General features: G+C 39.7%; 5 protein-coding genes across 8 annotated transcripts; 2 read left to right on the top strand and 3 right to left on the bottom strand.

The window, feature by feature from the left end:
• Positions 1-4145: 4145 nt before the first annotated feature.
• Positions 4146-19901, bottom strand: LOC136058453 (carbonic anhydrase 13-like). The gene is made up of 7 exons (XM_065751890.1): positions 19698-19901; positions 14397-14594; positions 10937-11055; positions 7825-7920; positions 7466-7528; positions 7007-7162; positions 4146-6035 (listed from the first exon to the last, which is right to left on the bottom strand). Exons 1-7 carry the CDS (start codon positions 19891-19893, stop codon positions 5922-5924), a joined length of 942 nt encoding a protein of 313 aa, XP_065607962.1. The 5' UTR covers positions 19894-19901; the 3' UTR covers positions 4146-5921.
• A 31-nt stretch (positions 19902-19932) lies between these two features.
• Positions 19933-22328, top strand: RBIS (ribosomal biogenesis factor). The gene is made up of 3 exons (XM_065751893.1): positions 19933-20187; positions 21311-21427; positions 22139-22328. Exons 1-3 carry the CDS (start codon positions 20062-20064, stop codon positions 22205-22207), a joined length of 312 nt encoding a protein of 103 aa, XP_065607965.1. The 5' UTR covers positions 19933-20061; the 3' UTR covers positions 22208-22328.
• On the bottom strand, positions 22082-33830 carry E2F5 (E2F transcription factor 5). 2 transcript variants are annotated; one of them, XM_065751882.1, is made up of 9 exons: positions 33648-33830; positions 30652-30761; positions 29858-30021; positions 28564-28605; positions 27500-27564; positions 25651-25915; positions 24751-24951; positions 24262-24306; positions 22082-22988 (listed from the first exon to the last, which is right to left on the bottom strand). In XM_065751882.1, exons 1-9 carry the CDS (start codon positions 33765-33767, stop codon positions 22879-22881), a joined length of 1122 nt encoding a protein of 373 aa, XP_065607954.1. In that variant the 5' UTR covers positions 33768-33830; the 3' UTR covers positions 22082-22878. The 2 variants fall into 2 exon arrangements, with proteins under 2 accessions (XP_065607954.1, XP_065607955.1); XM_065751883.1 differs by lacking the exon at positions 33648-33830 and having other exon boundaries at positions 22256-22988; positions 29858-30019; positions 30652-30723.
• A 2123-nt stretch (positions 33831-35953) lies between these two features.
• LRRCC1 (leucine rich repeat and coiled-coil centrosomal protein 1) lies at positions 35954-53647 on the bottom strand. 3 transcript variants are annotated; one of them, XM_065751846.1, is made up of 19 exons: positions 53548-53647; positions 53230-53435; positions 52815-52880; positions 51643-51810; positions 50705-50874; positions 50365-50568; positions 49454-49656; positions 48236-48419; positions 47795-47943; positions 46546-46750; positions 43536-43675; positions 42031-42232; positions 41553-41738; positions 40898-41072; positions 40245-40408; positions 39489-39685; positions 39164-39301; positions 37220-37355; positions 35954-36239 (listed from the first exon to the last, which is right to left on the bottom strand). In XM_065751846.1, exons 1-19 carry the CDS (start codon positions 53607-53609, stop codon positions 36117-36119), a joined length of 3078 nt encoding a protein of 1025 aa, XP_065607918.1. In that variant the 5' UTR covers positions 53610-53647; the 3' UTR covers positions 35954-36116. The 3 variants fall into 3 exon arrangements, with proteins under 3 accessions (XP_065607918.1, XP_065607919.1, XP_065607920.1); XM_065751847.1 differs by lacking the exon at positions 50365-50568; XM_065751848.1 differs by lacking the exons at positions 35954-36239; positions 37220-37355; positions 39489-39685 and having other exon boundaries at positions 39190-39301.
• Positions 53648-58575: 4928 nt separating this feature from the next.
• Positions 58576-65456, top strand: SLC7A13 (solute carrier family 7 member 13). Its single transcript, XM_065752800.1, has 4 exons — positions 58576-59392; positions 61914-62045; positions 63809-64173; positions 64921-65456. The coding sequence occupies exons 1-4, from the start codon at positions 58669-58671 to the stop codon at positions 65164-65166; spliced, it is 1467 nt and encodes a 488-aa protein (XP_065608872.1). The 5' UTR covers positions 58576-58668; the 3' UTR covers positions 65167-65456.
• Positions 65457-70120: the final 4664 nt, after the last annotated feature.

Genomic DNA, 70120 nt, shown 5'->3' on the forward strand with positions numbered 1-70120 from the left:
GTCAGCTATTGCTGGGGATCTTCCCCAAATGCTTTTGATAAATGCCAGCTAGAGCTCTTTGTGAGATGCAGTGAAGCTGTAGTACTCAACAGTCCATATGAAGAAAGGTAGCCTGGAAATTTTGTTTGTACGTGCCATTGTTCCAGGGACAGTAAGAGCCAGGGACAGGGCCCCTGCCTTGTTTTAGTTAACACAATAATTGCAGCTATAGCTTCACTGCAAAACACAGCACGCATGCTTGACTTTCTCTCTGGAAGAGTAAGCAGGCTTTGAACAAGTCCATCAGAAGACATCTGCTACACAGGTTTTTAATGTGAGCACTTCTGTAATTGGATAGTACTTACACTGTGGGTGTGATACTGTGCCTCTCTGTAAATACAGAAAATAAAAGTGACAGCAACAAGAATATGCAAAACCACTTTCTTTTTAGCTATATATCCATTTATTTGGTTTGTGGTTTTACTCTGACTGGAGCTCTTCCCCTGCCAAACAAGAAAGTTAACTCTGCCAGTAAGAAGCATTAGGTAATGTTTGCACAGTGCCTACCAAATCAAGAGTGCCTAATGCTACAAGTGAAGCACATCTCAGTCTTCAAAGATCAACATGTTAAATAGTTGACCCGGTGCCCAGACTGGGATGACTATGGACTCCAAAGAGGCTGAAGATAGCATTAAACCAGAAGAGAAAAAAAGCCTAGTGCAGCTCTCTAAGTAACACCATTTAAAACGCAACTACACAGCAATAAACACGTTTTAGAAAAAGAGGAGCTTTCTTTATTTCAGTTCAAAGCAGTTCAGGCAGTCACGCTTTCTTGCATGAATTACCACATGCAAAATGAAAGAGAAAATTCTCAACTTTTTTATTTCTTAATCTCAACCAGTTTCAGCAGGAGCAAGTGACTGCACAGCATTCAGGGAGTTGTTTTGCTACAAACACCCCCTGAACACACTGCTGGGCTGCAGCACACCCTCAGCAGTAACTAGGGAAACGCAGTCATGAGACTTCTGCATTATTTAAGCAATATCACACACAGGCAGTGGGTATACTCGAGTGCTGTTCCTTTCTGATACACTGGGTGTTCCCACCCCATACGGTGGGGCTAGATTGCTAGATTGTTTCCTGATTGCTGTAACCCAGAGCTGGGGACTCTGGAGGTTGTGAATACTGTTAACGTACTGCTGCTGTGGGTGAAATCCAGATCAGGGGTAAAAACACCATATAACCAATAAATAATATTGATAATGATAACATGACAGAAAGGAATCATTTGATAGCGTATTGTTCTGTTCACAATCAAGCTTTGGTATTTCTGTAACCACACATCTATTTCCACCTAATGCCTGTTTGAGATTTGCTTATAGGATCTAAGAGTCCTAACTTAGGCCCTGAAGGTGATACTTAGGTATCTCATAAATGGGCAGGAATGATTAGTGAGCACTTTCTAGTCTCATGCAGAACAGAGAGAGCTGTTGCACTGCTGAAACACCACTTTTCACCTGAATCAGGAAACTGAACCAGCAAGTGCTTTGAAGTAGGTGGACAGATTTTCTGACTTTCAGAACCTTCATCAGACCTTCATCATTCCATCTGAAAAAAAAATCTGCTCAGAGGTGATCTCCTTCTCTCATTTTTACTTACTGCATGCATGTACAAAGAAGACAGATGGAGAGAGCTGTGGTTGTTCAGTCTGGAGAAAAGAAGACTCAGGGGAGACCTCATTATGGCCTTCCAGTACATAAAGAGAGCTGTAAAAAAGTTGGAAACCGGTATCTTACACTGGCAGTTAGTGGTAGGACAAAGGGGAATGGCTTTAAACTAAAAAAAAAAAAAACGAAAAAAATAAAAAAACGAAACAGCTTGAAGGGAACAGTGAAAAATCTGATCATATAGTGGCTGTTTCTGGCATCCAATTCTGCTGCACTTGTGAAACTTTGCAACGGCAACTGCTTATGAAGAACAGGAGAGCATCCAAATGTAGATTCACCTAAGTATGATCGTTCTAATTCTTCATATGCCTTTTGCTATATCCAAAAGCCATCTGGTTCAGTATAGTTCTTCTTTTTTTCCTTCAAGGAAAGGCCGTAAGCAGCAGTCAATGGCACACTGCCTCATCTTCAAAAGAACATTCTCTTGGTAGCCATGCTCCCATCTTTGACATTTCTCGTCTTCTTCACAACCCCCCTTACAGTTGTTCGCATTCAGCCCAACATCTTACACCAGTGAGCATAGCAGAGTGTGTAACAATCTTTTCAAACCCAATACTCCTTTTCCTCAATCAATCATTCATCTCCAGATACTCCTATCAAAACAGAGTAACTTTAACATCGTCACTGTTCGAGAGCTCTGGGCGTCTCCAGCATCCAGGACACACTGCTTCTCTGCAGGTGGAATAGCACTGACACCATACATTTATCACTCCTACTTATTTGCCCGTTGAATGTAGCTGTACCAGCACCTTCCACACAGCCAAACTGATGCCTCTCTGAGCACAGGGCAGTGTGTGCAGACTTCAGGAGGGTACTGCAATCCAGCTTCTGCTCACCTACGCAACATTCAACAATATCTGCTCTGCTTTAAGGACATTCTCCAATCCTTTCCCTATGGTTTATGTGTATATAGACTTATAAATATAGAACAATATATAGAGACAGAGAGAACACATATTGTTAGCTTAGCACTGTTTGCATGCATTTTTGGAACTATATAGAAAGAGTAATCACACCACCACCATCAGGCTGCACATACAGAGGAGAATGTTTCAAGGATTTTCTATTTGCTGACAGCACCACACACCGTATAGCAGCTACTCAAATGATGTTAATTAATAGTTTTGATTTTTTTGTATAGAGCTACTGCCGTGTTTCAGTCAGCTGCAACCAGTGCCAACAGTCTTGATGGAGCAGGCATCTGGAAAAAGCTTTGCTGTCAGCTTTGCGCCTGTTTTTGTTCTTCTGGTGAACTGTTCCTGGACCAGCAGGGAAGTTCTTTGGGTAGTCTCTGCAGAGATTGTTTATGAACTCAAAGATTGAGTACAGTGTTGAATAGTGCAGTACTGTGACTCTCACGCTGTGCAGTTTGATGAAATAACATCAGTAAGACATTGCTCTTGGTTATAACTGTATTTGCAATGAAATTAGAAACAGAAATACTGTTAAAACCGTCTTCAGCAATTTTTGGATTGCTGATGCCACCTACAGACCCGGGGACACAGCATTCTTTTGACTGCCCACACCTTGGTGCTTGTTTTCTGCATTACTATGAGATTTTCAAAACAATTTGGAAATGTGCATTTGAATGCTGAGAACATAAGTGATTTCCACATAAACTGCTTATTCATGAAATCACAAAATACATAAAGGGGCAAAAGGAAAACAGAAGTTAGAAAACGGACTCTGAAAAACTGCTTCTTCCCCCTAGGATTTTGTGGTGCCTTGTTTTCCTCACAACGACCAAAGAGAGCATCTCGACACCACGAGCGTGACTGAGGCAGGCTGTGAACGTAGCAGAGTGCACTGCTTCCCTCCTGTGACAAAAACAGCAGAGCTGACCCCAGGGATCTGCTGCAATTTATTCAGTTCTGAGGCTAAGTGTGTGGGTGACCAGTCATCCAGCTGTATACAGCTCTTGACAGATATTCTTTTCAACAAATGCCCTGTGCATTTTTTTGGTCATTGAGCATTTCATTCCTCTTCGTATGAAAGCTCCGAGTGTGTCAGAGGGTAACCTCTGATCAAAGGGAGCCACAGCTGGGGCAGACAGGACATAGTTTAGCCTCATCTGCTCCAGAGTGCTGTTAGCATAGCACAGAGCCCACGCTTGAGGCTGAACTCCTTGGGAGCACTGGTCAACGCTCCGAGCTGCACTCACAGCAGGGGGAGAAGCAGGGAATCAGGCATTCAATCATGTTGCTCAGGGCTCCATCCAATCTGGTCTCGAACACCTCCAGGGAAGGGGCATCCTCTACCTCCCTGGGCAACCTGTTCCAGTACCTCACCACCCCATACCTAACACTGGACTGCCCACTGAAGGATTTCAAAGGAGGGGTGACAATATTTTCCAAAGCTAGAGCTCCAGTAATAAAACTGCAGGCTGCTCTGTAAAACTTTCATCTCTGATAGAAAATACAAGACACGGTCATAAATCAATTTTTTTATTTTGATAAAATCCTCATAAATATCAAAGCATTGGATCAACTCCACTATTTTAAATATATAAAAACATGTAAAAGCTTTGTTCCTGATATAAAGCCTTACAGCTTTCTCACCTTGGCAAGAAAGTTTTGTAATTTTCATGCAATTTTTAACATATTGTTCATATTCCACAGCTACTTACGTGACCAGAAAACATATCAGATCCAACACTAAATCTAACAAAGGGTGTGAAAACACACAACACACTCATGTTCTCTCCACGCACACCTTGCAGACATCCCCACTCAGAAAGAAGCAGACTGATGTCTTTTCAGCTGCATTCTTCTTCCTAAGCCAGGAAACAAAAAGTGCCGGCAGGTTTTTCCTCTTTGGTTAATATTGGTACATGCTGCTGCCAAATGCCTTATATTTATCCCATGGCCTATTTGTGTTCATTCCTTCAGAACACACTCGGAAGGCATTGAGAGGCCTTGCAGCAGCAGCACCTATATTCTGGGGAGAAGATAAAAAAATAAAATACACCTGTCTTAAACAAAGCTAAAATACCTATGACTCTATATCTATTTTATTCAGTTAAAGAAGGCATACGAAGTCCATCCTGTTTGTGATTTCCCTCATATCTGCCCATCTAAGATAAAAAGACCTGTTGAGGTAGGAGGCACAGTATACAAAACCTATGAAAAAACAAACTGGTGGAGTTGTGAAAGATGAGGTCAGAGGTACTGCAGAGGGAGTTGCTGCCCATGACATCTTTAGCCACCTCTCTCCAGTACTGCTGGTTTTTACTATCTAGTTCTCACAGTTTTAGGGTAATCTACCTATACAAGCTACATCCTATGGCAAATTCATTATTATTGAAAATAATAAAAATAAAATTGGCTTAAAACAAACAACAAGATTCAAATAATAATAAAGAAAGCTCCTGAGAGAAACATGGGCTCAAGTAAGCTCACTAAAGACAGACATTTCAAGACATTGCTACCATGAGCTGATCTTTTATTGGATACTGATTCTGATCTCTTGGCTTACTCTAAGGGCTATCTTTGGTCTTTGAATACAAATGCGAGCGACTCAAGTTCAGCTACAGCAGGAGACCTTCAGCGTGCACAGAGAGATGTTCCATTCCTGAACCATGGTGTGTGTCCTGTATGAACCAGTCTAATACAAGGGCTGTCCCTGCCTCTTGGAGATTATTTTAAGTGGTAGGATTCTGAGGCTTCATGTACATAGATTCAGTCCTTGTTGTTCATGAGATGCAACAGACTGGATTTAGGCATGAACTCACAGATCCTGTAGTGACTGTGCAGTTTTCAAGGTTCAGAACTCAGGAATACCTAATCCACCTGATACAATCCCAGTGTGTACTAAATCTTTACTAAAGTTAAATGTTACACCGAAGACCAGAAGAAATAATTCCAGAACAACCTGTACTGCCATTAATACCAGGGAACCTGTTCAGTAATTCGGTGGCAATTTCTGGACAACTCCTTCACCACACCAAATCCTTCTGACACTGCTCTGTGCACGTAACACCAGCACCTCAATGCTCCCACACCAGCACACACAAACACATTCAGATCTGTTCACATCAGCCGTGAAACTGCCAAACCTCAGGACGCGTCCTGCCTGTGAGAAATGACTGCATAGTAACCAGTAATTAAAAAACACCTGTCTGTTACAACAACTCACCAAACAAATAAAACCACAAAGTCTATCAACTACGACAATTCGGCCTTTGGTTTCAGAGGTGGTCTGTTCGTGCTTCGTGATTTAATTCCTTCTGACTTGCCGGCCCTTGAGGGGCTGGGGAGGGCGGTAGTTCCGCAGCAGGCAGCACGCTGCCTCGTCCTCAGCTGTGCTCAGGAGGCTGCGGAATTGGGCGAGCTGCAATCGAGAGACACAGAGCGTTCAGCAGGAAGCCCTCACGCTCACACTACCGAAACACCACGCTGTAGATACTGAATATCGAATTCAGATCTGAAGTTTAACACTCGGCCTAATTTCTCACGTTTCAGCATTTCCTATTTCTGTATACCAACTTCCTTTGTAAGTTACCAATTGTAAAGAATCACTGTATTTTGCATCCTTTTCAATGCTGCGTCCTCTGAACCTGTTACACATATTTAGAATATATTAACTATAAATTAGCTGAGGTAAGAGCCTTTTGACCTGAACAACGGATTGTCTTTGGGAAACTCGTATCTTAATGCAAATTTTCAGTCTTACATTGTGGTGCAATGAGTTCTACAAGACCACACTGGAGGGAGTGAGGAGGAGATAGAGATGAGAAAAATGGAAGCACAGAGAGAACTCACAACTCAAAATCAGTTAAAAACAGAATTTGAGGTCGCCTAAGTTAAGAAACGTCCCACTCTGTGAACTATTTGAAGGTCTTGTGCAAAGATTGGAGCCATCATTTCCACTGAGCATGTGGCCCAGTGTATTGAACCTTACTGAAGTATTTGAAGTATATCAGCCATGAATTAGACAAATGCTGTGGTGCAGATCTTGAGATTACAGCAAGGCAACTGTACTGGCAACACATTGCAAGTGATGTACTCACAAACTTCCAGTATTAAAAGCTATATAATCTGATAGACTTAGGTGTCTCCCCAGCTAAAAACACTACGTACCAAGCGATCAGCCCACTGGGTGTCACTGTTGCAACATGAATATATAGTGTGAAGCTTAATTTAACGTCATGGAAATAGACTGGCTTTTTATATTTTTACTTTTTGTAATTTTATAAGGTATGCAGTGTCAGAACGTGCAGAAGTTTATCCTTTTTGGTGGTATTTACAACTGAAGTCTTGCAAAAAGCTTTATTTCTACGGTAGTGAAAAATCAAGATGTACCTGTTCAGAACAAACACTTATGGGCTCTCTCAGGACAATCCAGATGACACTTTCAAGAAGAGGTGGAACAGTGAGAGAGCCAAAGTACGTCCAGTAGTCCAGTGATTTGGGAAGCAGGCAGCTGGGATCAAAGTTGGTGAATAATGCTCTCTTACCCTGAAAATTAAAAAGGACCAAGTTGTGGTCATAAGAAAAAAAAAATGCTTCTTATATAAGTGCATTGGTGCCTTATATCTATTAAATTATTTATGTACTTATGTGCAAAATTATTTTAAAACAAGAGCCAGGATAAATCATGTCAAAAGAGACAGGGTTAATTCCATTATGGCATGGGCTGGCAGCATCCTGGATAAGCACAGCAGGGACCATGAAGGAGAGAGAAGTAGCAGCCAGATTTCCAGAAGCAAGACAATGAAAGCAGCCACTGATATCAGGAGTGTTTTAGAAGCATTTGTTCACCTTGATTCTGATGGTGTCCAGGCGGTCAGTGATCTTCTTCAGCTGAGGGTTGCATTCACCAATCTATTAAACAAGAGAAAGAAAAATGCAATACTTGAGCTCTGGAGAAAATATGTTAAAAAAGATAAAAATCAGAAAGCAAACACATACTGAAACTGCTTCATAGACCTTTAGTTAACTGACCATAAGTGACTTAAGTGTGCTAAGAAATCCAGTGAAAACTCTCAAGTCATTATAATGTAAAATAGAAAGTCAGAGCTCCTGTAGCACCTCTTTAGCAATAATTACACCACAACTGTTAATACCTTTAGGGTCATAAATTAGATTTATTGGCAGAAGCTGAAGCATTCCTTTCTTACCTTCAGAAACACAGCCATGACTGCCAATCCATCTGACTGACAAGCTGCCTCGACAAAACTGGAATATTTTTCAGCATTCCAGTGAACGACATGAAGCTGAAAAGCAAGAAGCATGGACAGCATCAACTCTCGCTGAACTGGAAGAGTCACAAATTAACACTAGATCTTTACTGGTATCAATATTGTTTACTCTGTATATATAAGAGCCACTTAGTTTTCTCACCACAATATCTATTGAAATGGGCAAGCATACAGTTCACACAAATGGCAGCAAGCATTCCCAGTGACTGGCATCACCTTGCAGCAATCAGCATGACACAGTGCCTGGCAAACTGCTGTCAGGTCCCAGATTTTGAGCAGAGGCTAAGACAAGATATCCTCTGGTTATGTAACTAAAGCTAAGGCTTTTGGTACAGCTGGTTTTACTGAGTGATTGAAAATCACGGGGATGTCATTAGTGCTTTGTTCCTCTTTTTCCTAATCAGGCTTTCAGTAAATCGGCCACAAGAAAAAAATGGGTAGAGGAACACATTAAACTTGCACTGACCTCTTCTCCCCTGTTAAGTTTAAACTGAACATCAAAAATTCATCTTTGATGCACTCCAAATGTCATTTTCTACGATTACTAGTAGTTAGGAACTTAAAAGTGGCTTGATTATATCAGGTTTGAGCATTTGAATTTCCAACAGGTACTATTCCGCAACTGTCCTAAGGTAATCATTTAAGAACTTGAAAACACCTACAAGGGTGAGGACCCCTTGCTCTCTGCCTCCTGGAGACAGGAAAAGCCCATGGTGTCTACCCTCATACTGCTTCAGTCCCTCCTGCTAAGCCAGGATTCCTAAATCCTGCCCAGGCTCAGCAGTGGGAGCTCCTGGCTCCCCAGGACACCTGCCTTGAGCAGTGTTCTGACTGCTGAACTGCAGGGAGAGCAGACACACTGCACTCAGGACCAAGCACCTCACAAATGTTAATTCCTCTTACAAATCTTCAGTGGATTAGTACATCTTATCTCCCACAATTTTTAGATAAAAGAAGCTCAGAAGCAGGGCAGGGTATTGCCTTGTCTAATATTGGTGAGCATCTTCTCAGACTTACGAGTGCTGAAAAACAGCTTCACCGAATGACTTAAACTGGGATGAACCCCCGAAAAGGGAGCTTCCCTTTGGAATCCAACACATTAAGATCTCCAGTGTAAGAACAGTTCAGGAAAGCTGGATCTCACTTTAAAGGATTTATATGAGAAGCAGCATAGCAACAATTTCATCACAGTTGAAATATAGATCTAGGAAAGCGTAGATTTCAACTCCACACCTAACACCTCAGTCATGGCCTAACCTCTACGAGCTTCAATTTTCCATGTCTAAAATGCAGAGCTGTTACTTGGTGTTACAGGATGTAATTAACATTTGCTGAGCATTTGGGTTCTAAATGGCTGAAACATAGCTTTCAGCATGTAAGGAATCCTACTGAAATTCAATAACAACACACATGCTCACAGTGAAAGACATGCTGGCTCACAGTGTCAGAATCCTTGAAGGAAAGTTGCTTACAAGTGTTATTAATTAAACCAAGAGGAGAACAGAGTCCATGAAACCACTCTGAGGTGAACTAGTATCCTGGAGCTCACGGTGCCTGCACCACTCATGATCAGAGATTCCAAGAAGCTACATCGAACAATTTATGAATGATTACATTTCTACATAGACAAAAGGAAACAGAAACTCTCAGTCGGAATTGACTTTTATTGTGGATTTTAAAAAAGAAAAAAAACAACAAAGAACAAAGAGTGGAATTCTCATAACTAAATAAGACTCCACCCGAATTTTGCCAGAAGGACCCCAAACCAACCCCCAGAAAATCAAAACTCCCCCAGAAAAACCAGAGCTGGGAAACACTTTTGGTACATCCCCCTTCTCAATGGCTTGTGACTTCTCTTTTAAGGAATATATACCGTCTTACCACCACTGTGTCATTGCAGCTTGTGAGAAGACCTTGATCAGACCATATGTTGCCACAAAGAATGGAGTCGTGGATGTCTTCTGCTTCCCTTTAGGGTTAGGGGGCTGAGCCTTCCAGTCGTTTTTACCTGTACACTACTTCTTTCTTCAACATGGTTGATGCTTTTTCTTGAAGTCTTGCATATCTTCCTCATGGGCGTGAGCACTGAAAACATCTTCATTTCTCCTTCTGATGTGTTTTCTTTTGTGTGAGCAGTGCTCAGAAGCCTTGATCTGAATTCTGGGTTTCTTATCTCATAGCCAAAATGACATCAAGAGAGTTCTTGTGGAAGGTTACCCAACCAACAGGCAATGGAAAGCTTTTTAGACTGGCTAGAAATTCAGATATTTTCTCCTTCCATTTGGTTTCTTAGATGGGATACACACATCTATTTTCTCAGCTAGAAATTTGGTTTTGGCACTGAATGGTTTTAAAGCACCTCTATTAATTCTTTATATTCCATCTCACCTGGTTCCTGTGGAAAACATAAGCCTTTAAACACTGCAAATGTCACTTTTCCCCATTAGTGTTAGAAAAATGATATTTTTTTTCTGACCACCGTCTCTTAAAGCATTTCCAGCAAAAGTTGATAACACCATCGTGCATACATTTCAACTTTTTTTCTTCTTTAGTATTACAAGACTTTCATTTTTCCACTAGCATTTATCGTTTACTTCCTTTTTAACCCCAGAAAGCTCTTCACTCTCTGAACTATTGCTGCTAAAGGTCTCTGTCTCATCAAAACACTCCACATTACTTCCGTTTGCAAAGAGGAATCAGTCACTGCCAGACTGAGCACTCTCTATGGTGGATTACTCCAATGGGACAAAGGAAAGAGAGGAGAGGGATCTCCGTGCCAGAGCAGCCAGTGCACCCATCCCTTGTGGCAGCGCCAGCCCAGAGCTGCCTGACATAGATCTCAGGGTACAGTTCTCAAGCAAACAGCTTCTCCTTTTAGAATGGATCAAGCACGACACACTTCAGGAAGACTGCTTGTCTTTTGATATAATGAAGGGAGAAGGAAAAGTGGGGAGTTGAGGGGCAAAATTATTCTCACAGTGGATCGCTAGTCACAGGCTTAGAGGAACAAAGACTCTGTGCCAAGCCTTACCTCTGCTGCATACTTCATCCCATCCACAGCATGTTCAGAGCCGGCCTCGTCGTTGGAGCCCCAATGGAAGTGGATCTGGCGCAGCCTGTAGGTCCCACAGAGCGGCCCCCCAGTCAGCACTACAAACCCAAGCACACGAGAGGGCTTAACTGAAGGAACGGGACCTCGAGAGTTGGTGTGAGTTTAAACTCACTTAAAGCTTCAGTCTCTGGTCATTACCCTATGTCATCTCAAAACCTCTTATATTAGCTCTCCCTTGTTTGATGTGCCATAAAGAAATGCTTGTTTGCTCAGAATGTGACTATCAAAACTACACAGATGTACAGATCAGTGAGTTACTGCTGAAGGGTTACCACCAGGTTATCACCAGGTGTGTCTTGCTAGGGCCTGGGTATTTCTCAGAAGATGGAATAATGGAAAAATATTTCTGTTTGGCAAGTAGTATCCTGTCTTGAATGTATTTGAAAGAATAACTGAGAAATTAAGCTTAAAATAGATTTTATGAATAAAAGGGAGGATCAGAAAAATAAAATGTGAATAGATTTTTTTCTCTTCTTTGAAGTTCAGAGGCAAGTAGGTGGATCATAAAAAAAATTCAAGCTCTTTCCTTCTTTTGCAGCTAGATCCAATTACAGCTGACTGAAGTCTGAGAAACAGGAAGGAGCAGATGCTAACACAGACAGATACACATTGTACAAGTGCAATATTACTGACATTTAACTTGCTATTTAGTTCAGCTGAACACCAATATGGGCGGACTTCCATTGTCTTCCTTCTGAAAAGTGCCCAAGTTTTTGTAAGCAGATTTTGGTGGACCCAAGTCTGCATAGACACATGAACATGAATCACATTTAGAAAAACTCTTGCAGAGCAAATCGCTCTGTTCTCTCTGCTCCATCCATATCTCCTTGGAGGATGTGAGAATTGGTCTGAGAAGTTTTACTGGCTCATTGTAGAGATTTTAAAGAGAAAAGAAGAAAGTTTCGAGGACATATTTTTTAAATTAAGAACAATGAAGAAGACAACAGCCACGTATTTCTTTTTCCACTTTAAATCCAAAACATGAATCTTTTTAGAAGTAAAATGCCACCAAGTAATTGTAAAAGAATTTCTCAACTTGCCTATCTGCTAACACAAGTAGCCTGGAAAATGGAAAGGAATTGTTATCTGTGGGCAAAGATATTTGATCTTGTTAAAGCTTCAACTCAAGAGCTTACTTTTACTGAGCCCATAAACCTACTGAACAAAAGGGATGGAGTAGTGGCACTCCTAAAACAAATTCCTTCTTTTGAGGACTGAGAACTTGTTGGCAAATTAACCTAAAAATATGCAAAGATCAGTGTTATACTGGCTGAGGAAAAACAACTACGCAGAAATGCATCAACACTTGATGAAATACTTCTGAAAAATGTGGAAAATGGCATGAACATGTATTTCTGTCACATTCACGATGGTCAAAATCTTCCATTCAAACAGCCACAAAGCAAGAAGATACTCAGAAATGACTTAAAGAAAATATCAGTATCACTGTGTTTGAAAGAGTTGGAAAAAGGTGTTTGAAACATCACTGAAGTAATTCCAGGGAATGGAGACAGTGTGATACCAAAGAGGATCACAAACCTGAGAGCCCAACTTCAGTGCTAGCTGAAATAAAGAAACAGGTCACACGGAATTAAAAGACCCCAGTGTATTTAGTATCAGTTAGTTTGAAGTTTTTCAAGAAAACACCATGTGGTAGGAGTGCTTACTTCACAAAGGTGCCACAGGGGCTACATTTTGGCTCTAGAAAATTCGATACTTTTTTCTGATCAGTGATCTGAAAGAAAACAGAAATGTTACTGATGTTTTGTCAGTAACAGATACTGGGGAAAATAGTGAAAAAGTCAGTTTACAGACGCAGAAAGATTTGATTTTGTTTTATAAGTAAAGCATGAAAATGGCAGAAATGTAAACTGTGCATGTATGACTGAGGAATATAATCCATACGTAGAAGGCACGGCATTCTGAGAGTGACTGAGGATTACACCTGTACATTATCTAATCAACAGCTGTCAGTGCTTTGTTGTGACTTGGGCTATATTCTTAGATATATGGCCTGAGGAAAGCAGTAGGAAGAGAATCATATTACCACTGCTTTCCTGCCAGTATAAGCCTCCAGAAATACAGTGTTGAGGTCTTATCGCTTCATGGATAGATGGAAATCTATCTACCTATGGGTGGAGTTAGAAAGTGGAAGAGGTTCTGGGTGTATTTCTTATTTAACTTCTTATTTAAAGAAAAGAAATGTAAAGACTGAGTTGCTCTGACTTGCACCAGAAATAGTTTGTCATCTTGACTTTTTGTATGAGCAAAGTAATCAACAGCTGGAACAACCTAAGGCAGTGAAAGAGTTGTCATCACTGGAAATTTTGAAAGCAGGTTGAGTGTTTTTGTAAGAGATGTGCTTTAGTTCACCCACGCCTGAAGCAGAGATTAGTCCTGGAAAGTCCTGTGGCCTCGGACACACACAAGGCCAGACCAGATCTCTGCCAGCCAGCTGGAGGCTTTCAGGCAGTATCCAACGTTGCACAGACTGACAGAAGATTTCAGTCTGACTAAGGCTGTCTGGGAATGCCAAGCTGGACGTTGTCTCCACCTCTGTCTGTCCTCTTTGCCACTACAGGCCAGCAAGTCCTCATACTGAGGGACAGGGTGATCACTAACTAGTCCCCTCTGGCTTTGATCCTCAGCTAAGCCTCACATATCCACATGGGGATTTTACTGCTTCAAGAAACTGCACTCCTACAGTTTCACAGGGGGGGTGGTAGCTTGCCCACCATCCAAGACAAGCCTCTAAAGAGGCAGGCATTAACATTACAAAGACTGCACTAAAGCAGAGAACTTCTAAATAAGAATTTTTGCTTGCAAAAAGGGAAGCTATGCGCTCCTATAAAAGACTAGGACAATTACACTTTTCAGAGAAGAGGCTGCTTGGGATGTTTTTCATTTGTTCTGCATGGGTTCTTTCCTGACATAAGAAGTCCAAGCATGGGTTCTAAAAAGGAAAAGAGTATATAGCCAAACCTCCAACTAAAGTCAGGTAAGAGATTTGAGTGATTTGGTTGGAATGTGTCTATAATGAGACACAAAGGGTTAATCCACAATGAAAGAGCAGGATTTGCAAAACTGTACACAACACTGTTCAAACTGGGATGCTGGCACTATCGAGTTGCTTGGAGCACATCAACCCTTGTGTGCAAAGAGGGAATCCTAGTGCTTCCCAAGAAATGCAATATCAAACCCCTCTGGAAATCTGATTCCACATTGCAACAGGCTGAAACACAGGGGAACAGGAATCTCACCCAGAGAGAGGAGCAGAGCCTGACTGGTTCAAGAAGGTCATGCCTGGCAGAGATATTCCCAGGGTGTGCTCCACTCCAGAAACAGGAAGAAAACACAGTGCAATAGCAAAGGAACAAACCTGACTTGTTCACGGTGTCATCAAACTCAACACTGGTGGAGTGCCCGTTGTTAAGGATGATTTTAGCAGAAGCTGGATCATAATTGGGATTTAGAGGACGGAGAGAGGGGTCATACTTGGTTTCCTCAGTTTTGATGTCAATAGGTGACTGGCGATCTCCATTAGCGACAGGAAAAACCTCCTTCCAGTGGGCAGGCCCTGCGAAGCATTGGAGGACAAGCTTCATAAGACAAAATACTCTGCTTGAATTTTTCTTGCTTGCATTACTTTAAATTCGAGTTCAACAGAAAATCAAAATATTCAGCTACTTTTGTTGCACTGCATCACAATAACTGTTCTTTGGATCCCTTCACCTAGCTTGCTTAATATATCTGAAGTATCATCCTTAAATCCAGGCCACATGCAATAGGCAGGCATTAAATTACAACTAAAACTCAACTACGTGTGCAGTATATATCCAACAAATGTTCATGCAGGTCCAGCATCCTGTATTCAACAGGCACTATGCCCTACTACAGAAGTTTCATACTATCATAGAAGCCTTAGAATTGGAAGGGACCTTTAAAGGTCATCTAGTCCAACTCCCCTGCAATGAACATTTGCAGCTTGATCAGGTGCTCCAAGTCTGGTCCAGCCACCATCTCTCCGGGCAACCTGTTCCAGTGCTTCAGCACCCTTACTGTAAAAAACTTCCTTCTTATATACAATCTAAAACTCCCCTCAAACTGCAATGTTTGAAATCATTTCCTCTTGTCCTATCACAGTGGACTCTGCTAACAACTCTGTCCCCTTCTTATACCCCTCTTCTGGATTCTGAAAGGCCATGTGCAGAGCTAATATCTACAAGTATTATAAAGAGCATAGCACTATAGCACTTGATTTTTCCCACGGGCTTAGCATGGGCAAAAACCATAATAATTCACTTAACTAAAAGAGACCAGATACTAGAAAAAACTTCAATACGAGCATCAGAAACTCAGCTTGTAAAATCTACATATCCAGAAATCATTAATCCCTATATGGAAGGTAACTGATTACATCCTAAAAACCAACCTGCTGTTTTTGGATCTCTCTGTACGTCTCAATGCTTCAATAAACAGAGTGGACGGAAAGGCTTAGAATAAAGGCTTAGAATGTAGTACACTACGATTAATAGCCTCACATCAAAAGGAGTCAACAGCACTGAACAAAGCTCAGAAATCTGCAGGTGCTGGGATAGCTCTGGCACGCAGCAGGGAATCAGAAGTTGGGAGGGGTGTCTGCCTGCAGAGCCACCTGGGCTCAATGCCCCAAGCAGCACCGGGAGACATGAGAGCTGAGGGGTCCCTTGCACAAAGAAACCATGGCCTAGGCTTCAGGAAGAACAAAGGCCTTTGGTCTTGAATTTGCTATGAAGTGATTTTGCTAATGACTTAATTAATCCCTTAGGTAAACCACTCCCAGTTTGAAATACAGAGCTGTTCATACTTAATTCTTCTCATTTAACAAATGGTGGTCAATGCCATCCAGGATGTTGATTTACTACAGTTTAGCAAGCAATATAGTTTTAGTTCTGCTTGGGTACTAGTATCTTACAGTTAGATGCACTGCACAGTTTTAGATAGTGAAGAAGCACCACTCTGTCAGTCATACCTAATGTTCCTCTTTAGGATGCTTAGAAAAAGTATACTGCTACTTAATTTTAATACTTAGGATATAATCAAGCTGAGAAAAGGCGAAATATACTTATATGCTTAACCACTTGGACTTGCTGCTCCATCCCAGCGGTAACTATAATTACTGTACAGTAACTAGTGAGTGATTTGCATTCATAAATAATATATATGTGACAAAAAGAGGATCTAAGTGTGTGACTCTGACACTAGCCAACTATTCAACAATAAACTTCAGTCATTGCACCTGCTTTGGTGGTTGTCCTTGGCTCAGATGAACAAAGTCATGCTTTCACTTTGGTGATTAAAGCATCTGTCAATAACATAAGACTGCCAGAAATCTTACATCTGTCCTTACATATACAGGAAAATGAAAAGAAGTTTATTTTATACCACTTTGTTTTAGGGAGGAATAATCGCATGCACTAGTACAGGTTGGAGGATGACCTCCTGGAGTCATCTGAGCATTATCACTCTGAGAAGTGAGACCTGGATGTCCTGGTGGATAACAGGTTGGCCATGAGCCAGCAGTGTGACCTGGTGGCCAAGAAGGCCAATGGAATACTGTGGTGCATTAAAAAGAGCATGTCCAGCAGGTCGAGGGAGGTGATCCTCCCCCTTTACTCTGCCCTGGTGAGGCCTCACATGGGAGTACTGTGTCCAGTTCTGGGCTCCCCAGTACAAAAAAGTCAGGGATCTCTTGGAAAGAGTCCAGCAGAGGGCTACAAAGATGTTGAAGAGCCTGGAACACCTCTATTATGAGGAAAGGCTGAGAGACCTGGGTCTGTTCAGCCTTGAAGAAAGAAGACTCAGGGGAACTGACCCACATCTATACTATCTAAGATGCAGGAGGAAAAGGGACGAGGCTGGACTCTTCTCAGCTGTGTGTGGTGATAGGACGAGGCGAAATGGCCGCAAATTGAAGCATAGGAACTTCTGCACAAATGTGTGTGGGAACTTCTTCCCAGTGCAGTGACGGAGCAGTGGCACAGCTGCACAGAGAGGTGGTGGAGTCTCCTCTGGAGTGCAACCTGGGCTAAGGAGCTCCTTTGGCAGGGGGTTGGATTCAATGATCTCTAAAGGTCCTGTCCAGCCCCTACAAGTCTGTGATTCTGTGATTCCTTACGAGATCACCTACCAGTAATCCTACTGCACTTATCCAACTCCTGTCACGCTGGGAAAACTAGCTCAGCTCATTTCTACTGATCCCATCCCAAAGCAAGCAATTGTGTGTGACCACAGGAAAACATGTCATTGCATTTGGAAGTCCACAGACACGATGCACAAATGCACATCGTATAATCAGATTTAAGCCAGTGGGACCTCTAGCACAAAAATTTATTCTAAATTCAGACCTGGATTACCTGCCTACATTTCACTATGATGGCAGACACATTCTGGGATGTGGTTTGGTTGCAGTGAGCCTCTTTATTTGCATAAATACCAAATGTTCAAGTGAAAACTTGATATTCTGGGGAGACCATTTGGTATTATGTGCAGAGAGTTGATCAGACTGGCATAGGCTGATCTTTGCACATCCTCATTTATTTCTAAGGAGAGTCTGTTGCCTAGCATTCAGGGGAGGGGCAGCTGGAGGTTAGGGACAGGGTCTGCACCAGAGTGCAGTGGGCATGGAACAGGATGCCCAGGGCAGTGGACACGACTTAGTGCTGGAGCTCAGGAACTGTTTGGACAGCGTTCTCAGATACAGGGGTTGAATGCTGGGTGGTGCTGGGTGGAATCAGGAGCTGGACCCAGTGATCCTTGTGGGCCCCTTTTGAGTCGGGATATTCTGTGATTCTATATTACACACAAAGTGCTTGCAAGTCATCAATGATCTCTAAGGTCCCTTCCAACCCCTACAATTCCGTGACTCTGTGAAGTCATCCACTTATATATTCATTTCCAATAATATTAGCTCTAATTAAAACAATTAAAATTAATTATGGGTAAAATCAATAATGGGTAAAATAAAGTGCTGTTTTTTCTACATTTATCAAAACTATGTAATTAATCTTCATATCCCCTTTTATTTCCTGAACACCTCAGTGTGAGTTTGGAACAGACCCAGTGACATGCCTGTGGTAAAACACAGTATGTATAATACTTTCCATATAATTTATCAAGCAAGGAGTGAACTTAAGGCAGCAGATTCTCACTTGGTGTCCTAAGTAAAGTGAGGGTTTCTGCCCTGCACTGCAGCCAGAGCCCAGGATCTCAGCATTATGCCTCCATGTGTAAGCACCACCAGAACCATGAGGTAAGGAGAACGGCAAGGAAACAAAGGCCGAGGTTTGCATGGAAATAAAATAGTGCCTCTTAGCATTTCAGAAATACGTGCATCAAAGCAGTGAGGAAGATTTCATTCTCTGCATACCAGTCAGCCTTATACATAGATACGCTATAAACGCAGACAGGGATCTGTAATATTTGATGGTTTATGCACAAAGTGATTTAAGCAGCACTTATGGCTAAGGGGCAAATGAGTTTTTCCCCAGTTAAAAAAAGAAGCAATGCTTTTATCCCTGTGAGTTACAAATGGTGAGGTCAGAGTGAATGCAGATGGCTCCCCCAGCCTTCGGGAAGTCAACTTTAATTTACAACTGCATCAAATTTAATTAACTTCACTCCACTGCTACCACCCTAGTAGTAAAAGCAGACCTGGGTTTCAGAGAAGCTATTTAGGGCCATGCAGGCAACAGTATGGCACAAGAGGCACAGCAATCTCATGATTCCACTGTTCAGGCAAAACCAACGCAATAAATACATGGAAAGAGTTAAGACATAGAGCTGATGCTAGGGAAAGGCAGTCAGGTGTTGAACACCAACCTCTCTCGTTTATTTTCCAGTGGGTGCGAGGGGCAGGGGGAAAGTGCCAGGGCACAGCCCACCTCGCAGTGGCCAGGAGCTGAGGGAGAGAGAGGAGAGACAGCCAAACTCCACCCAAACATGTTATCAGACAGTAAACAGAGCCTGGGCGAGAGAGGCACCTCAGGAAGGTCTAGGGCAACCCCGATAGAAATTCTGGAGCCCTCCTCTTCCTAGAAGCCAGAAGGAGGGCCAGGATAAGGGAGGGAAAGGGACTCCTTATCTGTGCCCTACAGGTGAAGTTTGCAGCACCCTTGGAAAACAGCGGGAGAAACACATGAAAGAAAACAAGATCCATCAGCGTCTCATAGGGATGGGGAGAGTGCACTGCAGGGCAGCAGACAGCACCCAACCGCCGTGGCATCGTGGCCACACAGTTCTTTGGGAACAGCACATCCAACCCGGACAAGAGGGAACAAAAACACCAGGAAGGGAAACTAACAGGACTCCAGGCTCTGACCAGTACCATATCCCGAATTGGAAGAAAGCTACAAGGATCACTGAATACAGCTCCTGGATCAACGCAGCACTACCCAACCCCTATGGCTGAGAGCGCTGTCCAAATCCCTGAACTCCGGCACTCAGCCGTGCCCGCCGCCCTGAGCATCCTGTTCCATGCCCACCGCCCTCTGGTGCAGACCCTGCCCCTCAGCCCCACCAGTCGCAGCTCCGTGCCATAAGCTCACATCAACATATAACCATACTTCTCTTTTTGCTGTCGCAGTGCCTTACTGACCCGGACAGCTCCGGGAGCCCCCTCCCCGTTCCCCGACGCCCGTACCGTTGTGCTCATCGTATCCCCAGTGCAGCATGGCTCCGGCCTCGGGACGGGACGGGACGCGACGCGACGGGACGAGCCGCAAGACTCGAGACGCGGCCCCTCCGCCCGCTTTGAAGGCGCCGTGCGGCGACGCCCCGCGGCGATAAGCGCCCGCCCGGCCCTGCCCAGCCCCGCGGGGCGGCTCCCGCGGCCCCATCGCCCCTCGGCCCCCGGCGGGAGGCGGCCCCGCGCAACCCACGCCGAAACGCTTCGTGCCTTCGAGCTCCGGCCCCGCCGAGAGGGAATCCCGAGCCGGGGGCGTCACGGCTTCCCCCGGCGCTCGGCTGTGACGTCAGCAGCGCGCCGGCTGCTCGAGAAGGCGGCCATGGGGAAGAGCCGGGCGCGGAAGGCGGCGAAGGCGGCCAACGTCTTCGCTATCGCCCGCGGCGCAGCCGCCGGGAAGGCCCGCGGGAAGGGCAGGGCGAGGCCCGTCACCTCCGGGCTGAGGAAGGTGAGCGGGAGCAGAGACGCTACCCTGGGGCTGCGGGTTTGCGCGCTGTTGAGCCCGATGGGAAAGCCGCGAGGTGGCCTGATAGTGGCGTTTCAGTATCTGAAGGGGAGCTACGGGAAAGAAACAGACTCTTCAGCGGAGTCTGTGGTGGTAGCATGAGGGGAAACGGTTTCCAACTGAAAGAGAGAGATTTAGACTGGATATAACAAGGGCGGTGAGGTGCTGGTCCGCATTGCGCACCGCTCCGTGCAAACAGCGTGAAATGGCAGCTCCGAAAAGATCCCTTTGAGATCTCCTCATTCTGCAAGAGAAAGCCACCTGACGGGTTAATCTGGCTGACAGACAGGAATGCAACAAACTGGAGATAAACAGGGAGCCCCGGAACGATTTCACGTCACTGGCATCAAATCTGCACTTAGTCTAAAGGGCTGTGTATAATAAAGGGAGAAACAGGTTTAAAAGCGTCTTCGTGAGAAGTCAGCAGCTGATTAGGAGTAAAATTTTATTCTGTATGTTTGAAGCTGTATTTCTTTAATTCATGAAGCCTTTGGGGGATTTACCTGTCTTTAAGCAGTATTGAAAAATGCTAAAAAAATATCTTAAAATGTGCTTATTCCTCAATAGGTGAAACCCTGTAATAACTATTCAAACAGCTTTGGATACGGACATGCATCCCAGCTGCAGAGCCTTGTTCTGCAGAGCAGTCCCTGCCTGAGTTCATAGGGTATCGAGTACCCAAGCTGACCCCTTCAGCTCTGCTGTAGCTGGGAGCTGCCAGCAGGCTCTCATGGAAAGCAGCAGGCCTGTGTAAACTGAATTGCCCACAGCCCCATATATACTCGTAATTTGAAGCGAGGAGCTGAGCCTGTATTTCTCAAGTCACCCTATAGTTTATTATCAATTAAACTGCTAATCTAAAGATTCTTTTATTTATTATTTATCACAACATTCGTACATGACTCAACAATATAATTGACAACCAAAACTCAAGGAGAAAAATGTTCCTACTGTAATCATAAGATATGCATGTAACATTAGCTGCTTAACAGCTGTACAAAAGTGATGCCAATGGAATTTCAGTTTAGAATACCCACGTGTGATAGGTTTTTTTTCCTTCCTATAGATAAACATAGCAAATGCTGACAAAATTAGCAAGATAAATAAAGCTTTTGCTGAAATTCGGGAAGAAGTACAGCAGCTATCGAAAGGTACTGCAGTGGAGTCTCCGAAGAATCAGCAGGTAAATTCCCTTTGTGAAAATCTGAGCAGGGAAACGAGAGGGATGTACGTGTTTAAAGCATCATATTCCGACACAAAGGGTGCAGGCAATTCTTGTAGTGGCTTTAAAGCTACGGAGCCAGCTTTATTAACTTCGGTTGTGGGGTAATGCTTTCCTGATGCTGTGGGCATAGTTTAGAGAACAGAAAAGGCAATGAGATTACACGAAGTACAAGTGAACCCACCCTGGCTGGTATGGAAGTAGGGGGAACCGGACAAGAGTTGAGTATTGCACCTGGGGTGATCACATTTCTGCGTGGCTGGGAGCCAAAGAACAACTGCCAAATACCCCTGGGTGAGGGCTGAAGAAAAAAGGAAGTGCATGTTAGTGCTGCTGGCCCTACTCCTGCTGGCTTGCTCTTGTGCGTGGCCGGGATCTTGGGCTGTCCCACTGCTACTGCACTAGTACAGCTGTACATGACGTTGCGTTCAATTTGACCACTTGGAGCGTAAAGCAATAGTATTTTCCATCCCTGTTTCACAATTATGCTGTTCTATGTATTCCCTGAACTAAAAGGTATGCCTGTTTCCATTTGGCTGTGTACATTACTGGTGTGACATTTTGTCTTTCACTTGCAGCATAAACCATTGGCTGGCTTTTTTCCTTTTTTTTCTCCCCCAGACACAAAAAGAAATTGCTTTGTACTTCAAACTGGAACTTTTCTTTTATCAGGTTTCTGTACCTCCACAAGATGAACCAGCAAATGTGGATGCTGCCACAAGTCTATTATCACAGCTGTAATACGTAACAGACGATGAAGAGACTCCAGGAATTGAAGATCACACAGGCTTTGTTTGTAAAATTTTATTAAAAAAATCTTGTTAATATACAAGTATTGGCACACTTTAATACAAACTACAAACAGACCTTTCCTATCGTCGAGGAAAGCAGAATGTCAGAAGTCAGTGTGAGAAACTTAAAGTGCTAAAACAGAAGGCACTTCACAAAATTGGTTCACTGAAACAATTAAGCGCAACTCAAGGTGATATTCTTCACTTTTCAGCCTGGCAGTGAAAGTTTCAAATTTGATGGGAACGTTATAAAATACAGACAGCTTCTTGGCAGAACAGCTTCAAAGAAAATGCTGGTAACTGTGAGCAAAGCCTAATCATTTTACTGTTTTTTTTAGTGATCAGAAAGCTATAAAGCATTTTTGCTTTTCTTAGAAGACTCCAAAATCATTGGATTACACAAAGGACACTCAGGTGAAAAGCATGCCAAGATTCTGATAAAAAGCCCTTTTTTCTGGTGGTCAAATTTGTTTTGTGAAGTAGTTAAAGGAAGCAAAAGGAAATATACTCCCAGAGTCAGTGAACTAAGAAGTTATACATTCATTATTCAAATACTTAGGTTATGAAGAAGTCTAGAATGTTATCGTTAGAGGTAGATAAGTAGTCTGGTTGACACAATATCTAATAATTTAGTATCTGCACATCAAAGAGATCACAGACTCCTTCATTATCATCCAGGTTAAAGTTGTAGTCATCTCCGGGAGTAGGAGAGAGTCGTAAGAGAGGAAAAACTGTAAAGCAGGAACAGTTTAGTTTGAGTTAAAACACTTTTGGAATATCAGCCTTATCTCATAATCCAGAATGTTCATCATCACCAGTGCCAGGGTTGGTCTTAGCAAGAAAAATATTGTCTTCATAATCTGACAAGCATGCTGGAACACATACTATGACTACCTGCTTTCTAACTAGGGCAGTGACATGTCTACTACACCTTCTTTCTTAGGATCTCACATAAATCTGCTGGGGATGGAGTGAAAGCTGTGAAATATGGACCTCTCCTTCTGCAGCAAAGGAACTCCTAAACAGCTTTTAAAAATCCTGTCGAAAAGCCATCACTTATGTTTACCTCCTTCCTGTTACAGGATTGTATGTATTAATCTTCAGATATTTATTCTGGGTAAGGAAATATTATCCCTATTTTACTGAAGAAAAATGGAGGCTGCCAGCTTCTCTGTGAGCTGCATTTCATGCATGGACTTGAAGCCCTTTTTGAGGAATGCAGGAAGAGAAGCTCAGCCTTCATGCTGTACCTTGGGAAGACTAATGCAGATGACACTGTAGCCATTCTACATTTCCATTTTATCTACATACTCCAGCTTTCCCCTTAGATCTTATAGTTGTGTGTTTCTTTCTAGATAAGTCCCAAGTTTTTCTGCTTGAAAAGCAGATATTAACACAGGCTGCTCATAGAACAACACAGTTAAATGGGAAAAGGACAAAGCCAGCTGGGTTCAGCGGGACACAGCAGGGGTTCACAGAGTATATGGAATCACTAGCTATGGCTCAGTTCTGCATACATATGGCCAGGGAGATGCAAGACCAGAAAAGGGTTGCGTTTGTTCTTCCACTGTAAGAGTATCAGCATGCATGTAAACATGCTCTGAAATATCTGCTCAAAGCTTATGGAAGAGGCCTGAGGCAGAGCAGAATTAAAAAAACAAACAAAAAAAAAAACTTGTTCAGGGCAGCACTCAAGTCATCAACCTGTTCTTTATTTATTCTACAATTAAGTAGAATATTGTTGGACATGTTGAGTTACTCATGCATGCGAGTTCTTGCTGGATTAAGTCTTTCATATTTTGACTTAAATAAAAGTGTTGCAGGGAACAGATAAGGGTGCCAAGACAAGAATGACAAGGATAGAAGAGGCAGTACAGGGGAAAGAAGTAGTATCATACTGACTCTTGGTATGAGATTTAACAGGCACCTACCAAGTGTGCTGTTCATATAAAAAACATGCTACTACTTTTTTAATAACTGCAAGTAAGGATGCTAATTACTTACCATCAGAGGACATAAGTTCATCAATAATATCCCCACTGATATTGCCTGCAACAACAGGAGCATGTGGTTATTGCAGTCTGCAGATTCTCTGCAACACAACACTGAACTGTAAAGCTCATGTGCACACTGTAGGAGCTGTGGAGATACTTTATATATATACAGCATGCTATATTCTTGTTTCTATCCCTCAATTTTTCCTGATTAATTTCTTCTACTCTCTTTCAAGCTATACAGTCAATACAGTCAATCTTTTATAACTCTAAAGCCCTGTGCAATGAGTAGCTTATTTGATAGCAAAGAAAGGTATTTTACTCAAAATGAGCTTGCTGCCCAGAACTGGCCTGATGACTTGAGTAGCAGATAAACAAAGGCCTGCCATTTCCTCTGTGGGAAAAGCCTTAATCCTTCCCTTCTTGTAACGTGGTAACTTGGCAAGAAGAATGGCTTAGGAAATAATCAAAATACTGAATAGCAACTGTTTCTTCCTACCTGTGGGCTCATCCATCTTTGCTATGTCAAATGAGTTTGGCTTGAGGATACAGTTAACATCCAAAGGGAGCAAAGTCTGATAGTCATTGGAGCTAGCTGTAGCTTGCACGACATCTCCTGAAAGGCCAGGGTACAACAGTGAGTCTGGAAGGCTGGAATAAGGAGTTGCTGGAGTTGTACTGTTCTGCTGCAAACTGCTTCCTACGAGGACAGAAAAGTGCATTAAAAAAATCTATCAGTGTAAAAAGGAATGTAAAGGACCTGCACCTGGCTTTCTTGAGGACAACAGAGCTAATGTCTGGAATGAGGTGAGAAGAATCTTCCCCATTCCAAACTTACAAGCTCAGTTTTATCAGGATCCCTAAGAAATGTAGACTATCAGTGACAGCATTTTCTTAAATATTTCCATATTATCCTACAACGATGATTAAAAAAATAGCTGATATTCAGGCAGTCTCTCACTGGGGCTATGTGGAAGAAGGTAAGTGACCTTGTGGCACAAAAGCTGGAACTGGTGCCTGTACTATCTGCCTCACAAAAAGGTCTATATTCAAATCATACACTCCATCTAAGACTGGCAATTTCATTCCACCCTGCATTCTGGAGGAACATCTCAGATTAACAAACCAGAATCACATGCAAAACCTGTTCAGTATAAAGACAATAAGCTACAAGGGGAAAATCTGCTTCACCAATCAGACAGAGGAAAGAAGAGGAAGAAGCTTTACTGTAACCTCTTGAAAGCTGTTAGTAAGCCCCTAGGGATGGTTTCTTAACAGACACCTGCCACATTATGCACATTGTTGATATGCATTTCTCTTACCTATCACCATTTCTGTTTCTTTCCTCCCCCTAAGCCCTTCCTCACCCATCTTAGGTGGAAAAAAAAATTGGACCCACCTGATGGTGCGTCCACAACTGTTGTTTCTGGCAACTGTTGTCCTTGGTTAAGATCATGTTTTGGTGGATTTTCAGTAGCTGGAGTAGGTTTAAGGGGAGTCACTGGAGCTGCAGGCTGAGACTGGGTTTGTGCGAGGTCATCAGATGGAGGAACTGGAAGCACCATGGGCTTGGAGGAATTTGATTCTTTGTTTATAAGCAGTACGTGGATAGGTCCTGAACTACTTTTAAGATTGATCTGGTATTTCTTCTGTCCATTCTGTCCCTGTAGAGATGGTGTATTAAGAAAGTATTAAGATGGTGTATAATTCCCACAGAATTTGGAAATATCAGAAATAGTGATTGCATAGACTTATTTCCCACAGTGATCAATGAGGATGTTTAAACAGAATTCTCAATGTACTTTTTACCTCCCAGAAGATAAAGTGCTCTTCTAAATTAAAACACTAGGAAGAAATTGTAAACTTACCAAATCATATTCAGACAGGAAACAAATATTTAAAACAAATGTAAGTGATCTAATAGGAAACAGGTTACAATCCTGTTATGTATTTATGTCAGAACAGTTACATAAGACATAATTTTTAAGGGCTTGTCTAAGTTCTGAACTGAAGTTACATGAAATTCACAGCAAGGCTACATCTTATCAGTAACAAAACATAAAAAGTTTGTGTACTCTTAGATTTCTTCCTCTTAAACGGAGCTTCAGAACCATCTTAGCTGTGAGCAGCCAGGCCACAGTAATTAAATTCATGCTCAGTCCAAGTGGACACAGAATCAGTGAGTAGAAACAATTTCTTATCTGATTTGCTAGGCATTCCTTTGGTAGGTTCAGGCTAATTCATCAAACAGGTTTTCAGCAAGTATATTCTAGAAAAAAATGTGAGGATGAGGAAAGTGGGAAGGGAGCCTGAGGGGAGCAGAACCAAAGTAAATACATCCCATTTGTAATTGCTGATGGAAGACTAAAATCACCGGCTCTTGTCCTCAATAAAATGTCAAAAAAGCTGCATCACAACTGCTTTCACCACTCAGGAAACTGTACCATTGCTTGAACACAGCACAGATGAACAAAGACTCTGTATGACTGGACCAGCTTCACGGTCCCAGCTTTGGATGCTCTTATGATATCAACCTGTGCTTAGCCTCATTAAAAATAGCTTCTGAAACTTTTCTGAATGGCACCATTCTACAAGCACTGCGTATGTCATGCTTCATGAAATGCTCTCTCCAAACTATGTAAGGTATGAACTCTATTTAAAGCAGAGCATTGCAATTAAAAACAACAAAAAAAAAAAGATTATAGATTGACAGAGGTAAGTAATTTGGCTCCCTCCTCTAATCCTGCCCAGTCTAACAAACCCTTTGGCTAAAATGAAGTCAGCAGTGTGTTTCTCTATTCAGTCTATGACTATGTGACTAAACATGACTAACACCTAAATGGCATTTTTGTACAAGTTCTCATTTAGCAATACAGTACATTTGAAATTTGACACACAAAAGTTACTGCTACAAAGTTCTCAAGGAAATCCAAGACTATTACACCTAAATTAGAAAGCTGTAACTTTTCAGATGTAGGGAGAAGAGAGGACAAAGAAACCCACTATCATATCTTGTTTCCTATGTAAGCCTAGTTACCATTAGTTTCTCTTTTGTATACATAGATTTAGGCGTGCAGAAGAAAAAAAAATTACACTTTTTCCCACCCAGTACCTCCATTCTCAATTAAGACTTGCTTCATATTTTTTCTTCCTCTCTCATCACAGCCAGGGATAAATCCTGAGGTACAGTACATTCATTTTCCACTGTCCCCCTACAGCAGTCAGGTAAACAAGAAACCAGTACGTACCATTTCGGGTATAGGTACTTCCAACTGTGTACCACAAGGTGCTTGAATTGCTAGAAGTGTGTCACCTGGTAAAATAGCAATTTTTAAGGAAGTGTTAATTCTGCATATTTTTCTTAAACCTTGCATGATATCCACTCAAATAAGAATAATTCTCTAAAGCTAGTCAAAATGCTGCATAACAGGTGACTATAACACTCAACTGTGGCTTACTATGTGCATGGAAAATTATTAGTTAGTCAGGACACATCAGTTCACCTCCATCTATAATTTGGGATAATGCTTTCCTTTCCCTACCACTTGAGATATATTTTACACCAAGTACAATGCAACTGGTATATTAAACAACTCCTCCATGTTTTGTAACAACTAATTCTTCTCAGCAGCATTTTGTTTTTGTAAAATTCCACAGCAGTTGTCTACTGTTACATTTTATTCATAAAGAAACCCAACCTTCCTTGTGGCAAAGAGATGGTTTTCAGGTCAGGTGAGGCTGAACAACAATATTCCCTTGAGTAATTCAGGATCCAGAAAGGGTATTGAGGGAAATAATTTCTGTCAGCAATTCTTGGCAATTTGTTCAAATTGTACAAATTTGTCCTGTACAAAAGGAATCTTTTTTGTTTAGTAGCAGTGTCCCACCTTCGAACTCCTTGAACTGCCCTCATGTAACATCACAAGGAATTCCTTCTGACTCAAGTTGTCAACAGAAAACTTTAAGAATTCTGGGCCTGGCTGGCCTTCAGGTGAGACAGACCAAGTCCTGTCTCGGGTTCTGTTAGGGTCAGAGGCAAGCTACTGCAAAGTATGAATAGAGAAAAAGACATCTCAAACCAGCACTCTGAGAACAGCTGAACTTCCATTCCATACAGCCTGTGACTACAACTACACCAGAACCTGTTGGTCATGAAAAGTAGAAGATGTATTTTTACTTCTGACCACTGTTCAATATTTATTCTAAACTCAAAATAATTGTAGGGAAAAGGCAGGCTAGTTAGCATGTTAACTTTCAAGAAGAAAATCAGGAAATCCCTCACTTTACAAAATACAGCTTAGGAGCAACTCACCATTGAAACAGTTACAGATATCTTCATGGGTGACATATGAAAATGTAATTTATGTCAAGGAACATTTCTCTTACAGTAACATGAAACTGGGATTTGATGCCTTTAAAAATAAGTTTGTCCAAACTAAGCCTAAGCTTACTGCTGCTACTCAAAAGAGTAATCAAGGCATGATTTACAATGTTTAGAATGGTTATTTTAGAAATAACACAGTTCTGTACTGTAAAAAAATAATAAAAAAAATAATAACTATATGTGAAGAAGATACCAAAAGAGAAGCTGAATAGCTTGAATGAGAAGAGATTCTTTTCAAACAGAAAACATGTAAAATCTTGTTCTTAAAAACACCATTTACCTCATTAACTTGACACTATATAATTCAACAATGTATCAGAATGTGCCAAAAATCACATAAAAAGACCACTAGAGAGGACTTGAGAGCCCATCTGCAGACCCATTCCCCTGCCTGGAGGTAAGATCAATTATTAAGACATTCCAGACAGTTGTTTACCCCTCCTGTTCTGGAAAACCTCCCTAGGGGATTAATTCCACTGCTAACTCTCCCAGTGGCACATTTATCTTCATGTCTTACTTAAATCTCCTTTACTACAAAATCTATTTTACAGGTATAGCCTCTGAGGAGCAATTGCAAGTATAATTAAGTACTTATCATCAGTACTATCAATAAGAAGGGCATTTTCCTGTTCCAAATCTCAGATGAGTCTGTTTTGCACAAGATCTTGCAAGACAGATAAATGTGATACAAGCAATATAGCTTGTATCATAATTTTCTTCTTACGGATATTTACACACAAGAAATTTTTTCCTGTTCCAAACCTATCAAGCTTCAGGTCTTTGTCAACTCAACTCATCTGTGGGTCATAGCTTAAACTTCTCAAGAGAGGGAAGTGAAGAGTGGGGAGGATTGGGGAGGAAATTCATGTAAAACACAGCTGAGAAAGTGTAAATCCAAGTGCCTAAAGGCAATACAATTAATCTAAAAACACATACCAGGATGATACTGTGGACTTAAAAATTACTGCCATACCTACATATGCTAGATTATTTTCAGGTTACCATCTGTACAGTTACAGAGCTTAAAAAGTCATGCAAACATCTTCTATACTCTTATTGAACCAAAACCAGGTGAGACAAAGAAAAAAAACAACACAAAACCTAGCCTTTCTTAACCTTTGCTTATGGATGCAATGGATTACAGCACGTTTCACCCTTTACCTATGCTTTAATTGCCGTTTTAATTCTTGTTCCAAGATGCACACCATTTCTTGAAAAGGATATTGGTGGTTTGTAGAATCATCCATAACATTCTTGATGCTTTGCTGAAGCCACAGTTTCTGTTGATCCAGTTCTTTTTCTTTTAGTTCCAGATCTTCAATTTCGGCTTCAAGATACCTCAGCCTGTCCACAACTTCTTTTGTATTGCAGCCAGCACCTACTCCTCTTAAAAAAAGTATGAAAGTTCATGAAACCACAAGGAGTGAAAATCTAAAAGAATACTTCCTAAGCATGCTTTCAATAACTTAAAAAATCTTCTAAAATTCATTATGAAAGAAATTTCTGCTTCCAGAAGCATTTTATGGGAAGAAAAAAAATGAACATTTAAAAAAATTAGGTCAGCTTTAGAATTTCCCTCTACATAACCTTATATTCTTTTGGAATGTGGTGTTTCTGTATTACAGATGGTTCACGGCTCTTCCTCCCCTCCTTCCCTCTTAACCTTTTCATCTTCAGTGACCAGAGAAAATCATTCAGAGGGGTGGGTAGGTGGAAATGCCGTTCCCCAGTACCTTTCCACGATTCAGGGAATGTGAGTGATAGAAAGTAACACTGCAAGTATCTGAAAGTATCCCTCCCGTATCTTTTAAACTCGATTCTAGGTATCAAAGATGCAAATTAAAGGAAAGACCGATGAAGTTCATTTGTAACTTGGATGTCATTCTGAAATGTTGCATTGCTCATTTCTGAGAGCAACACTAACTTCACTCTGTGTTAATTGGTCAGGAGAAATGGCTGAAGGCAGTTTCTGTTGCTCTCAAGAACAGGAAGAAATGTAGAACTGACAAAGCTTACTTCCACTGAATGCTGTTTTTCGACTTCTTCTCAATGAGATCAATCCCCTCTAAAACGTTGGTGATATCATAGATCCTTCTCTTTTGCCTTACAGCAAGGGCATCAGCAGCCTGTGGAGACAAGAGCAACAGCTATCAGCAACCTGGGGAAAACAACAGACACTTTCACCTACTCCCCTGAAAAGAACACCAAATAATAATGGTGTGACTCTGAAGGGCAATAGTTGGACTCTTCCTTTAGGAATAGGATGCTCAATGATAAATTCAGAAGCTTAGCATCTCCTTGGAGCGACATGCAAGTGTGGTTTCCAGATGGTGAGGGAAATCACCTCAGGCAAGGCCAGAAAGCCCACCTTCACCAGGGAGGAGTGCTCATATGAACTTCCAGTGCTGCCATTGGTATCTACACCACGCAATGCCCATCCTAACAGTGCTCCTTCTACAAGGCACAAAACAGTATGGGAGGAAGATGGCAACACTGCAACAAAACAAGACTCTGAGGCCAATAGCATGTTGAGTTTATTATCCCCTCTGATGATACTCTCTGGATTAAACTGCTGGGATATGGGAGGACAGGGAGTAATTTCCCAAAGTGGCTGACAGGAGAGCAGCAAGACTGTAAGCCAGCACTGCCCCATAAGCCACGTCAAGTGTCGAGTGACAGGACACAAGGAAACAGCCTCAAGAGCATTCAGAGCTGCCAGAACCCCAACACAGATTGTACCAATCGTGGCAGCCACCACCACTTTCCATTCTGACCAAGGCCAGTGTGTTTGTATCTGCCATCACAACACATCACTGACACCAGAGCACATTGTAACTCAGAGGAAACAGGCTGCTTGATCATTTGTAGTTCTGTCCATGATGATTCTTATGTACCTGATGTGAAGCCTTCCAAGATGTGCTTTCCGCACTTTTTTTTTTCTTTTTTTCAGAACCTGATTCAAGCAGGGACAGAGGAAAGGTGTTTAGATCATATCAGCAAACTTCCCTTCAAGCAAACGTCATGCAAAGAGATGGCAGTGGGCACTGGGAACCTTCTTTGAGGTACAGAAACAGCACAAAGTAGAAGGACAATCTCTTCTCCATCTTCCTTTTGTTTTCCCATCAGGTAGGCACTTCAGAGATCAGAAGCTAAGTTCTTACACAATGCATAACTTTTCAGTTGGAAATTTTGCCTTTGGTGGTACTCTGTTTGTTTGTTCTGGTTGCCTAGTTTTTAGGACTCCACTGATCTGGACTTTCCAGAGACACAAGAACCCCATCAATCAACCCAAATCCCTTCCTGTGCCCATGTTTGCAATGTTTTCTGTCTCTTGCCATGGAATAGGATAAACTTCAGTGGCAAGTGAACAAATTTCGGGGTACTCAATGCTTTGCACTGTTGATCAGAAATACAATTTAGTCACGAGTGCAGCAGAAATGGCATTCTGCTACGAACCAAGTCTACTAAAGGAATGAAGGTGAAAGCCAGAGTATAATGCCATAGAGAAGGAACACACTGTGTTCTGGGTGTAATTTCAGGTGGCTTAGCCTTTATTCACTCACTGCAATCTTTCCTTATTTAACCATTCCCTGCAAATGGTGGATTTCTAAACAGAGAAGCTTGCTTTCTTTCCCTTCCATCTCATCACTTGATGTCTTAAGCTTACTTCCTTAGCAACGTTTACTTACACAGGGTTATTCAGGGACAGCTATGCAATTACTCAGGAAGAACTATACGATTTAACCTCCAAGTCAAGAAAATCCTCACTCCTATGATTTGTCAGGCATCAGCAGAGAAGCGCTCAGTGTCCAAAGTTCAACACACAACTGCTGGGACTTCAACTACACCTGGAGTGAGGAGCAGCGACCTGCACAGAGTCAGCACCATCGTGGGTTGGCACCTGTGTCCCATGGAGCTGCTTCACTGGCTGCCAGCCACAGAGGTACCCAGACAACATCAGGAAATGCTCTGTAACACTGCCTTTTGTTCTCCATGGATAAATCACAAAGTACACTTCAGGTTACCAGATCCTGTTTTCTTCGTGGTGTACTCAGTATTTTCGTACAGAAATTGACTCAGATGGTCAATATGTGTAAATACAACAGGAGACATCTGAAAACTTCAATGAATGAACCATCTCTTGGAAAACAGTTTCACTCCAGGAGCATTCTGTCCCTCTTTTCCTTGAGCACACCAGCAGGGCATGCACACTGCTTTTCACTTTTCCCTACATGCGTGATTTACGTATGAGAAACACTGGATTACAGAAACGTACATTTTGACTAATTGCTTATGAAAGTACGAACGTTTTGTTCTCTTTGGTTAATGCTTACTTAAAGCAAACCGTGTCCTGTCATTCAGAAACCAGTTTCCAATAGACGCCCTGAGCCGAAGTTTTTTGTCGTTACTGTGGTGCCTGTTTACCTTCTCCCAGCCATAGATGCTGCCATTTCCCTTTGGTGGGAGAACTCCTTCGACACAGAAGTGAATAGCAAACACCCGACCCATCCTGCTGCACTGCCCTACATCACTGCTCCAAGCACATCTGAGCACCCAGCATAGCTAGAAAAGCTATAAGACCCTTCGCAGCTCACTGACAAGTTTCACTTTCCACTGTAAGCCGCTGAAGAGCTGTCTCTGAAGTCTCCAAGGACTCTAACAGAGCCAAGGAACGCAGTGAGCTTTCCCAAAAGGGCTCAAGTAACCAAGGCACCGAGCTGCTTATCCGCAGCCTGCCAAGCACCGCTCTCTTGTCACCTCCTCCTTCACCACGGCTGCTCAGAGTCCCCCGGCACCAACGGCGCACGGGAACCGTTATCGCTACCTTACACCTCGCACGGCCGAAAACAAACAGCCACGGCACTCAGCCTCCCACCGCAGCCGGCAGTGCCCCGGCCCCATTCCCCGGCGGCCCTACAGCCGCCCCCGGCAGCGCCGCGCTGCTCTGCGCGGCAACCGGGCCTCCCCCGCCGCCTCGGCCATGGCGGCCCCGCCCCGCCCAGCCCTCGCACCACTTTGAGGTCCAGCACGCCGTCCTTGGCCTCCTGCAGCAGCGACACGAACTTGGTGGTGAGCAGCCCCAGGCTCTTCTCGTGCCGTCCGCCGCCCGCCGCCTCGGCCGCCGCGGCCATACGGGACCGCGCCACGTGTCGGGACCGCCGCAACGGCCCGAGCTCGGAACGGAGCCGGCCCGAGGGCTGCGGCGGGAGGGGCGGGGCCGGAGGAAGTGACGCCGCCGCCGTTGCCTGGACACCGGCACGGGGCGGCGGGCGGGGACCGCCTCAGCCTGCCACGCTGCGGCTTCCATAGGCAGCCCGGGCGCTGTCGCTGTCACCACCGCGATTGTGTCAGACTGTTCCTCTGCTGCCATCTGTCACACAGCAGCAACACATAACGGAATATTGGTGGGAAGGTTCAACCTCTACTGCCGTACCATCAATATCCACCTCTGACGTTGTGGGCCAGCATAGTAAAATAGAAGACCCTCCTATGTGAGCACTGGCTCTTGAATCACATCCCTCCCCCTCTCACTCAGCACCAGAATTTCCTTCACAATTGCACATTTTTGTTGATTAGGAAAAAAATCTGTTGTTTTGTGGGAAATGAAAACAAAATCTAATAATATAGCCCAGTTTTAAACGGTTGTGGTTAATGCCTGAAAACATGTCATGTGGATGGCAACGTCCAGAGTTCATATTTCAATTATATTTTTATTTATCCAATTATGTTTTCCAGTCATCTGAGACTGATATTTTTCCATTTCGTACAGTTTTGATCTGCACCACACGTGGATCAATTTATCATTTTGAGGCCTATTCCCACTACAAGAATTAGCTTTTAAAAAACTCAAAGAAATCCACGCAGGCATAAAGAAGGAAACAATGCCAGAGGCAGAATTAGACACGTGAAAAGCAAACAATATAGCCACCGCAGGTATGTGGCCAGGTGCTACAGTAGGAGATTTCTGTGCCAAGAGCAAGGAACAATAAGAACCTGTGGTAAAAAACAGTAGCAGCTCCCTATGACAAAATCAGGAAATGGCTTCAGATTAAAAACTTGGAAGGAAAACTTGAGCAAACATTAATAAATTGAATGCAGGTATGAGGAAGGTGTGTTACCTTGCATTCCGATTATTCAGTCGTATCATAAGTGTGCCTTGGTCAGAGAGTTAGAGAAGTGTACAAGGAAACACTTGGTAAATGCAACAGAAAAGCATTCTGAAATGCTGCAGGAATACTACAACCTTTCTGTTTGACATCCATGTAAACGTTATAGAACATTTTCCCAAATTATAATGTGGCTCCTGAAGAAAGAAGTGTAGAGAGCACAAGGCCACCTTGATATTTTCATTTGCACATGATAATGCATGTGATAATGTGAGACTGTTGATAATCAACCAAATTTTAAACTTTACAACAAAATTTACTAGACTTGACACCAACATGATTAGTTGTATCTCACACCTTACTAATCGTTAACAGTATATATTCATTTTTACATATTACCAATGTGCTTCAAAGCAGTCAGCCTTTAACAAGTTTAACAGTACACACATATGTTAGTTGAGAGAGTTCAGTACTAGAGGGGATACTGTCTGGAACTGATGGCTCTGCCCCTCCGTGGTGTAAGTGCTGGGTGCAGGGAACCAGAACTGCAGCACATCTTTTCTGTCCCCTCCCACATGCATGTCATCTTCCTAATTTATAAGACAGCGCAATCCCAGATCTCAGTGTTGTGCATTTTCAGACCACTTACCACAGTGAGTCGGTGGTGGTGGTGCAGACCCTGCTTTCAGCTTGTGCTCTCATTTCCAAGGCCTTCACTTCCATTCCATGCTAAAGCTGAATCTCACAAGAAGCAGCAGCTCGCCTTAGCATATGGCTCCCTTAAGCTCTCATAAGTTGGTAACGCACCCAACAGGCCTTACACAGTTAACCAAACCCCTGTGGCATTCTATTAGCACTAGTACTCATGCAAAGTTACCTATACAGCTATACTATATTAGAGCACCCATCTTGAGAGGGAGGCAGAACAAAGTAATGTTAAAGTCAGGTCAGTTGAGTCTGTTGTCACTTGTGCTACAGGAGCCTGCTTTAGCAGATGGGAAGAAATAGCTCCACCTGGTGTACCAAGAAAGAATACAATTTTGATTACTACCACAGTATGGAGCACTGCAGGTTTTGTTCAGTAGAATGAGAAGAAACAAACAAAATAAATGCATCAGTACAGTGGAGATGAAATTTCCATCAAATATAAATTAGGTCAAAAATAACCAAGGGAAGAAATAAGTATTTATTATAAAAATACTGTACAAGTATTTGTCTGATTCACAAATCTTGAAAATTCTACACAAAATTTATTCTCTAGAAGCACTTTAAATCAAACAAGAAAAAATTACACTGTAGTATATTTGTTAAATTAATACTTTTTTTAGTGTATATATTAACAAAGAACAACTCCCAAGTGTAAGACATAAGGCTTCACAGATCTTGCTGAATGTCACTCAACACATATGAGATCCGTCTTATTTTATCTTCCATGGCTTTTTTATTGTTTGCTGTTTCTTGCAGAAGCTGACGCATTTCTTCTTCAACGTAGTGAACCTGAAAGCATATAGAGATCAAATAATCAAATAAACAAATACAGATCTAACTTTTCCTTAACACTGCCAACAAATACACTTGCCAATTTTGCGGGAATAAAAATTATGGGAACTTCTTCCCAGTGCAGTGATGGAGCAGTGGCACAGCTGCACAGAGAGGTGGTGGAGTCTCCTTCTCTGGAGACGTTCCAGACCCACCTGGACGCCTACCTGTGCAACCTGGGCTAGGGAGCTGCTGTGGCAGGGGGTTGGACTCAGTGATCTTTAGAGGTTCCTTCCAACCCCTGCAATTCTGTGAATTTTAATTCTGATAAGAGATATAGGAGTAAAGAATCTATGTTTTAAACTTCATATTATGGAAAACTTTTTACTGTAGTGATAATCCAAAGTAAAAAATACTTTCTCAAGGAGATAGAAAAAAACACCACAAATAGACAGGGCAGGACAAAGTCCATTTTAGAAGGCATCAGATATTTAAATAAGTATTACAATTTTCCCAGTGAACAGCACTCACAGTAGCATTATTTTAATTAAAAGCATAATAAAAGAAGTATTAGTAGGAGATTGCTATTAATGTAAAAACTAGAACATCTACTACATAGAAAAAACACGCCTTGTCACAGCAGTACAGAACACAATACATGGCAAGAACATTAACTGTTAACACAGACATAGACAAGTTTAATGGAATGTCTGGTATAATAAACATTCCTTATCTACACAGGCAAGAATAATAGGAAAGTGTCAACTAGTGACAGCCACATCATGAGCAACTTTATTCGCTCCACTACAAGAACCTCACGACAGGACAGTTCGAGGTATTTTCTTACTGTACAAAAATGGAGTAATACACTAGGGCTGTTTCCATCAAGTGATTAGCCAAACTGATGGAAATCTGTGATTTTAAGCCACTACAACTGCTATCTTCGTAGATGTAGAATAAAATGCAAAATAAACATATTAATTTGGTATCAAAATTACTTTTTCATTTGCTGCTTCAATTTGTTTTTCCTTCTCACTTGCCAGCTGCACTATTTCTGCTTCATGAGCTGCCAGCACTGACTCAAGTTGTTTTCTATAAGCATCATCCATTTCATAAAGCTTTTCCATGGCAATCCTAAAAAGAAATAATAATAATTTAAAAAAAAATTACATTCTTGCAAAGAAACAAGAATATAAAATATTTTGCTTTGCCCAGTTCCATCTCTGGTAAGTTATTAACAACATAAGCACAAAGACAGTTATTTCAATATCTAGATTCAGAAGATATTTTGTATTCACAAGCACACATAGTTTGATGCACCATACTTAGGGCTTCTGGCATTCTTCTTAGCAGAAGCATTTAATCACTTCTAGCTGAAACAATCAGTTGAAAAAAATAAAGATTCAGACTTGCTAACGTTAACACAGCTCAGAGCTCCATGTTTTCAAACATAGGCTTAGCATACTTTTGATTTCTGAGAGGGCAAATACAGTACGTGATCCTATAGACTGCCTCCAGGTCCATGTTTCACACAAGCGAGAGTCTACTTCACAGAACTAAAGCATTTATCTGACTCCATGCAAATTCTGCTTCTGAGGGGATAATTCTAAAATACACATTAGCAGAAAACAAAGCAATTTAGTCCACTACAGAACTGATTTGCATCAATATTCTGAAACAAAACAGTTTTTTCAGGAAAAATTTCAGTTTCACATCTGATTTTCCAGCCATTCCAAAACCTACACCACCTGAGATGTGGTTGGTGTGTTTTTGTTGTAGATTTTGATGTGTTTTTTTTTTAATCAAATTGACTATCAAGGTATTTTCTTTCATATATTCATGATGACCTTCCTTAAGCACAATTAATGTGTTTCATTTAAAAATATAAAGCAAAAAATTGAAGTTATGCTAGCTCATTCCTTTAACAACAAAGGTGTTATTAGTCATAGTAAAGGTGCAGATTTATCTAACTAGTCTTTTCTTATGAACAAATGGGTGGGAGGAAGAAAAACAAGAGAAAAGAGCCAAGGAATAAATAAAAAATCCTAATAACAACTTAAGTTCATCACAGGCAGTGGTCCACCTTATGTCTCTAAAGTGCCATATCTCTATAAAATAACTAAGCATCATCTAAGACCTTGATTGTCTTCTGCGGTACGAATATTAGTTTCATTCTATAAGTTAACAAGCAGTTCCTCAAAAACATTAACATTACATGAGGAATAATAAAATAAATTGAAAACCTTTTATCACTTCTGTGGGAGGAGAGTGAGAGATAACTTATAAGTACCCAGTCACAGACTTAAATATTTATTATTACTGTTAACATTTATCCTAGGCTGTGGTAAGTACTGTGGATCCCTCCTCAGTTTTCAAGGTATTTGCACAAGGTATTTACATAATTCTGACAGACATTACTGAAGTGCAGTGGCCTCTCCCCTACACTCAAGTGCCAGCCACAGCTGCTTGGCTTAAATTTGATAAACAAACAGCTCTAAGCATTCTGATAACGAACAAGAAGGTTGACAGGCTCATCTTCATGGAAATGCCACTTACAGACTGTGAGACTGCCTCATGTGTATGAGCATCTTCAGTGTATGACTCCAGACAGCACAAATGACGACTGTAGACAAGTCCCTATCACACAGAAGTAAACCAAAAGCACTACAGTGGAGCAAGTGTACTTGGGGGCAGGCTCTAATTATTTGCAAAGAGAATTGGAGTCTAGCTAAAAAGTTTAAAGGACAAATGATGCAAATAAATACTGGGTTTGTGTAGTAAAATCACTTGTAGAGCAAGAATTACTTCTACTCAGTTTCCTGGAAGTGGGATCACTGATTACTCACAAAGGGCATTCTGTCACTGTAACATTTTTGCATGTTTATGCAGCTCTGTAGTAATTAAGTAGTCACAAAATAACCTATTAATGTTAAGGTTTTCACCTCTGAGCTTGAAGACTTTTATTTCTCTCTTCAATCAGTTTCTTCTCTTTCATATCAAAGCTCTCCTTCATCTGTTTAACTTGTACCTCCAGCTGGCTTAATAGTTCTTCTTTACCATGCCACTTCTTTTTCAGTGCACTGAAAATAAGATGTGCATGTATATCATTCCACTTCTTAGGACAGAAAAAGCTTTAATGTTTCCAGTTGTCCACATTTCTGTATGTTTTAATAGCAAGGAAGTACTCTATGAACAAAAAATACAACTTCATGGAACTGCTGTAAATAATTATGATCCCAAAGAATTATAGCCCATACTATGCATCACCTGTGTGTTTTCTTGAAGTCATCAAGTTCTACTTCTTTTTCTTCTAATCGTTGCTTTAACTGTTCTTTTCTTTCATTTTGCTTTTCTAGCTTTTCTATAAGCTCTTCGAATTCAGCAGCTTTTTCATCCAACTGCATCTGAAAAAGCTTATTTTCTTCTTGCTGTTTTCTAATTTGTTTATCTCTTTCTTGTAAGCCCTTTAGAAGATAAATATTTCAGAATACAAAAACATGTATTTTAAGAGTAACAATAAAGTTCAAGTACAATATATGTTTAGCCTATGCTAAACAGAATAAAAGCAGACTGACATGATTAATAAGTCTAAAGTCTCTGACTAAGATGGAATGGAATAAGCTGAACAAGACATAGTAGCTAGATGGTTAAAATACTGATTGATAAAAGCAGAATAAGTATTTATGTGGTAAAATAAACCTGCAACAAAATCCCTGCATGATTAGAAAAAACAATGAAGAATTACACCATCCTAGCTTTTCTCTCTCAAAATGGTTATCAACAGTAACTGAAGCAAAAGTAAAGTCTTCATATAAGTATGGTTCAAAGAGAACCAGTGAACATCTCTGTTGAAATAAGGCTCTCTTCTGCTCTCAATGAAATCAGTTCCCACAGACAGCTTGACTGCACTTTGAGTTAGTAAAACTAGGAGCGCAGAGCTATGTCTCCATTAGAGCTGTTACAATAACTTTCATTACAAGTGTTAATGTTACATAAAAACAAATTGTGACACATTCAACTTACTTCTTTTAATCTCCTAATTGTCTCTGTCTGATCATCCACTATTTTGTTTTTAATCCGTATAGCATCACTGTCCTGTTCCTTCTGCTTTTTTAAGATTTCCATCTCGTTTGTTAAAACCTCAATTTTTGCCTCCAGTTTTCCCCGATCTTGAGAAAGGTGAGCTCCTAGACAGTACAGGACGTTTATGGACTACAGTAATCAGTTTACAGATAACTTCAGGATGTCAGAGGTAAAGAAACAACAATCTTACATAAACATCGTCATTCAGCCCACTATAAACACCACAATCTGTAAGCAATGCTTAAAAAGAAAGGCAGAACTGAAGGCTAGTATTTTATCCAAAGAAAACTTCTCTAACAAAAAATGAGCACTAATTTACAAATGCTTCTATGACATTACTGCATTTTGACATTCTGTGCACACACAATAACTGTGCTCACAACTAACTCTCACCATTGCTATTAAAGTCCCCATAAATGGCTCACATACTATAGCAGTAGTATTTTTCCACGTCATCCTTACAGTTGGGTAAAAATCAACAAGATAAAGAGATCGTGTTGTAATTACAGGTTTGTTGGGATATTTACTTGAAAAGTATCATATTGAACATCAGCAGTTTTACTGTAATACATATAATAATGCATGTGCTTTACCCTGTTGTGCCAACTCCTGCCCCCATATTTTCCTTTCCATTTTTAATCCATCAATTACAGATTCTTGAGCGGACAGCTGAGAAATAAGTTTTCCATTTTCCTTTTTCAGAAGTTCCACTTGACCAGCCTTCTCTTTCTCCTGCTCAATCACAGTTTCAAGCTCTTCAGTTCGATTCTGTATGAAAGAACAATGGAAAAATAAAGAAACATCCTTTAGAACAAATATTCAAAATCTCAAATCAATGCTTATCAGGTAGGAAAGTTAAAATCTCATTTAATGCATTTTAGTAAACTGAGGAACATTCTGCTTGCATAGAAACTTCCACATGTGTTCCACATTCTAAAATCTGAGTTTAGACCAACCACCTGATCACATATAATCCACTAGTGCTCACAAGGCAAAGAGTGCACTTTCTCTGAAGATATGAATGACTCTGCATTTTGCAGGATAGACAACACAGTGTTTGTAATAAACAAGGAGGAGATACAAGAATAAAAGCTGATGTGGGTTACTCTGCTTTAAATGCAAAAGGAAATATGCATCATTCAGTGAATCTACATGGTATGCAATGGTTACATTTTAGACAAAATATTAAAATAAACCAAAAAACCGAACCCAAATAGTCCTACAGTTGAAATATTTTGAAAGAAGTACCTTCAGGTTTGCAGTGGTTTCCTGATTTGATTTTAATAATTCTGCAATCTTTGCTTTCTGTTCTTTCACTATACTCGTCAGGTCTTGGATCAGAACTGTCATCTCTTTTTCCTTTTGCTGAAGCTGAAAGAGGGCCTGCTGATGTTCAGCTAGATCAGCAGCAACGTTTTCAAAATCCTCTTGTACCTAAAATTTCATAAGAGCTCTTGAAAAATGTTCTCCTTTGAAAAAAGTGCAAACACTAAAATGACATCTCATTTTTCAAATAAAAGGAGAATTTAAGTTGAGAAACATGATGTGAAATAATGAATACCTGAAGCTGATTTTCTGCCAGTTTTAATCACTTATATTTGAAAGTAATAGTAACTACTAGCATTTTCAGATGAATCCTTCAAACAAACACGTGAAGAATCAAAAGAGCAAAACCCATTTAAGAGCCCTACAACTCTGTCCAGTTTGAGATTAAATGTTCTCTTACCTCTTTAAACCTTTTTGCCTCAGTAGTTAAAGCTAACCGAAATTCATCTTCTAACTCTGTGTACTTCTGGTTTAACATATTAATTTTCTCCTGTAAGTCTTTAACACGCTGTTCATGCCTCTGCTCCTCTTTAGCCACTTCTTTTGACACAGCATTTTGAAACTCTGGTCCATGTAAAGCAACTCGGGTTTCAAGTTCTTTCCTAGAGTTATCAAACACATACAAGAACTACAGAGAAAACAACTACAGTATCTGACAATGCTACTTAAGCTGATTTATTTTTAAAATGGACAATAAATCATATAATGAAGGGGATTCATTCCTTAGTCTCACTATAAGGCTTCAGTCTTCCACGACTATGGCCCTGGGCTGGGGAAAAGTATGTTGACTACCATTAAAAAGTCCAGAGAAAGGAATAGCTTTACTTTCTGATTCAAACACTCATAGAAATATTCCATCATCCCCTTGGTTTTAATGTTTGTTTGCTTTCCTAGTAGTGTAGAATCACAAAGAGCAGGAAGATATGGGAATCAGGAAAGCCACTGCATAGCCAGATACTCTCTATTTCTTCCCTTTCCTTATCCAGTATTTGCTGATTCCCACAGAGACCCAAATGCAGTGAGGCCCTAAAGAGCTCCAGGATATGCCTCCATGCAAGATGGTGGCACAGCCATAAGAGAAAGATGAAACAGAACGTACATTAAGACTATTCTGTCCATCTGCTTTGAAGAACAAAATCTGTCTGCCATCTTTCATGTTACACTTTTTTGGTGATTTTTAATGGAATAACGTAAAACTCTCAAAACACAGCTATTACATTCTTCCCATCTTAACCTGCAGTTATTTTGGTATTTGAATATGTTTATGCTTGAAGCTAAGCAAGGGTTATCAGCTTATTTTATCAATAAGCTTCGTCACATAGTAGCATACCAAAAAGAACTAGCTGTTTTACATGTACATTTATTTGACTGTATTAGCTCAATAATACAGAACTCGTGTTCAAACCTTCTCAACAAACAAACAAATAAATAAATTTCTGAGAGGAGAGAGGAAAACAGCCAATCAAGCCACCCTCCCAAACTAATAAACTAATGCAAGATGCTACAGAAGCCAACGTTTTGGGGGATTACTTTGTATTACTGAAGTACACACACACGTGTATATGGAGACACACACACACACGAATCTTCAGACAATAATTCAAATGTGATTTCAGTTCTACCTGATTATTTCCTGATTTAAGACCATAAAATAACTTAAGTTCATCCACATTATAATCAGGAATGTATCAAAAGAAAGACATTTGCCTACAAGGACTTGCAAATCAGGAGTCTAAAAGCTATGAAGACATTCTTAAAACGTGTAGGAAGACATCTACATATTTTAGAGAACAACTCTCCCATAAAAAAAGCCACCCACACTTGGCAGAACACATTCAAAACACATTTGCAATACAAATATATTCTATTTTGTTTTCACAGCAAGTTAATAGAGAGATCCCATACCTTTGTTCTTGTTCTTTTAATATAAGAAGTTCATGTAGCTGTTTTACCTTCTCCCTCTGCTGTCGAAGAGATACTCGAAGTAACTGTAATTCTCTTTCATTTGCTGATGTTTTCAGCTCTGCTTCTTGCACCTGTTTCATCTGTATATAATCATAAAAACAAGGACAAGATTCTTAAAACCGTTACCTATCTTCATGACTTGTACCAAAATATAAAACAGGTGCTTCAGTAACAGTTTTGCACATGCCATTATGTTTAAATCATGCTCCAAAACTAGCAGTATTTTTCATAAAGTTTTATGCAATTTTATAATGCTACCTAGCCCACAAAAAGGATTTTTTAAACTTAGTATACTGTTATAGTTGCAGAAACTTAACACTAAATGTTTAAATATAAGCATTAACTTACCACAAAACAAAGATCAACTAGCTTTCACCAAGAACAAAGGACATCTACTTAATTTATAAGGAAAAAAAAAACTGCCCAGCATAAATAGGACAAGAATATTTGTAGAATGTTTTCCTCAGTCATAAGCTCTCATATTCTAACACTTGTACTGGTTTCAAGGAAAACATTTTAGATGACGTACTTGCTATCTGTATTATTTTTACACACTCAAAGTACAAAACCTGCATCTTACAGTTCAAAGTTGATGAACAGTTTCTCTCTAACGATCTTAAAAAAAAAAAAAACAAAAAAACCCAAGAGGACTCATTACAAACAGCAGATGGCATACTCCACTTTCTCCATGAAGCGTTCATGCAGAATTCCATTTTACAATCTGAAGCCTTTTACACAGAAAAGTGTTTTTTCTGACATGGCAAGTCAAAAAAAAAAAAAAAAAAGACAATTGTAAAATAAAGATTTTATTACTCATGAAATAGTAATTCAGAATCAGGACACTCCAGAAGGCTGCAAGTTAGAACAAGCAACAGAAACATTAGGAGATGTTAATGGTGACACTCATACATCTCAATTTCTTGCAGAATTCATCTCAGTGTGTGCTCAAGTGGCAAGTGTTAATGACTTATCTCCTTTGTCAATCTGTTGTCCTAAGTAAAGCAACGGATTCAGCATAGCTCTCCAGATTCAGTACTAACAAAATTCTAATCTCTTGGTTTTCCAGAGTATTAAAGGTGTGAATGGTTAATGGACTACTCAAGATTAGTTTATGTGTTAGTTACCTAACTGTTGAATTTGAATGCAACGGAGACAAGTCAGTTTAATTTCTGGCTCTCATCAAAAACAAACAGAAAATTCAACCTCCACAAAACAAAGAAAGCAAATCAAAACAAAACTATATTCTCTGACTTGATATCAAATGATGAAAAACAGTAATTAAGGACAGCTACATAGTAAATATTGGGAATAATTATTTTTCCTTAATCTGCCAGAATAGGTTATTCTATCTCCTGCCATCTCTCTTAAGAATACTACGTAAGTACTACTGCCTGTTACAACTTCCACTTTGATAATGATGGAGGTATTTAAAATTTGTATGCTAACTTCAGTCGTATAAACACTACAGTGAGACTTGTGTATGAAGCTAAGTCCCCATGTTCTATATACTAAGCCTCTACATGAGAAGATACAGACCCATTTTACCATATATCTGATGTTTTGTGGATAAAATGAGGCAATTCCCCCTCTGAAATGAATTAAGAAAAAATATTCGAGTTAGAACACCTGCAAATTTAAGGAGTACCAGAATAAAACTGTACAAATTTAGATGCACAGACACTCAAAACCGTTAACTAATCTAGTCACATTCCTAAATCCTAACACTGTGGATTGCATACAGATATGACTATTTAAAACTGATGGCAGTAAAGGTCTTCTCTATTTAGCAAGCTACCTACCAACTTACTATAAGAAAAACTCTGTAAAACATTCAAGAATCCATTAATCTTAAAAGCTGACAAAATAAATCAAAGGTAAATTAAGCATTAACAATAACTTTATTTCTAGATAATCACGACTACTCGTTGAAACACAATTATTATTTGCCTACAGGACCTTTAAGACAAGAACAAAGACCTTCCCCTAATAAAAGCTTTTGCAGATAAAAATGGTGACACTATCATCAAGATGGAGGATTCTTCCAAAGTTTAATTACAGAAAAACAAAAACTTCATATCTTATTAACTTTTTTCTTTTTCATTGAAAATCCCATCTACGTCAAATCACTAAATTTAGTACCTTCTAAAGTGACAAAAAAACAACAGCAAAACAAATAAATTGAAGGCTACCTCTAGACTAGCAGAGCTCCAGGCTATTTAAAAGTAATGAGGAAAGTGGAAGAGCCACTCAGGTTCCTGAAAAAGGCAGTTCCTAAAAAACCTAACAGAATTTAGGTTATGTTTGAACTGTGAGTGTTCACAGGCGAATGACATGACATGTGAACTACAGCACAATTACACTCTTAAAGATGCATCTGGAGATAAAAAAAGCTGTAAACAAGTACTAGGCACTTGTTTTTAGGGAATTTAACTCTATAAGGGAACCCAGAATGGAGAGTGGTTAATTTCTAACTGGAATGGCACTGGTAGCTTGGTTGTCGGTATACTCCCCATTTCTCTCTGTTTTCCTTTAGGGCATCTTATTGTACTTAAGAGTGCTGTGCTAGCAGTTCAGAGACTTTTGAAGATGGATTTTTGAAACCTTATCAATGAGCTGTACAGTCAGAAATAATGGCAGCACTTGTTCCAACACCTTATATATTCATATGCTACATAAAGTGCTCAGACACTTAACCATCATTACATGCAGCTGTATAATCAAAACCAAACCAACCAACCAAACAAAAAAAAACAAGAAAACAAGAACAAAACATGAGCTTTAACGTAAGTTCTCAGCAATTATGATTTTGTTCAGGTTGGGAAGAAAGCATCCATTTTGATTAAAATGTTAAACAAAACCACTAGCCTCTGAAGTCTAGTTTTTATTCACACTTAAGATTATACTGGCCATCCTATTGCCATTATATTATTCAGTCATGAAAAATATTTACCTCTATTGCTCGTTGCTGCAATCTCTGTGTTTCCACCTTGGATAATGTTTCTTCTAAAGCTTGCATAGCTTTCTGATGTTCTGCTTCTTTATTTTTTGCTTGATTTAACTCATTAGTAAGTCTTTCAGTTTCATCTTTCAACTGTTGGACATCTGCTTGCAATCTTGTTTTAACATCTCTCTCTTTCAATATCATTTCCTTTAACCTGAGAAGAAATGCAATGAAGTTGTATAGAAAGCATCTAATGCTTCTTTGGTGAATTGTATTATGTGCAAGGGTGTCATGCAAAACTGTATAATAATATGGAAAATATTACCAAAGCTATACATAGCACAACTATCTTCACATTCATTTTGAAAGAAAAAAAAAAAAAGGTGACTACAACCTCATAAAAAAGTCTTTAAAGAAACTATATTTCAAGTATAAATTTGCTGTATATGAAAATTGTACCTATAGTATCAATATGCAATTAAGAAAGATGAACAGAACACACCTCTGAACAAAGTGTTACTCATCAACAACTACATTAGAAGGAAAACTTATGAAAAACAGAAAGAAGCTGTCTAGAACTTGCAAAGATTAGGATGGCAGTCTATGCAAAGATATGCTACTCAGGCCTGCCAGAAACATCTTTGTTCACACAGGAAAAAAGCCAGCTACACTGACAAGTGGAAAAAAAAGCTTAGGAACTGGAAGCATAACATGAGGTGAGATACGCTTACTAGTGTCTCAGCTTTCTCTGAAAGAGAAAGATCAATCAAAACAGTGATTGTTTGGAAAGCAACAGGCTAGAACCAGAGTTAAGTGGCACACTGATACTATTCTGAGATACAAAGAGGAAGAATAGGATACTAAGCACTGACAGATATTCTTGTTTCCCTATGCATTTTCAAACAAGCAGTGATATTCTGTGCAACCTGGTCTAGGGAGCTGCTTTGGCAGGGCAGTTGGACTCGATCTCTAGAGATCCCCTACAAATCTGTGATTCTTTGACTGACCTGTACTGGATTTAAAGCAGTGCTTCTGAAAGGAATTTTACTAAGTAGTAATGAGAGAAGTTCAAACAATACTTTCTGAAGTGTCATTTTCCACGCATACTTTTTAAAGCTATTCTCTTCTCCTCAGCCAATAAATTGAAATAATAAGAAAAAAAAGATACTACAGCATCCCATCCAAGTACTAACCAGGCCCAACCCTGCTTAGCTTCTGAGATCAAACGAGATTGGGCATTGCCAGAGTGGGTCCCTACCTCTCCGTAGTGTATACAGCCATACTCTGAATATTCTTTTCTTCTTTTGCATGTTTCTGTAATTCTTTGATATGTTCTACTAATTTCTTCTCTGCTTGTTCTGCTTTCCACCTTCTTTCTTTTTCCTGATCAAGTTCCTGAATCAGTGCCTGAGTAAGAACACAGTAAGCATCAACTTATGTGGAAATATTCATACGTAGCTAAAAATGACAATATTCATAATTGTAGAAAAAGATTACTTGGTCCTTCTCGAACTCACAGTTAAGTGATCAGGCCAAAGCCCCCCATAAAAGTAAAACAAAACATTATCTTTCAATTGACACCACACAAAACTATTTTTATCCTATCTAAATGCCATTATTTTTGACATCTGTAATTTGAGAGTTTCACCAAGAGACACTTGACTGCAGGGGAAGACATTCAAAATGTTGCAGAACATACTCTGTATGTGGATTCTTCCGTCGCATTTGAATTCATTTCATCCATTTTTCCCATATTGCTCTGTCTTCCAATTAATACTTCAGCTCTTGTTCCCACTACTTCCAAATTGGGAGTATCTGATGATGAATTGAGGTGAGAGTTCCTCTGATAGGAAGGCAAACGTTTTGAGGAACTCTTCTCTTCCCTTCAATGGCAGAAAAACAAGGCGTATTTAAGAACATGCAGAGTTTTAACACCTTTTCAAATGCCACCATAAGAAGTATCGAGGATTCAGATAAAGAGTTGTTAAGGCTTGTCCTGTAAAAGTATAGAGGTTGAATCATAGAGAATTCAAAGCCACCTAGAAAATAATCTATAAGCAGGTCTAGAAGCAAACAGCTAAATTCAAATCTTCAGCTGTAAAAACATGTAGTACTAGTAGACACTATTAGAAAAACATCTTTTGATCAGATAGATATGAAACAATTTTAGAGAGGCAGAGCAGCTGTAGAGCAGCGAAAACTAAATAATCTAATGGTTTAGTTTTTATCATAATTTGTCCCACGCTTCTGATATTTACTATATATTCAGACTTGTTGCTACAGCAGCCTCAGTGCCAGCACAAAGAACAGCTATACTTTTGACAACTGTTTTGACATTTTTTAAAGATTTTTTAAAAATGTGACTCATGCAGTGATGCATTTCTATAGTGAAAAATTCTGTCTCTATAATTGAAGAGAAAGATGAATAAGTATGCTGCTACGATTGAGTTCCTTTTCACCTAAGTATAGTAGATGTTCATATAGGTAAATGATCAAGTAACTGATGAATAAACTTCAAGAGGTTAAATAATATGTAGATAATGTTTCTGCATTTTATAAAGGCACCATTTCAAAACGCAAGGCGCATAAACACTGAAACAATAAAAAAAATGAGGACGCAGGAGTTTATGCAAGAAAAAAAGAGGGCTTATATATTAAACATCATCAGCAGGTCAGCTAACAAAAATGTCATTTTCTCCCACTCTGCCCCAAGCCTATGAATAAACTCCAGAAATTTGACAGTTGCTTTGCTAATCAATAGTTTTGTTATAAAGCCATAGTAGCTTGTAACTTTCAGAGTATTAGCTCAAGTTTACTCAACCTATCACATTCATAAAACGCTTCAGTACAAACTAGGTTTAATTCAACAACATTCAGCTTCATTCATTTTTATTTACATGATAAACATGGACATAACCTGTCAGTTATCTTGGTCTTAGGATGATTCAAGTGACGTCTAGCAGATAAAGTAGTTCTATGGTAAGTAGGGATCTTGCTTCTTTTCACAGCTTTTTTGCTGCTCTCCTTCTCAGTCTCATGCTCACTCTCAGAAGTTGGATCAGTGTCTCTTTTAGCTTTAAGAACATTTGGAGGGGCTTCCCTTCTTGAGGCATCAGATACCTAAGAACAGATTGAAGTTCTATCTGTATATTTTACAGTTCTAATTAGCACATTTCCAACACTTATCAAGGTACTATCTTTGGGAAGACTTGAAATATATTTTTCATAGAGAAGTACACAGCAGTTTCCAAGCTACCCCTTTCCCTCCTTGGAAAAATAATTCAGTATTATAAAGATAATATAAACAAAACAGAACTGCATGCTTGAGAATATATAACTGTAACTTTCTGAAATATCTGAAGTTTACTAAAAAAATTATTCATTAGGCATAGAGGGAAGATTGGTGCAAAACATAAAACATCCAGCACTTAAAAAAATGTCATGTTTCCAAGGTACACAATAAGTGGTTATTAAAACACAGAAAAACATATCTGGCAAATGTACCAGAGCAACCTAACCTACTACTTAGCAAAATTAACTTCTACCAACTCTGCTGCATTTCATACTTTGCTCTGGTTCAGTTACACATATTGATGGCTTCAGAGTAAAAAACAAATGATCAGAAAATAATTCTCTATCTAATATATGATCAGATAGCCTTTATAGACATATATGGCACAGTTTTCAGTCAATATGAAACTTATGAATCAAAGTGCAATCGCCAGTTTTAAAGCATTTTAAATATCCTTCTTAGCTTTTCAAAATTACTAAATGCACATTAGTATGAAGTCAGAACATATGTACCAATATAATGAAAAAAAAAATCACCTTCTGCAGTATTTGTGAAATTTGATCTTCTAATTTTTGAATCCTCATCTCACTCTGTATTTTATCAAGTATGGACTTCTCTGGTTCTGAAGATGAAACGTGCTCTGTAGAGGAACTGACAGAACTTTGTACTGGTACTTTTGTACGCTGCCGAAAATAAGCTAAAGCCTGGTCAATATGTGGTGTCACCAATGGTAAGGTGTTCTAGCAAAACAAAAAGTAAGCTCTGTAAGCTCTGAGTTACATACAATATAAAAAAAAAAGCAAAACAAACAAAAAAACCCCAAAATCCCAGCAAAAATCTCTTAAGTTTAAAATCAGTATACACAAACTATGGCACCTGATCTTTGGATGAAGGGGACCCAGACGAAACTAAGTAGTTCAAAATATCTTCTAGACATTGCAAATTTAAAGAGTTTCCTTCTGCTGACTCTATTGGTTCACCATGAATATCTCTTCCATCTAGAACTGCCAGCTGGGGCAAGGCCTGAAGAACAGTTTCTCTATAACCTTAAGGAAAAGAGCAAATTTAAATTAATCTCTACAAAATAAAAAGAAAAAAGCCATCTAGTGTATTGTAGGTAACTTGTCATCTTAAGTTATTCACTGTAAAAATAGTGAGTAATCTACAAGAGTCCTGCCATTCCCTGCCTGTAAAGGATTTCAACAGAAAACATATGAAGATAAATGAACTAGGAAGCTGCCTGCATAGTTCTGGTCTACACTGGGATCTCCCCATCATCATTAGTTGTCTTTGCAACTGCCATATGCTTTTTAATATAGACCTAATGCAGCAAAATAGCTGGCAGAAGTACAAGGCAAATATAGCGAAAGGAAAGTTCTAAAAGGACTTGGATAATTTCACCCTTTTTCAGTGAATGAAAATGCTAATGTCATTAGCATCTTACATGTAGTACCTCGGTGTCTATCTGTCACTGCTTACTGATGCTGTGGGAAAAGGAAGAAAGGCTAATAGTGCTTATTACTGATCTTCCTCTTGCTGCAATTCGCTCTTTGTCCATTTCCTGCCTTAACCTAAAATAACATGTGAAAAGTTGAACCTTACAAATGCAAACAAGATTTACAACTTCAAGAACATGCTCAGAGAAATAAATAAAAGATTTCACTATGGAAAACAAATTCAATTCGTTAGAATTCAGATTTCTAAAAGCTGGACAGTTTATGAATGAATTTGTAAGCTTCAGAACCCAGCCAATAGTTAAAAGGAAATTACTGATTAAGAAAGCACCAATTTTCTAGCTGGCATAACATACATACCTGCAGCATAACAGACTGGATTGGCCTTTCCATACTTTTCCAATGTCAAATCAGTCAAGCACTGCAGCCCCTTTGTACACTGCAGTAAATGATTAATACTGTTTATGCAGTTGCTACGAAGGTCAATACAGCTAATCTTATGTCGGGTTCCATGAAGACACTGCAATCCTGAAAATTTAAGAGAAAATACTGAACAATGATTTCTGCAGTGATTCTTCTCAGTTTTCTATAACAAACTCTCTGCATTCTGTAACTTGACATTTTAGAAACAGTGACCGACCTCTTCAGCAAAAGGTTTAGAAGAGATCTCCCACATTGTAACCACAGTTGTATTTTTGTGCTATTGAATGAAAAGATGTTAATCTTTTGGAAGCATCTTACAAAAGCACTGCACTTTTCACTTTAGAATTTAAGTTGAAGTGTTTACTGTACTCCTGTGTAAACAGAGCAGGCAGTTCAGTATAGAAATAATGCTAAGATTTGCCTAAACTTTGTGCTTATAGTACTAGCATACCTCTACAGTTGACTAGTGAACTTTATGAAGTGGGAAATTCCTTTCATAGAAAATGGGAAGATGAAAGGAAAAAGCTCCCCTTTCTTCATACACAATACTTAAGATTCAAGTGAAGAACATGAAGTAATCAAAATGACATTCGTTCATCACATTAGTAGCTGCAATTGCTGAGCTTCCAGATTCACTTCAGTCAGATTACCACAGAATGGACATATGAGAAAAATGTATCCTAGCCCTTTTTGTAAACAAACAAACAAACAAAATAACACATTTTTCTAGATGGTTCTTACCTACCCAGATCAGGACCTCTAGGCAGTTACAGTCATGCAAACTCACTGCTTGCCTGCAGTGTCTGCAGCTGATGAATATTTACCCCCATTCCCATGCAGCTAAATACCAGCACCTCCAGATCACTGGTTACACGGTCAAGTTCACAGAGATGAAGCTCAGCATTACCAAGTACAGACTAATGAATGCCAGTTAAGAACAAACCATGATCAAAGACAAGAGCTGAGAGCAGCAGCAGTGTCCACCTTTAGCAGCACTGCTCACTCAACTGACCAAACTGACAGAAACTTCTGAAACCAAATTTGACTTTTTTTTTAAAGGAAGTGAGGCGAAAGCTTTTTATTGCTCTGCACACGCCGAAGTCACTTACCAGAGAGATCGTGTATATGATTATATGACAAATTCAGCGTGGTTAAATTAAAGAGCTTTTCCAGTCCTAAACAAAGTGAGGGAAAAAGAGACAGTAAAGTTTGCAGAACGCTCTGCTTTGTCAAACTGAGATTTACACATTATGTATGCCTACTGAAATAACAGTTACCAATTATAATCAACTATGATTACACTATAAAGAAAAAAAAGCCATAAACGCAGTTTTTTTCTTGAAGTTACAGCACCTCACTGTGACAAACTTTAAAGAGCTCAAGTGTGTGTTTGAAAACGCACACGCTACAGCCAGCAGTTTGTTTTCCCTCAGTATGGCCTCATTACAGGCATAATTCCGGAAAGAAGCTTTAACCCATTGAGCCTCATTCGCTGAGAACCGGGCAGAAATAAGCATCGCAGACCCTCCACCGCCGTTATCAGGTTGCAGGACAAGTTCAGGCTCCGCAGGTTCTCCAGGGCACTCAGCCCCTCCATCCGGCGGATTTGGTTGGAGGACAAGTCCAAGCGCTGCAAGTTCCGCAGGTGGCCGAGCCCCTCGATCCTGGCGATGCGGTTGCAGTGCATATTGAGCGTGTGCAGGTCCGAGCTCAGCGACACGTCCAGCAAGCTGCGGAGCAGAGGCAACGCCATCAACAAGCAGGGATGTGCAGCCCCGGCCCAACCCCTCTCCCCTCTCCCCTGCTCCCGATCCCCTCCCGCCCCCGAGGAACGCTGCTCACCTCCTCACGCCCTTATCCACGAGGGTGAGCTCCCCGGGCCCGCCGCCGCCCTGCCCCGCCATCACACCGCCGCGCTTCAAACTTCCCTCCGCTCCCAACGGCGACGCTAAGCGCGTTGCGACAGTCCTGCCGTAAAGCAGGAAGTACCGCCCGCCGCGGGTACGACGCGCCCCCAGGAGAGGGGAAGGCGGGCTTATGTTTGAGCACTTAATCGGATCATAGAGTCACCGAGGTTGGAAACGAGCTATAAGATCATCCAGTCCAACCGTTCACCTGTCACCCATATCTGCCACTAAACCATGTCCCACAACACAACATCCAAACGTTCCTTGGACACCCCCAGGGTCGGTGACTCCACCACCTCCCTGGGCAGCCCATTCCAGTGCCTGACCGCTCTTTCAGAGAAGTATTTCCTAATGTCCAGCCTGAATCTCCTTTGGCGCAGTTTGAAGCCATTCCCTCTTGTCCTATCACTAATCACACGAGAGAAGAGGCCAAACCCCAGCTCACCACAACCCCCCTTCAGGAAGTCATAGAGAGCAATAACGTCTCTCCTGAGCCTCCTCCAGGGTGAACATTCCCAGCTCCTTCAGCCTCTCCCCATAAAGGCTGTGCTCCAGACCCCTCACCAGCCTCGTTGTCCTTCTTTAAACACGTTCCAGCGCCTCAATCACTTCAGTGCTATTCTTGGCTATACTCACCAGCCAGCAGTTACTAATATTTGTCAATGCAAAAAAATTCACTGCACTTTTCTCCACGCTTTACAGCTTAGTTTGTTTGTAGCACCTTGTGCAAACACATCTGTACTGGTATTCTGATAAAGATAAGGAAATACTTGTGATAAATAAACTGTATATCTAGCATGAAAATTTGTGTTGGATGAAATTACAAACAGTTCAAACAATTCCACAAAACAGTGGGTTTTGCTGTGTTCAGCTAATGTTATATGGGGTTTCTTTCTTACTTGGTAACAAAAGTGGAATAATATGCCAGTGAAGCAAACAGATTTGTATGACTTTCAGTAAAAGACAGAAGTACAAACATTTTGATAGAAAATGAGGAAAAAAGATCATGTTAAGGAAGTAGATTTTTATGTGTCTAAAGGTACAATCTAAAGAAAATAGATTGTGAATACGTCATGGAATCCTGTGCAGCAGGCGGTAAACTGGTGTCTATCTAATGTGACTTAGAATCCTTGAATAGCTGTTGAGCACCTTCCAGATGGCAAGACAAAGAAAACTCCTTTAAAATGATGTTCTCCACAACAGGTGAGCTAAAGAAGAGGAAAAAAAGAAGGAAGGTTATAAATAAAATTTGTCATTTATATTAAATACAACAGATCACTTGTGGACTTATGCCAAGTGATATTAAATATGCTTCCTTTTTTTTTTTTTTTCCTTGAAACTCTCTTCAGATTTTGCTTTGTGCTTCTGTATCTTTATCCTTGCAGAATGTCAGCAGCTTCTTCAGAGAAAATACAGACGAACATTTACTGAAAGTTTGCAAGATGAATCAGCTTCTAATTTTTGCTCTGTCTTTTTCTCGTAAAGGATTTAGGAAGATGCAGAACTAAATCAATACAGTGCTAGAAATGCTGAGAAGATAATTGGAAAGGATCTAAATAAATATTTTAAAATCTTGTGTTGTTTAGATAGATGGGCTTCTTTTTGGTTCATCTAATCAGTGAGTGAATAGTAGGAAAGACCTAGTGAGTACACATACAACGTTCTTGCGAGATGATTAAGGGCTCCTTATCCAAGTACACGGAAATCCAGTTAATTACAATTAGGAGATAATTCATATCCATTCTAGGCAGCAGAAGTATTCTTCCATTACTCTCCTGTATTGTTTTTTTTCTTAAATCTAAAGAAACTACAGTGATTAAAAGAGATCAGTCATGTCAGGTGCTAATGTTCATGACAATGAAAACCTTGAAATTGAAGACTAAAAGAATTTGGAAGGTTAGAAAATTAAGGAGGAAAATCCTCAATACTTGGAGAACTAGAACAAATGAAGTTTCAGGATCGACCTTAATTGTCATATAGCATTCTCTTGTCTTAACTTTTTCATCTAAGAGAATTCTTTAGTTGGCATGCACAAAAATTCCCTGTTGAGTAAAAAAGTTGTAGTCCTAAGGCATTTTATTTTGATGATGATATAACCTTTTAGCCTTCTCCAAGTGCTGGGGAAATCTCAAGCTTAGGTTATTTTAATAATTTATCTTTGCCTTATATTCAGTGGTTGAGTCTGTGGATAGTATCATCAGAGTGAATCTTATGAGGCATACATAGTTACATGTGAGGCAGAAGACACTGGCATATGTGACCTTGAAATAATTATATAAGTTGTGTCAGTTTGTCTCAGAAGTTGAACATGTTGCAGAAAGCCTTGAAAATGAATATTAATGATGTGCTTTGCAATACTCTGCCATTATACACTGGGGAAAAAAAAAAAAGGAAAGAAAGAAAGAAAAAAGCAGTTTGTCTGGAAAATACCTGTTGTTGCACAGCCATCTGTGTTTCACCGGGTTCTGCCCTGGTAATGCTCCTGTGAATATACTATTTTGAGAGCTTCAGCTTATGTTAGGTTTGTAGGAATATTTTCATTATCTCTGCTCTTACTTACCTTCTTCTACTCTGGCAACAGCAAACCAAAATGAAAAGCATGCTTTGCATAAATCTCAAATGCATTCTACTCAATTCTAGAACTGTTTATCTGAGCTAGGCAGAAAGCACACACAAGGAGGTAATAATCTCAGTAGGATTTCCTGAAATCAGTCAGCTTTGTAAGGAGTAACAAATCCTAATTAATCTGCTTCTGGGTGATTTTGAAAATGCCTCTATTTTACTAGAAATTAATGTACTTTAGGCTGAACAATATAACAAAGTCAGTTTCATCTGTAGTTAAGTTTCAATTAAACGTAGTATGTATTTGTTTTTAAAATAGTGATCTCATTCCAGCTGTATGTAGTAGAATGTCCAAAATAAAGAATTTGAGCATTGGTGTGTATTAGAAAATGTTTGTGCTTTCACAGGGAAGTTGAATTGAAAAAGGGACCAAAATGGAACAGAAAATTACATATTTTAGCCATCTAAAACCATGTTTTGTACTTAATTTTTAGCTCTTGAATACAGGAGAATAAATACTTTGAATCGTTATGAATTATTCATAATAATGAATTTGTGAGCTTAAAAACTTATTGCAGTTTATACATTGAATAAATGTAAATGTAATTTAAAATGCGTGCAAAAATTTATAGCTAGAATTTCTGTAGCCTGTAAGACTTGACCTCTACTCAGAAGTGCAAATATAATGAATGGTACAGTGATTTGCAGAAGGTGGAAGAATGGTCTTTTTGTTAAATGATGTTCTGAGCTGTGGATCCTGTCACTGACTGTGCTGCATAGTTTCTGATGGTGACTTTAATGAGCTTTTCAGTGTTGCTCATCGAAATGGTATTTGATTGCCTACAGAAGACAGCTAATGCTGTTTTAGATGCTCAATCTAACCTCTAGCTGGCACTCCAGAGGATTAAAATCTTGTAAATCTTTTGGCATATTCTTAAAATCTGTGAAGATATCCTGAGGCAAAAGCATCTAAAATACGTCTCAGGGCTTATGTTTGGGCACTTACGTTACTTCTCAGTTTTGTCTTTTTTTTTTTTAATCTTGGTGTGGAACCTAAATCCATGGTCTCTTTCTAGATGCCTGACCTGATTTGAGGAAATGCAGAGTATGCACAGTTGCAGTGGAAGGTGGTGGTCTCAGTGAGTGTAATACCTTTACTCCTTCTCTGGCTTCTCTGTGTGTTTTAGTTCCCAGGCTTGTTTCAGAGTAGTTTCTATGATTCTTAGATCAAGTGCACTGTGAGCTGTTCTGATGTAACAAGTCTGACCATTTTTTAAAGCATGTAGTAAATTTCTATGGAGATCTGCAGTTAATGATGACTATATTGACCAACTAAGAAAAAAAAAAAAAGATATGAAATATTGTTTAAGCACCTAGAAGAAGTGACTGGACAAATTAAAAAATAACTTTATGTCCGTTCCTGTTTTAACTGGAGGTCTTTTACATGATGGCATATTAGATAACCTAGTATTTCAGAAATATTTATTTCGTACTTCAGCAAATGTCCAGACCAATCTGAACCACTCTGTATTTCAGGATGGTCCATACAAAAGCCATGAGTTTTGTTCAGTGTGTTACTGAGTTTTGACTTCTTGAATTCTGCAAATTGACTGGCAAAAAGTTAGTTTTGTAGCTCGTAGTCTTGGTACTGCTTCTTAACAGCCCTTTAGGTATGTGCTATTATTTCTCACTTTCTCACTTTCTTCTTATTTTTCTCTACATTCCCTGAAAAGCCTAAGGGACAAACATCTATGCTCACATCTGATTGAAGAGAAGCTGTTTTTCCATATTATGAACATAAAACATGCCACAGCTTGTAAAATGCTAAGAAAAATCAGTGGCCATACCTTAAAAGGCACACACCAAACTAGTGGGAATTTTCAACCTTCATTGTTTGTTCCAAAGGCCTGATATATGCTATGGATTCAGCAGAACACACCGTTCACTGCTGATCACTGTCCTTTTTATATACTGATCGTGGAAAAACGTATCTGCCTGATCAACTCATATCCCTTTCACTGTCCATAGCATAGAACTTTTTCCTCATGCTGCCATGCCTTCCCATTCCCCCTTTTCCATAGTTCTCATACAGAGATAACATTTACATATCTCACAGTGTTGTTTCTGATGACAGATCAAAACTGTCTGGGAATTTCTTGGTGGAAATCAACAGAGAAATGAAAAGCATTTACTGTGTATTATTTGTTATGCCGATTTCTTTAAAGGTATTCCCAGACCAGATTTCTGAAGTACATATTAAATCAACATGTCCATGATTTACTAGCATTCCTTGAGGTAACCAGTTAATCATCTTCACATGCGAGACTGCCAAACCCAAAGTATGCTCTCTTTTCTGAATGATTAAGCCAGGTTTCCCATAACATTTCACTGTCAAGTAGGGCCATGACGATCACCTAAGAGCGAAGTGAGAGGAAAGTGCTTGTCATCTAGACACTGAAGCCATAGAATCTGCTGTGAAATAGAAGAAAAAAATATGGGAAGAGGAAAGAGCAATGATCCCAAAGATGCAAAAGTGAAAGAAAAAACCCAGATGCAACTCAAACGAAGAATAGGTTGTTTTGATGGGGTAAGTTTTATTATCGGCACAATAGTTGGGGCAGGGATCTTTGTGTCTCCCACAGGAGTGTTAAAGCATTCCCTGCTTAATGTTGGCGTTGCATTAACAATCTGGACTGCTTCTGGACTAGTCTCTCTTATGGGCTCCCTCTGCTACGCAGAGCTGGGCACTGCTCTGCCATTTTCTGGAGGGGAATACAGTCATATTAAAAGAGGCATTGGATCCGTACCTGCGTTTGTGTTCATCTGGACATCAACGTTTACCAAGCCAGCATCAAATGCTGCCCGAGCTTTGCTATTCGCTGAATATGTCACCCAGCCCTTCTACAGCATTTGCCCTGCACCAGAAGTACTGAAGAAATGCTTGGCTTTGGCTGTCCTCTGGTCACTGGGGATTCTGAATGGACGCAGTGTCAAAGTGGCTGCATGGGTGCAGACGGTGTTCACCCTCCTGAAGATGGTGGCGTTGTCTGTAATTGCTGTCGGTGGCATAGTTCTGCTCGTTGGTGGAAGGAAGGAGAATCTGGCCAGGTTTGAGGACATGTTTGGCTCAGAGATGCCCAACGCATCGCAGATCGCTGAAGCATTCTTCCAAGGACTGTATGCATATGGTGGTTGGTGGTCCCTCAATTATATGGCAGGTATCTTGCTCTTTATATTTTATTCTGTGATAGCAATTCTTAACATTCCTCAGCTAGTGTTAGAAGAACTTGTCTGTCCTTCATGGGTTTATGAACATTTTTGAGGTACAAACTATCCACTGGTCTTGCGTTTGATAGCACTGGTAAAAGAGATGTTGCTCTTCTGTATGGATGTTCCTTGCTTCTTCTGCAGTCTCCAAAATGAGATTAACATTTATATAGGACTACAAGAGAAATTCAAGAGATTTATTTAAAATCTAATGTGTAAATTGAATTTTTCACATCTTAAAAAATTCCAATGTTGGTACATCTTTACTAAAGCATGCTTAAATTAAGATATTTTTGCCAGCCTATTTGCTCAATAAGACCAAATCCAAAGAGGTGATTGACTAATTTGTATGTAAATATACACTACCTTCTCCGATTTGTACGTGAACAAATTCATACTGAATTTTATTAAAACATATCAGTTTGAAAGGATATATAGTATAGCCTGTCTATGATAGCTCCTTCAGAACAGACACTGAAGAAGAATGTAAGGGAAGTGGTATAAATCTTATGATATATCCAATTTTAAACATGCAAAATCTTTTAGAATATTAATTTACTTATCCTGTTCTATATCTGGTGATAGGTAACAGTAATAAACAGCTTTTTTTTTCATGAAAATTGCAAAGAGTTAATGCTCATAGTTAGCTATGTATTCACAATGGGTTGAGTGAACAGTGTTTTATAATATTATTAGATTTATGGAGTTAAGTTGTAAGCAAATGGATGGTGCTGTTGTATCTTTAACCTTACTCATCCATTGACCTCCACATGTAAAACATTAAACATTAAATAAACCCAATGTGTGAAATGTGTAACACAAAGTTCAATGGTAAGAACAGTGTGAAAATTGGGTTAATATTTAAAAAAACAACTTACTATTAAAATTCCTCTAATCCTGCATCTAGAATATGCCATCATAAAAAAGGTGGTAAAAAATCAGAAAATATATTTTTTGAAATCTTAGGATTCTCTTAAAGGCAAGAATTTAGCTTTGTAAACCCAAGGACATACAAAATTATTCACAAAGTACTGTTTTCTGATCAGTTACCACAAGTAACAATTGCAGTACGCTAGAGATAAATGCAATACAGAGGGTAGCACAGCTGTTTAGACAGATGCAAGCATGCTATAGACCTTCACTGAACTGGGTTTCCTATTCTTCAACAATAACTTTCATTCTTGTGAGCCTCAGCTAAGGGATCCCATGCCAGCTGGATGTTGGGACTGTAACTAGCAATGAAGCAAATGGAAAGGCAAATTTAAATCAGCTATTTCAGAGATTGTCTCCTTTTGTGCTCAAAATTACAAAGTTTATTTCTTCCATTTTAAATAAATCCCCATTTCTGCAATAAACTGTATCTGCATTTCCCTGTTGTGCTCATTCTATCCTTCTGCAGTCTGTGCACTGCACCCCAGAATAGGGCAGGCTCAAAGCTGATGCAAAAGGCAGAGATAGTATTTGGAGAGAAAAATGATTCACCCTCCCTCACCAGCCTATATCGATACTGATAAGAGTAGTTGTAAGCTAACGTACCAGGTTTAGCACTAAACACTTCTCCTGCACCTGTTTTGTCATGGAAATGATAATGTCAGAATCCAGCTGGCAACTGCCCTTTTTAAAAGCCACTTCATTACTGCTTCTCTGTCAATACCTTCATTCTTTCGCATTATGTTTTCTGAATCTCCTGATGTAGGAGCGAAGAGAAATGTTTTGGGCAGGAATAGGAAAATAAACTCAGAATGATGGTCAGAGGGCTGGTTACAAGGACAGGCTTAGAGAGTTTAAACTGGAAGAGGGTGGATTTAGACTGGATGTTAGGAAGAATTTCTTTACTGTGAGGGTAACAAGACACTGGAACAGGTTGTCCAGCAGAGTTGTTGTGGATGCCCTTCCCTGGTGGCATTCAAGGCCAGGCTGGATGGGGCTTTGAGCAACCTGGTCTAGAGGGAGGTGTCCCTGCCTATAGCAGGGACTTGGAACTGGATGTTCTTAAAGGTCCGTTCAGCGCAAACCATTCTTTGATTCTATGTAAGAATCAGGGCACCTGAGGTGATGAAAGACTGCCTTTACAGCCTCACATTCAATCTTTAGATTTAAAAGTGTGGCTACTTGGATATTTATTACTAAATCAGTATTCTAATGTACAGCCATATTTTTGTTTAATCAAATCAGAGAAAATTTATCAGTCCTTTGTCATTTTTTATCAGGCTGTCAGGTCTCTCTTCTCCCAAGACACCTGATAGTTAAAAAAAAGACAAAGGAAAAAAAAAGTTCTGAATACTTCATTGAGGATTCTTTGATGATAAATTATTTGAAAACTACTGGAGGAACACATGAGCAGTGTGGTTTGATTAGGGGCTAGGGCACGATTTTTGTCAGACACATCAACCTCTGTGCATATTCATGACTGGAGCACACTTGCAGAAACACTGCTTGATTTATTTTATTATTATTTATTTGTGTTTTCAGAAGAGATGAAAAATCCCAGCAGAAATATCCCTTTAACTGTGATGACTGCTGTTCCTGCAGTAATTGTGTTTTACTTACTGGTAAACATTTCATATCTGACTGTCCTCACACCAAAGGAAATTGTCTCCTCAGGTATGAGTTTTATATTTCTGTTAGAAAAGTGAGGTCCATTAGCATACCTGTTTGATGTTGGATCACTTGTGCTCACCTAACTCCACAACTGGGAAGTGTGAGTTTCAGTCCAAGTTTTAAAAGAGGACTGTGGTTTAATTTTACTGCATGATATCGATTGGACTGAATACAGAGAGATGATAGTTGGTATCAGAATTTTGGCTTATATCTATACCGGCTAAAAAGAAATCTGAAGTGCACTAAAACATGGAAATGAATTGATGATTGGGTCCTTGTTTGATATAGGTAAGAATTTAATTTTCCTATAGTTTTAATCCTCTCTCCTCCTTCCTTCCCTATGTCACAGTATTTAAGGCTGACGTCCTACTGTTTAGGATGAGAACAAATAATCTTTCCAAGTTACCTGCAATAATAAGTAATAGAGAAAATGCTATGGACAGGAAAGTATAGCCATTTGGGGTTGAAGAGAGGTTATTCATGATAAGTGTTCTCATTTCTTGGAAGACCCTGTGCAGAAGTGCAATATCTGTAAAGCTTCTCTCAGATGCTGTATCAATAAGTTGTGTATAAAAAGGGCCAAGAGGAGCTGTATTTCTCTTTGATTGTCCAAGCAGCACTTTTTAAAACTGCGGCCTAATGAGGCTGAACTGTCAGACCTTGCCTTGTCCAGGAGTGACAAAGCCAAACCGCATTTAAATAATCAGTTCTTTTGTTTGTTTGTTTCTTTCTTTTTTTCTTTCTATTTTTTCCTGTGAAAACAGCTCAGTAACATAAATGATGGTGTAGCTGTCACTCAGCAGCCCCTTATTGTCGGCTGCCCACCATCAGGCTAACTGCTGGGAGAGATACAGACGGTTAAGAGATCCATTCTGGCAGGAAAGCAGCAGTGAATACCAGAACATCAGTGAGCAGCTGCCTGGCTGGCACAAGGAGTTCCTTAAAATGCCAGCAGAGTGGAGCTTATTTACATCATATGAGATGGCTTTAAAATGGTAGCTCTCATTTCTGACATAGCTGTACAGTTCTTGATTGTTCATTACATTTTTTCTTGTTTTCTTCTTCCCTAATCTGAGGAGTTTTATGCTGTGTGAATCACTGTGAGACATATATATTCCTCACTGCACTCAGTTATAGGCCTGGTAAATATGAGTCCTCATTATAATACGAGTCATCGCCAATTCCCGAGAAATATGGACAGTCACTTGTTAGGCAATAATCTTTCACATTTCTCAGTTCTACCCAAAGCAAAATCAGATTAATAACATGCTTTCTGACCTGTCTGTGTACATATATACAGTTGTGTTGGCAGTTTCCTCTTAACAGGAGGTCATATCACCACTGTGGTCATGCAGGAGACTAATACCTTCATTTTCTTTACTCAGAGAGCCCTGATCATGTGTTTACATTAGTTACTCATGATGCTGAGATGCAGCCATACTGCTTACAGGGTGGTCAGTCCATGGCCTCCTGTTGGCCATCATGGCTTCACCCAGCAACTTTTGTGGTGGACAGATGACCTTGCTGCTACCTAGTCCATGAAACTTTTTTGGCTTCTGAATACAGTACTTGTAGAATTAGATTAGACTCATTTGATTATTCCAAAAAACAAAGAAACAAACAGAAAAACAACAACAAAAACAACAAAAAACATGTACCTGATAAGTAATAGGTATTTCATGCATTTAAAAATTCCTTTCTGCTGAGTCTGGTGGAAATTCAGAACATGGTACCTACACCACTACTGATGCTTTGTTTTCTTGCAGTTGCTGTGGCAGTAACTTGGGCTGATCGAGTGATCCCCTCCGTTGCCTGGATCATTCCTCTCTTCGTTGCTGTCTCAATATTTGGTGCTCTCAACAGCAGCATGTTCACATTAGGTCGATTAAGCTATGCTGGAAGTCAGTCAGGACATTTACCTGTTTTAATATCCATGCTTAATGTCCATACTTGTACTCCAGCGCCAGCCATGATTTTTTCAACCACCATTGCATCCATTTTTATAATCCCCTCTGACCTTATTATGTTAACAAATTACTTTGGATTTTCGGCCTGGCTTATGATTGGATTGACTTGTGCAAGCCTGATTGTACTTCGATACCGGGAACCTAACCTACATCGACCATACAAAGTAATTGGAAATAAGTTATCAAATATTCTTATGGCTTTTTTGAGTCATGGGTATCATGCAAAAGTTATGGAACAAATGCAAGACAAATGTTGGTAGTCACTACAGGAATATAAGTAGAAGGCACAATGGTTAGAACCTTACTCGTGGTCAGGGACAACTCTGCTTTGTACTGTAGGGAAAAGGTAAAAAAAACAGATGGTCGTTGACCCAGAGAGTTTACCTGAAAACAAGAGACAAATATGCACAGAACTGGGGAGACGTGCAAATGAGGAACAGGAAACCATATTCTTGCAGACCAATGGCAGGAACCATGTGGGATCCAGGCTGGCAGTTGTGGGTTTAGGAGGCCTTTGTATATTCTCATCTTTCTTCACCCAACCACAGCCATTAGGATCAGGTCTGATTTCATTTCAATCTGTCAGAAAACTAGGCTGGAGATGTGAAATTAATTAGCATCAATTGTGAAAGCTTCCTATAAGTACCCAATGCTGGGTTTATTTTAGGTGTCCATAGTCTTATGGGGGGGAATGCTTTTCAGGTGCTGCTTATCTACCTTAATGAATGACAGAAGGAGCCTGAACAAAAGCCGTAGACAATTTTATGTCAGATAAGTCCCTCCTGGGGTGAGACTGAAGCAACACAAGTGGTACTATGGAGTGGCAAAGAATGTGTTATTACTTTAATGAATTATATATTAAACTATGGTTGGTCAGCAATTTCCTAATATGTATATTTTTTCTCTTGCAGGTGTTTCTACCAGTTCCGTTTGTGATGGTGGCCATGTCATTGTTCTTAGTTTTAGCTCCTATAGTCTGGTCTCCAAATATGCAATATTTTTATGCTTCTTTGTTTATGCTGGGGAGTCTTATTGTTTATATTCCTTTCGTGCATTTTAAATTGCATTTTTCATTTTTTGATAAAATTACTTGCTACTTGCAGCTACTGCTGGAAGTTTCTCCTGCTGATGGTTATGATGAGAGTAAATGTGAATAATGGCAAATTTTTAATCCCAGTGCAACTGACAGCCAATAGGAGATTTCCATTAACTGAGATTGTAGATCATGAGTTGAATAACGTATATGGGAATGTGTGTTTGCATATGTATATACATATGTATACATACATAAATATGTGTGTATACGTGTATGAATATATACATATTTAATAGATGCAAATAATCTCATTTAGATTGGTAAAATACATAAAATGCTCCTTCTTGCTCCTGAAGACACCATTAAGGCTGCACGTACAATTGAAATAACAGAAATAAAACTAAATTACAGAAACAATACTTACCAGTGTTATCATAAATAAGTAAATACGCACTTGTCAGCATCATGTGATAATGTACTTTCAGTCTCTAAAGTAAGTTGGCTGGATTATTTCTAGACCTTAAAAGTTTGTTTATTAGAACTTGTGGTTTCAAAGGCCTCAAACTTCTATTCATCTGCTAACTTTTTTTGTCTGAATTTATTTTTAATAAAAAAGCTTTGAAGAACATTGTAAAATTGACTGACACTTCTTTTTTAATCCCAAGAAGACTACACCTGATGAGCCTTGGCTATTTTAGACCAACACATAGAAATGGGGGTGAGATCTTAGCATGTACCAGATAAATCAATAGGAATTATTTATCCTGTTTGTCACACCAGTAAAATTCAATACCTAGATTAATTTACTAAATTGCTAAATCTAAATAAACATTAATATTATTTCATTCTATATTTTTCTGTGTTACTGATACATGAGAGCATTTTTGTCCTCCATCCATCTCCCTTGCATGTTTTAAAATTAAATTAAGAAACATTTTTGACCTTTTATTTTAAGAACCACATTAAGCCCACTGAGTATTTAATCTTAAAGCCCAAGAACCATCACACAGGAAACATCAGATACTTCAGTGACTAATCTAATAACATAGGCTGCTATTTTCACAATTATGACAGAATTACGTGGTTAAATCATTTTTTATGTCTGTGTAATGCCCACCAGCACAACCAGTAGATGGCTCCAGACCAACATCTCTCTTAGACCAGAATATTCTGGGTCACTGGATGGTGTATTAGTGAGAGAAAAAAGTTTCATAGAGCATGTATTATTGTAGAATAGAAGAATACTTGCTAAAAGATTTCATTTTAAAATATTTAGAGGTTGGAACGATAGCTTAGATCTTCAGACTTCTATGTGAAGTATAGGGTACCATCAATAAAGTCAATAAATTTGATGCTGCACAGGCAGAGCCCCTGAAATGAGAACAAGTGCAACAACAAAGTTGCTCTTCTTATGGCTGATAAGGTACACAGAATGGAAATCTGAAGTAAAATATACATCTTTTAAAATGCTGTTATAGAGAAGCCTTGCAAATGAGAAGTGAATACAGCTGAGATGTGTATTGCTGATAGCAAGAGAGGAAACGGTGTTTCATTTCACTAAACGGAGCTATCAGAAAAGCATTCATCTCGCTATTTTAATTAAAAAAATAATTACAAGTCTAAACAAAATTTTATGGAGGTAGTATTTTGAGAACTGAATTCTAGTGTGGATGAAAAGAAAATTTTACTGTGACTAAAGAACTGTGTATGGATTTGTAGATTTAGATGTGGTGCCTGGCAGTGCCATTGATCTTCAACTGACCTTGATCAAGGCACATATTTAAACCTGTTTTAATATGTAAATAAAAATGGAAGCCATAGGGATAGAAGTGTGGATGGTGCAATAAAATTGTACTGAGAATGACATGGCCTAAACTGAGAAACCCTGGCCTTGATTTTTCACAATAATTAATATTTTCAAAGTGCACACAGATTCCTGAAATTAAGTTTCAAGTGCAGTAAAAGAGGGAAAGGACAAATGGTTACAGTCACTTTGGTTTAGATGGATAGCAGGTATCCTGTAACTCAGAGGCCTCTAACTGTAGGTAGCTGGAATAACTTCAGAACATACAGACTATGACATAATGTTAAAATACATCCGTTAGAGTTTGAAACTGTGCCAAACTGAGCTGCAAGGATTTAAGAGGGGATATATGAAATGAGAAAAACAGCATTAGTGACATTTTTGTTTAATTTTTGATTAAATATTTCAGCATGACCTTGGAATTTTACAATGAGAGATATTGAATTCTTTACAATGTTAAGACACCTTAATTCATCTGCATGTACTACCTTATACACTACATTAATTTCATTTCTACAAAAAATAAGGGATTATGTTCCTCAAATTTATTATCTTCTTTAACACAAACTACCCATTCCTACATCTGAGTGAGACAAAGGTCTTCTGAAAAATAACACTCATTAAGTGACCCATTCCTTGGAAAGGGACTCAGCTGAGCTGAACTGACATTATAAAAGCAACCTCAGATATGGTATTATTTCTTATCTTCTGAATATGAATCTCTTGATTTGCTCCTAATGCAGCCTTTCTCTTGCCTGAGTGGTTTAAAATGCTAAATCACAATGAAGCAAATAGAGCTTTCAATTCGTATAGATTTCTTATTGTTGTGGGGTCATTCCACATTTCCAAGCACTAAGCATAACGGAACAGAATTCAAATTTATAACTCATATTAGCTAGTCTGGCCAAAAGCAATTCCATATTTTAACATTATAGCTTGTTTTCAGTGACACTAGTTGGTCTCAGCTGCTTTCCTACTTCTATGTATCTCAGAAAATGCGATATGGAAGTGTGACTGTTTTACTACTAGACTATATCAGATATTTATTTCAATTTTTAATTTATTTTTTTTACCTTTGACATCATAATTCTTTAGAGCTCACACATACTTTTATGTTTCAGAAGTTTAACCTTATAACAAAATGTGGATGTTTTATTTTCAGTACTGTACTAGCCTAGTTTGGCATGTTCATCTGGCTATTTTTCTAGGTTTACCAACACAATTTGTGTATGTGTTTCTGTTACTTTTATTTTTGTAATTAGTGCCATAAAAAGACAAACGAAAATCAATATTCATTTTTATTTTGAAAATTACTTGTAGTTATACACCATACATAATCCATGTCTCCTAACTGCTTGGAAAAGTAAAAATAAAAAATCCCTCAGAGGAAAAGCCAGGAGCTGTGAGAAAGAAGGGAAGGGAAAAAAAAATCAGCAGTTAATTTTTTACTACCCATAGGTATTATCAGTTGTGATTCCAATAAAAAGATAATCAACTAATAAGAACAGTTGTGCATTGCCCAGAGAGGTGGTGGGTGCCCTATCCCTGGAGACATTTGAGGTCAGGCTGGATGGGGCTTTGAGTGCCTGATCTAGCTGTAGGTGTCCCTATTCATTGCAGGGGAGTTGGACTAGATGGCCTTCAAGGGCCGCTTAGACCTCCTGGCTTCTGACCTTGGATTTGATACATGGCCTTGTGGGAATGGTAAAGGTTTCTCCTATCTCAGTTTCCACATCTTCTCAAACAAAGAAAATCATGTTTTAGCAACTGTCTGATTTCATAGGTCAATAAGAATCTGCTTGTCCCCCTCTCTTCCTGGCATGTAGTTGGGAATTATTCCTATCACTTCCCCATGTGACCCGTACCAAGTGAGGGGGACCCTGGCTCATTTTCAGAGGTGCTGAATGTTGCCTGCTCTTTCCAGCTTAATTTGAAGGCATGAGACCTGTAAGGGCTTCAGAAACTTGGAAGCTGTTTCTGTTCTGCTTTGGAGCAGGAAATTAAACATTTTTTAAATTAACAGCTTTGGATAGCTTGTGTCCGACAGGTTTAAAGACACCATTAAGGAGGTTGACTATTAATGTTGATTTTCAATATATCATAGGAAGATCCAAGAGAGAAAAAGAAGGTTAACATGCTCATATTTGAAGAGAATAAACGAAATGACCCAGGTAATTATAATCCTGTGACTGTGACATAAATCCTTGGAAAAATAGTGGAACTAATGAGACCAAATCAATAAAGAATTAGAAAGATAGTAGTATAATTAAAGTCAAATCACTTGTGTTTATGGGAAACGAAGCTTAGCATTATTTTTTTCTATAATTTTTATTTTGTTTAAAGGATGAAAATATTGATGTACAATATTCATGCTTCTGTACTTGAAACAGGATGAAAAAATGCATATAGAAGATCTGAAAGATGACAAAACCATTGTGACACATTAAATGCATTAGAAACTGGCAAATGAGATCTCATGTTGGCCTTTGAAAAGGTGTCTCCAAAGCACAGACACGTAAGTACCAGGGTTCTGTAGTAAGCTGGGAAGAAGCACACAAGTTATATTTTATTGTCATGTGTTTAGTATTCTAAACTAATGTCCCCTTTTTGGTTACAGCACACTACTACATCAGTTTTGTTCCTGATGACTGTAAGAAGTGGTGCACAGTCATAGTGAAAGACCCACAGATCTGAGCTTCAGTGAGACCCTGCTCCTCTGGCAGCAATGCTGAGACACCTTCTGTAGAGCAGGTTCCTGTTCTTCATTCACAGTGGAGAAAGGTGCTATCAGTTCTCCCCAAATCCCTTCCAATAGTGGTCAGTCAATGACACAAAAATGAAGATGGGAAAGAGCTGGAATTTGGATAGTTTAGCTTAGCCAAATGGAAATTTTGTGACTTGATGCAGATATTGCTGATAGGCTTGTTAATTCAGCAAGATCCTGGGCCAGAAGGCTGAAGGCATTCAGACTAAATTTAAAGCACACATATACATTATTCTGCTAGTCACAATGTTCATTAAGTCCCAGCTGAAAATAAAAATATATTCAGGTATCTAGAGAATAACTTTCATTTGTGTTTTTTCTTAATCCCTTTTTGCAGCACTTGACACACTTTTTGGCAGAAATTTTTGTCACATCCATTCCTATCAGTGTTCAAAAGATTCTCCGATGAAGCACATTTTGACAGTTCTATTTTTTTCAGCATTGCCTAATCATTTCACTCTGTGGACTTGAGATCAATCCAAGCCAAAAAGGTTATGACATCATTTC

The sequence above is a fragment of the Cyrtonyx montezumae genome, unplaced genomic scaffold (assembly GCF_038088225.1).
Source record: "Cyrtonyx montezumae isolate F1298 unplaced genomic scaffold, pur_monq_1.0 scaffold_8, whole genome shotgun sequence".
Classification (NCBI taxonomy): domain Eukaryota; kingdom Metazoa; phylum Chordata; class Aves; order Galliformes; family Odontophoridae; genus Cyrtonyx; species Cyrtonyx montezumae.

Excerpts from the sequence above, each read along its gene's own strand:
- LOC136058453 (XM_065751890.1), bottom strand. The coding sequence starts at position 19,893 with ATGGGGCCGCGGGAGCCGCCCCGCGGGGCTGGGCAGGGCCGGGCGGGC. Across the intron at positions 7,529-7,824 it reads TCATGGCTGTGTTTCTGAAG|ATTGGTGAATGCAACCCTCA; the intron begins GTAAGAAAGGAA and ends CTTGTTTAATAG. Across the intron at positions 6,036-7,006 it reads TAAGTGTTTGTTCTGAACAG|CTCGCCCAATTCCGCAGCCT; the intron begins GTACATCTTGAT and ends TCTCGATTGCAG.
- RBIS (XM_065751893.1), top strand. The coding sequence starts at position 20,062 with ATGGGGAAGAGCCGGGCGCGGAAGGCGGCGAAGGCGGCCAACGTCTTC. Across the intron at positions 20,188-21,310 it reads TCACCTCCGGGCTGAGGAAG|ATAAACATAGCAAATGCTGA; the intron begins GTGAGCGGGAGC and ends TCCTTCCTATAG. Across the intron at positions 21,428-22,138 it reads AGTCTCCGAAGAATCAGCAG|GTTTCTGTACCTCCACAAGA; the intron begins GTAAATTCCCTT and ends TTCTTTTATCAG.
- E2F5 (XM_065751882.1), bottom strand. The coding sequence starts at position 33,767 with ATGGCCGCGGCGGCCGAGGCGGCGGGCGGCGGACGGCACGAGAAGAGC. Across the intron at positions 28,606-29,857 it reads TGATTCTACAAACCACCAAT|TTTCATATGTCACCCATGAA; the intron begins ATCCTTTTCAAG and ends CATAAATTACAT. Across the intron at positions 24,952-25,650 it reads AGTTGTGGACGCACCATCAG|GAAGCAGTTTGCAGCAGAAC; the intron begins GTGGGTCCAATT and ends CTGTCCTCGTAG.
- LRRCC1 (XM_065751846.1), bottom strand. The coding sequence starts at position 53,609 with ATGGCGGGGCAGGGCGGCGGCGGGCCCGGGGAGCTCACCCTCGTGGAT. Across the intron at positions 49,657-50,364 it reads TTTCACAAATACTGCAGAAG|GTATCTGATGCCTCAAGAAG; the intron begins GTGATTTTTTTT and ends ATCTGTTCTTAG. Across the intron at positions 40,409-40,897 it reads GCAGGAGTTGGCACAACAGG|GAGCTCACCTTTCTCAAGAT; the intron begins GTAAAGCACATG and ends TGTACTGTCTAG.
- SLC7A13 (XM_065752800.1), top strand. The coding sequence starts at position 58,669 with ATGGGAAGAGGAAAGAGCAATGATCCCAAAGATGCAAAAGTGAAAGAA. Across the intron at positions 59,393-61,913 it reads GTCCCTCAATTATATGGCAG|AAGAGATGAAAAATCCCAGC; the intron begins GTATCTTGCTCT and ends TTGTGTTTTCAG. Across the intron at positions 62,046-63,808 it reads AAAGGAAATTGTCTCCTCAG|TTGCTGTGGCAGTAACTTGG; the intron begins GTATGAGTTTTA and ends GTTTTCTTGCAG.